General features: G+C 38.4%; 1 protein-coding gene across 1 annotated transcript; it reads left to right on the top strand.

Moving 5' to 3' along the window:
* Positions 1-366: 366 nt before the first annotated feature.
* Positions 367-50,671, top strand: LOC113527894 (Na(+)/H(+) exchange regulatory cofactor NHE-RF2). Its single transcript, XM_026916044.3, has 6 exons — positions 367-1,099; positions 3,722-3,973; positions 33,317-33,514; positions 42,197-42,350; positions 44,130-44,236; positions 44,709-50,671. The coding sequence occupies exons 1-6, from the start codon at positions 893-895 to the stop codon at positions 44,874-44,876; spliced, it is 1,086 nt and encodes a 361-aa protein (XP_026771845.2). The 5' UTR covers positions 367-892; the 3' UTR covers positions 44,877-50,671.
* The last annotated feature ends 10,018 nt before the right edge of the window (positions 50,672-60,689 follow it).

Genomic DNA, 60,689 nt, shown 5'->3' with positions numbered 1-60,689 from the left:
GGTTTCCACTGAGGTGCTCTCTTCACTCTTCAGTGCCAGCATAAGTCCTTTAAAACCCCTGTTACATTTCTGTCATATGAATCTCATTTGTAGTTTTTATTCACGTCAGTGTGGAATAAATGTTTGGACTTTGTAAGAGACTGTCCAAGTTTGTGCCTGGACACAACCAACGCCTGGAGCATCTTGGTTGCTTTCTAAATAATACAACCAACAAACATAAACAGCTTCTCTTTTAGGGGGAAAGATTCACATGCACATTCAGTGAGCAAGCATCTTCCCAGAAAACGTCTGCAGAGCGGTGCAGGGTTTCACAAAGCTGCAGTCCAGTGCCTTCACTGGGGTTCTTTACTTTCACTGAAGCAGAAGTGGAGTGTGGGCTGCACACACACACACGCGCGCGCGCGCACACACACACACAGAGGCACAAACACAGCCGCGCGCGCGCGCACACAGTGATGGGAGACTTACCAGGGGATATCGCCTGTTGCTCTTGCTGTCAGGATGATACGCAGAGACCCTCCTGCTGCTTATCACTAAAGCTGCCATGCAACTGATAAACTTCGGCGTTTCAGACACTGCATTAGTTTCAGTTCTGGAGTTAAAACGCACAGCAAAGCAGATGGACGGTGCACACACGGACACACACGGGCTTGCGCAATAAAGTGCTGTTTGGATCCTGAACACTGCAGCTGAATGAAAAGGACGACTGGCAGCTTTTTATGCGTCATGCACTCTGTAAAGCCTTAGCACCAGAACCAAGCACTGAGCAAAGACGATGTGCTTTTGTAGCGCGAGACTTCTGCGCTAATGTGGTTTTTTTTTCGGGATTAGTCTCTGGTTAAAACAGGCTATATTCGCGCTTGGACTTGTTGGATGCTGAGAAGCGAAAAGCATGGCGAGCGATCTGAAACCGCGGCTTTGCTGCATGACCAAAGGTGAGAATGGATACGGCTTTCACTTGCATGGAGAGAAGGGAAAAACCGGTCAGTACATCCGCAAAGTGGAGCCTGCGTCTCCAGCCGAGGCGTCAGGACTGCGCGCGGGGGACCGAGTGGTGGAGGTGAACGGGCACAGTGTGGAGAGAGAAACCCACCAGCAAGTAAGCAGCCCATACACACACACACACACACACACACACACATGCATACATCTCAGCTCCCTGTACTATACCAAGTAACCTAGAATAATAGAGTAAAGCTCCTACCACATATTAACCCTGCTGAAAAAAAAAAAGTACAATCACAGAAACCAGCACAGAAATTGTAATGGTTTCCACTACAAATACCATTAAAACCATTACATTACCATTACTGGTCCTTACTGGTATCCACTAGACATAACATGCTACCAATAGAAGGCAACAAATTACCAGTAGAGATGCACAGGGACCAATAGAGTTTCCATTAAAACCATTACAATTCTCATTATAACCATTAAAACCATTACAATTCCCATTAAAACCATTCCAAATTCGATTCTGTATACAACTTTTTTGTATTTCAATTTTGTATATTGTATACAACTGAGATGTTCATTGTTTTGTATTGTATGCAAACGTATGCAAAAAAGGGCATTCTACAGGCTATTCTAGCAAATAAAGATGTTCTGTGCAGTAATTAGTAGGAGTGCTAAGTGTGCCTGTGTACTTCTCCAGCGTCTACTTTGAAATAAAACACTGAACAGACAAGCGGCAGCTTTTTCCCCAAGCGCCTGCTGGTTACCGTAAAGATCCGTCTATACTCACATTCAGATTCTGCCGCGGCTGGTTTGGCTTGACCGTTGTGTACGAAGAGCAAACAAAGCGCATGTGAAAAGAAAAAAAAACTGGTGTGACAGAGCAAAATGGGTTTCTAGAAAGATCTAGTCAGAGAAACGTTTTACAAAATGTGATTACTTGAGCTCAACTTTACTTACTGTACTTTACTACTTTACAAATCCACTTTAATAAAAAGGAAGTGGTCTTGTGTAGTGTTTGTATACTTTTTTTTTGAAAAGGTAAACTTTTCCAAATACATTGGTGGATTTAAGCTTTTGTGCTCATTTACAGTATTACAGCACACTTACTGTACATGCTTTTTTTTTCACTACAGGCAAACCCTTGTTTAAAATTTAAAATCCCAACCATGGTTGTTTGCTGTCACTACCTTTCATGACTAATAAAACAAATCCATCTCTTTTTAAGGTTATTAAAATTTACATAACTTTGCCAGCAATTGCAGTTTCATTAGAGATGTCTTTCATGAACTGACTTTAGTGTCATTCGTCCATTCATCTCGGCTTTATCGTGGTCAGGGTCAGGGTGGATCCGGAGCATATCCCGGGAATACTGGGCATGGGGTTGGAATCCACTTTGTATGGGACAACAGTCCATCTCAGGGCACCACGCACACATTCACATCTAGGTACGATTTAGAATAGCCAATCCATCTGCCAGCATGTTTTGGGAGGTGGGAGGAAACCGGAGACATAGACATGTGGAGAGCATGCACAGAAACTCCACACAGACAGTCACCTGAGGTCAAGATTGAACCACATTGGACCTGTGAGGGGGCAACACTACCCACTGCACCACCGTGCCACACAACCTCCATTTCATTACCTGTGAAAAAAAAAAAAATATATATATATATATATATATATATATATATATATATATATATATATATATATATATATATATATATATTGACTTGTAAAGGGTCTAGAATGAACACATAATGCATACTCTTAGTTCTGGGCCATATAGGTCTCAATCCACTTTACTGAGACATTAAAAATATTGTGATATCATTATAATTTTTTATATAAAAATATTAACAAACTGATTACATGTAACTGGTTTGATTAAAAAAAACTTTTGTACTGAATTTTCAAATTTGTAAAATGTTTAAATTTCAACAGAATTGTTTTTATTTTCCTCTCAGTTATTAATCATCAATTTTTTTTTTTAAATGCAGCACTATGGTTTTGTTAGAAGTGTATCTTGATACATATTGTATATATCGTAGAAAGGTTTTTGTGTATCATGGTGTAAACATCCCAAATGTGACCCTACTGAAATATGACTTAAGTTCAATTCCAAGCACAAGATGTCCAGTACAGAGTAACATAGTTAATCACGCCAACTGCTGGTTCAGTAAAATGGTTCTGGATGTCTGGCTGTCTCAAACTGGCACTTGAAACACTGCATGTGTGTCTGTTCTTCATCACCGACTCAATATTGCAATGAGATTTGAGGGTTTGAATGCCATTCAGAGGCAGGCTACAGGACTAGTGCTTTGATGATGGTCCCTTTTCAAGAGGCCTCTTCTAGAAATAATGCACTTACAATCAGAGATGACTGCAATTATTGCAATATGCTGGCCAGTTTTTAGTGCTACGAAAAGAATATTAAACAGTCACACTCAAACATAGGACTTGTGCATATTTGAGTAGCTTCCACATCTGATGTAGGGGAATATTCATTCATTCATTCATTCATTCAACTTCAGTAACTGCTTTATCCTGGTCAGGGAACAGGAATGCTAAGTGCACACCCTGGAGAAGACGCCAGTCCATCACAGGCTAGCATTAAATAAGCATTAGTCTGCATATTTCATCCTATTAAAACTGAACACTGGTCTTTAAGTTTTTAACTTGGAGGAGAAATCTCAAGCTTCTCATCGGACAGAGGCCGGTTTTGACATTTCCATTGTTCCTGTGATGCTTTGTTGGTTCTCAGGTGGTGCAGAGGATCAAGGCGATGGAGCATGAAACCAGGCTGCTGGTGGTGGACCGCGAGACGGATGAGTACCTGCGCAGTCTGCGCCTCACCTGCACAGAGGACATGGCTGTGCGAGTCAATCCATCAGCCTCTTCCTCCTCCCCTCCCCCGACCCCCAGCAAGCGGGAGAACAACTCTGTGTCCAAACTGCCAACCAGTCGTGAGATACCCAAACCCAGCAGGAGGTCCCCTTCACGGGCTACCAAAAAGGTACATGGTGCTACAGCTTTTATCTCTATACAAAGAGTTGTTTCTATACATGTAAGTATTGTTGGGTGACTTGTGGGGTATGTAAGTTCTGAAGTTATGATCTTTTTTCCGTCCATCTTTCCTGTAAAATGGGAGTTCCCTAGTACACAGGATGAAACCCTGTCTCCAGGGAGTATAATTTGTCTTCCAGAGCTTGCGTTGCGTAAATCATTGCGTCAGTAAGGCAGTAAGGATCTTCTGCCTGACTTGATAGGCTGAACTTTCACTTGTTACTGTCAATATTTATACAGCATGTCAAGCTCTTTACAGTTAAAGGTAGCTTAAATTTTAAATGCCTCAGTAATCATCAACTGAGCCACGCTGATATTTGAATGTAGGTCACCTGTCCCAGGGAGCCAGAGATGCTTAGTGAGATGACAAACACTTTATAACAATATTATAGAAGGTTCCTGTGTCTTGCAGTATTTTCAGTACAGGCTTAAGATGCTTTATAGTTGTTCCATATTCAAAACAAACACACACCCATGTGAATGACATTAGTCTTGATAAGCTGCAGCTATTGTGTTTAGGAGTTCTTGTTTTTGTGTTTATAAGCAGAAAGATATGAAATGATTACAGTATAATAACTGTATAATCCAGAATCAGGGTTTGGGTGTATCATGCTAACTATCTGCTTACAAATTAACAAGGAGGATGACACACATGATGTATGACCATACAAATATTAGGGGAAGCTGCTAGAATATGTATTAAATAGTGGTTTGGTTTGAACCTTCTAATTGTTTTCAGTTATTTTCAGTGTGTATGTTTATTCTTAAAAAAAAAGAAGCTCTATTCTGTTTTAAGAAGCTTGCAGCATACAGTTGAGTTTGCATCCCTGTGGGTTTTCCATTCAAAAATATAAAATATACTTCTATTTTACTAATTTATCTACAAAAAAATAGTAATCACAAAAAGAAATGTGGGCTATGGGGGGAAATATTACAGCGGACAGGATCTGTTCATCTGTTCAAAATACAAAATGGTAGAGGCCTAAATGTATTTCGAGGAATACACCAGACCTCAGAATTATATTTTCTTCACTGGTGATGACACCTAAACTTAAATATTCCTTACTACTGTATAGCATCATACTAGGGCACACACTTGTAAGCATGTTATATGTCACCATATCACTACAAACTGTCCTTATCTGATTAAGAGGTCATTTGACCTACAGAGCTGCGTCCCGTGCAGGATGAGAGGTTAACCGCAGCAGAGGTTAAGGTCTTCTCGTGGGTTGACATATTAACCATTGACACTGTGGATTAAAAGAACCACAGACCTGTTATTCCTGATTAGTTACCATATGGACGGGTCTCATTAAATGTTCTCTGTATCATTAGATTGCTTTTCCACTATTCTGACTATATGCTGTGTTTGTGTGTTCAGAAATCAGCTCTACTTTACATCCTACAGCGGTCATATCTGCACCAGTCTCTCCATCAGCCTCTGATTAATATATCTATACCGCATCTGCTTTACTTACTTTTCTCTAGCCACTGGGCTTTGCATAATTTGTATTGCTTTGCAAAGGCATGTGTATGTTTAGTAGGAAAAAACTTTAAAGCCTGTGTGTATGAAGGCTGTAGAGTTTTGATATTGCAACAGATGCTTCAGATCTCCATAAATGATGCCCCTTGTCCATCCTAAGCTAGCACTATTAGTTTAAGAAGATGCATATCGCAGACCAAGTTCTTTCCACTCCTTTGCTTATGCATAGTATAGCAGGCCAACCTTCAGCATTTTTTTTTTTTACTGAAGTCTAACCCTAGTTTTACATATGAGAAGGGTTTCTATAAAAGGGACTGAGGAGAGATGGGAGTACATTATCCTTAACGAGGAAGAAAGTTTGGTAAGGAGGAATGATTGGTGTATGCTGAAGCCCACGCTTTCAGTGCCAAAAACTCTAAAACCTCAAGCCTTGGCCAAGAGGTAGGAATTGCAATCTGGACTTCTGCTAAATTGTTGCTAAGCCATTAAAGAAAATGAGTAGAGAAGAATTTAGTGAGGAATGTAATTGTACTATGTGTAAGGAGCAAAACATGATGTGCTGTTATAGGAAAAGGATCAACAGCATGGTGGTACCAATTTGAAGTTGACTATTTTCCTATAACAGGATGTACTGAAATATTTTACGCCTCTTATACCACAGGAATTTGCCAATGATTACAATTTTTCATTAATTGAAGAACGACATATTGTACGTTTTATTTGTTTGTAGTTATGGTTAATGTTGCGGAGCATCTGTGAAAAAGTACTTCCTGTTCTCAGTTATGTTAGCACAGCTATAAATAGTTGTTTTCCCACCTGTCTCTCTTTTCTTTTATTCTCGAAGTTGATCAGACAAAAATGCAGCTTGTCAGGTTACAGAAAAACCGGAACGCCCTCTGGATTAAGACCTTTGTGTGTCAGAAAACATAAAGTTACAGGTTTACTTCTGGCTGTTACAAAACACTGACACTGGAGACTCCTTCCAGCAATGCTAAATAATGTCTCCTCACAGAAAATTTCACTAAAACCTTCACGTTTTTAAAATCTTTTTATGTGGTGCATCCGCCATACAAGTCTTTTTATCTTTGAGAATTGAGCATTCAACATCGCTGTGGTGTAAATGAGACTGTTTGATTAGAAAGATCTAATTCTAATGATAATGATTTTGCTTGTGTAGAAAAACTAGCTGAATTAAGACATAAAACTATCACTTTTATAATAAAGCTCTTTTCATACAGTTAATGTCACAAAGTATTTGGCCCTGATTCAGGTTTTAACATTAGCTGTGGCACAAAGCCACATCAAATAGAATTGAAGCCACAGTTTACGTTTCTCGTGTCTTTCTTGTGATGGCTCTGAAAAAAACCCTAACAGTTAGCAGTGTTGTTGCAGCTGTGATATTGTGGTTAGAAACAGGAATAGGAACAGAAAAATAATTTCTACAAATACAATACAAGTGTTGTATTTTGGAAGTTTGTTGACAGTCTACTTTTATTAGCCAACATGCTCAAGGTGGTTATTAGCAGCTAGCTAATGCTCTAACCTGAAAGAGTAAAAAAATAAAAAAATAAATAAAAATAAAAACACACACACAAAAGAATATCATAGCGATACCATTTAATCAGTCTCCTGACTGCGTATAATAGCACCTCTTTATTATGGATTAATTTATAGTCAGGTCAGGAAGAATTATGTACAACCTCATGTCTGGAAACAGCTAAAATTAGCACTTCCTCCATTTTGAATCTTCTGTGCTAATAGGAAGGGCCACCGCTTCAGTACTAAACACAGCCAAAATAGTTATGCATGTGCACCCCAGTTTAACTCAACCCATAGTTTTGCCAGAGAGAACGGATTAGCAAGACAAAAGCCGCCAAGTCGAATCAACTTCCTGGAATGCTTTACGTGGCAGGGAGGACTCATTCACCTTTAATGTAGACCAGAAATATAACACTTTTGTCCCATAGACACCAATAAGTGCTCTGTCTTGGTATCATTAAGCGTCTTTGATTACTATTGTGAAATGCATTTACAGTCTGATTGGAGCAAATTCCAATGAAACGATTGTTTCACTTGGGATGTGACTATGCCTTTAGAGACTGTCTGCCATCAGTATTAGAATGGAAAGTTGTTTTGTGATGATGTCAGTGTACTGCTGCATTGATCTCTAATATACTATATGTGTGACCTGTTGTGTCAATTCAGGTAGTCTATGTGAACTTTGTTTTCCAGCGGACATAACATACGTTCTTGTACAGACAGGAAAAGATGTGCATTGAAGTTCTAATGTTCAGGGCCTCTTGATTCATAGAAGAGGAGGCCATTGGGAGGGATAAAAGGTAAAGTATTTTCATCTGCAAGACTAAATAAAGCCAACACACATCGTCTCACAGTGTGTATTGCATCTATGGATGGCTCCACTTGCGCCAGTAGTTGTAAAGCAGTCGTAAAGCACAGCAGAGGTCCCAGTCCAGGCACGATAATACTACCACTAATGGCCAATACCTTTGCCGCAAAAAACTTGCTTTTTACTGGATACTGTACCAGCTACCCTCACTTGCATATGCTATATGTACTCTTGAACTCACATATTGCATTGTTAGCGCTTTAGACTACACTGATTTGCTTTGGTTGGGACTTACGTTTTCAGTAAATGCCTCATTTCAGTATAAAGGAAGTCATAGAGGAAATCTAGGCCATGGTGAATTGCTCTGATGATAGACACTTGTCTCTTTGGACAAAGTTATTAGGAAGATCTTGTGGAAGTAGAGCCAATCCCCCTCTGTTTGGGTCTCTCTGTCTCTTTGAAGAACATCAGTCTCATCCTGTGAGCATTGGCTGTGTTCCACCTTTTACAAGCTTTTGAGGGCTTTTACATACTTTGAGTGAAAAACGACATCCGCAGTGGGGACTCAGACCCGCCCAAGTAGGATTTATTGGTCCATCCCAATATTACTGCAGTATAAGTTTTAAAAGAGCTTCATAATGCTCAACATAAAGTCAAGAAAATCTCAACGTATGCTGGGCTGATCGTTGCCATGGTAGCTGGACTCCTAGGGTTACTGAGCATTCCAGCACTTCCTGTCTTAGAGAGGGATTGGAGCTTGAGGCCCCAAAGTGCACACTAGTTCATGAATGTCACTGGGTCCAATGAAAGCTAACAAAGCAACATTGGCAGAGCTGATTTGGAGTGTGTGTGTGTGTGTGTGCGCGCGCGTGCGCACACTCCCTGTGGCCTCGTGACTGGCTTGCCTGTCAGTAAGGGAGAATAGATATATGACACCACCATTCCACTGTGGCTCTGTTTTTACTGCGCAGTGTTATTTCCTTTCTGGCGCATTCTTTCTCTGTTTATTCTCCTGCTGATTTGTGAGTGAGTTTATTGAACTGGAAAGCGTGTTCTTTGTTTAGAAAACTGATGTTCTTTTTTGTTGTATGCTTACAATTAAAAATAGAATGTGCGACATCATGAAATAACAATTTGATCATTCTCTCTACACCACTAGTAGAGGAATGCACAGCTCTAGGGTCCATGGTTCGATCCTGAGCTTGAGTTACCTTGTCTCCCCACTTCCCAAAAAATTATGCTGATAGGTGGACTGGATACTCTAAATTGCCCTTAGGTGTGAATGAGTGTGTGAATGTGTGTGTGCATGGTGTCCTGTGATGGATGGGTGTCCTATCCAGGGTGTATTCCCACTTTGCGATCAGTGTCAGCGGGATAAGGTCCAGATCCGCTGTGATAAAAGGCTTACTGAAGATGAATGAATGATCATACAGACTTTGTTTAACAGTAAAAGATGTAAGCATCACTTGATCTGAAATCCATCTGTTGCTATGTACAATTTGTCAAACCAATATAACACCGCTGTTGACTAATTATAATGTGGGTGATTATAATTGGTCTTTCATCGGTTGTCAGTTTCTGACCACAGGATTGCTGATGGGTGGATAGGTCATCAGCACAGTGGGGTTTAAAAGTCCCAGCAACACTGATATACTACACTGTCCGGCCAAAAAAAAGTCACCATTTGGATTTAAATCAGCAAATACTTCAGAGCTGTTGATTGGATAATTACTATAGTGATTAATGTGTTTCAGCCGATAACAATTCTTTTAACCCTAACTGATGCAGTTAGCAGCTTCTCATTTCTTTAACAACCTTGTTGGAAGACGTATCCCATGCTCATGGTAAAGATGTTACTGTGTTTCAAAAGGGTCGAATTAATGGCCTGCATCAAGCAAAGAAAACAACTAAGGAGATTGCTGAAATAACTGGAATTGGGTTAAGAACTGTTCGATGCATTATTAACACCTGGAAGGATAGTGGTGAACCACCAACTTCATGGAAAAAATTTGGTTGGAAAAAGATCCTGACTGACTATGATCAGAGATCACTTAAATGCTTGGTGAAGTCAAATCGTAAAAAATAGACAGTAGAACTCACGGCTAAGTTTAATTGTGAAATTAAGAGCATTTCCACACTCACTATGTGAAGAGTGGCATAGCGAATGTGCACCATAATCAAAGCTAAAGGTGGTTCAATGATATATTAATGTGTGCGACTTCTTTTTTGGGCCGGCCAGTGTAATATCAGCACCCCACACACTATCGTGTCATGAGCTATAATAAAAACTGTGTGTATGGTTGGTATTATATTTATATTGTATACTCTAAAACAATTCCTAATTATATACCATCAAGCTTGATTAGTTGGAAAGTAAATGAAATATTGCTTCTTTTGCAGACAGATGTCTTAAAATGTATTATATTTTTGGTATCCGATATTACAGAAGTGAAAAGAGTGAGTCAGAGAGCGTAGTATCTTTTACAGATCACGTGTCAGAGTAGGCATTAGATAATGAGTAAATGTTTTAGTTGTGCCATTGTTACTAAATATTGTTCGACTAGTCACAAGCTTTAGAATACTGAAAGTTGTATGTCTTGTATAATCACTTCTGTGCCTAGGTTAAGGGAGGGACATCAAACCTTTTAAACACAGTGACACAATTTTTCAGAGTAAGGTATAGTTAATAAAAAAGTTCATAGCACCCAATCTTTAAAAGTTATTGCAGTGTTTTCTTTGAAGCAGTCAGAGATACACTCGTATGTTTGCAGACAGGCTACAGCAAAGTATGTAGTTTGTCATTTGCAATGTCTGTCAAAACCTCTCTTCATGTTGTAGGAGTCAGTCCTTGCCCACACTTATTAATGAAAAGTACCAGACGTTGGCTCGTGAGACTACTATTAATGTGATGTCCTACTTTATTAGAGCTTACTAAAAAAATTACAGGTGAAATTTATGTGATTGTCTGGGTAGAGGGTAAACTAGGTACACCCTGTTCATACCCTGAACTGAAGTTGACCCTAAGCTTGGTGAGTTTGAGGAGGTGTATTCTCAACAGCACTCTTTCTGTTCTAACCCTGGCCAGCTTCTCAGGCTTCTCTCCTCTGACTGGCTGAATTCAGCATGGCCTGGTGCTGCTTTGCCCCCTGAGTCTCTGTTTGAGTGTTGAGTGTCGCTTTCTCACCACACAGAACAGCATAGTCCATTATTACTGCCTGTCATATGAAACGTCAAATGACACGTCAAACCCACACACACACACACACACACACACACACACACACACTCACTGTTCTAGGCAGCAGGTGCTTTCCCCACATTAGCTTATCTCTGATTATTTAGGCTTCCGTAGCGTGGGGGAGCAGCAGGTGGAGGAAGGCCGATCCCTTATATCAGCACTGAACGCAGGACATCGAGATCATACTCCAGCCAGAGAGACATGCGGTTTTATCCAAAATGACTTTTAAGTGATGCGGAATTCAATCCCAAAAGGTTTAGAGGTTAAAAGAGCATGAGAGATACAAATGCCTCAAGATTTTCCACCAGTTGTCAGCAACAAATGCAAGAAAGTATACAAAAGAATAAGCAGGCACAAGACACTAACCAAAACTACCTATCAACAGGTAACAATACAGCAAAAACGAACACATCGAGGTAAACATGCACATACTTGGAGTGTTGAGCTAAGGCTACTTTCACTATCAGTTATCTGGTGTTTTATGAAGAGCTGACTGTTTAGGAATTTCTTGAGAAATCTACTAAACAAGTGTCAGCTGAGCATGAAGCACAGTATGTATGCATGCCAGACCAGTATATGTATACTTAATTATGTCTGATTGCATTTTGGGATAGATGAACTGTAGATGAACATTTAAGATTTCGTTCATCCTAATAACAATAAGTGACAATAACCTTAGACGTTTTTGCTTACATGACCTTCGGTCTGCCCTCTGCATTTGAGATTTTAGTGTTTCTGAATAGATACTGTTATGCATTCCAAGTTTTCACTCTGCAGTTACTTATACTCATTGTATTTAGTATAGACACATGATAACATCGGAATAATATTACGATAATATTAGCAAAATTGATAATATCGGCAGGTAATTGTTTAAAAAAGCAGACATCAGAGCAAAGCATGGATTTGAGCAATAATTCATACTGATATTTGATGAAGCATTTATTATATTCCAGATTAGGAGAATACCTTCAGAGCGGATCACAAGCCAGAGTCTGGTACTTTGCCTTCACTGTTGTAAGCAGTGTTGTAAGGAATATGTTTGTAAGCGCCCCAGACCAAATGTGCTGTGTCACTAGGCTGCAGACCTGGATGTACACTGAAACCAGATGGTCAGATTTTGGCCTGTCTGAGGTGAGGTGGCCTTTTGTGTGTTCGTTCCATGCAAAACACAATACTGCTGCATACTAGAATGAGGTGCATAGGGCCAAATCTGTGAGTGACTTGTTTGACGAGCATGATGGAACAGTGGGGCACTTCAGAATCACCGGAACTCAATCCCATAGAAAAGCTTTGGGATTATTTGTAACAGCATGTGAAACAGCAAAACAGGCACTATAAAAACTCTAGCTGAATTCTGCACTCAGTAAGAGGAAGAGTGGACTAAAATTGGCAGGAACTATCCCAATACACTGGAGGCATCATTACCTGACAGGATTTACTCTGTTATTAAGGTGAAGGGAGGCGTAAGCAAGTATTAGGAAAGAAATGACACCTGTTGTGCTTCAATTTCTCACTTATTACACTTGTCATATTATTTGCAGTTTACATAGGCCTGTGTATATTAGGCACTACATTACCTTGCATGCTGCACTGTGATACTGAGGGAACAATATGCAAACATTAGGGATGCATAATGACTAAAATGATAACATTATTTTGCTCAACACTAAAAACTCAGTTATTTACTACATTTATTCAGGCAATTTAGGATCACAATAATCTAACTGCATTTTATCACTTATCCATAGAAAAAAAGTAATTTCTTACACCTTGTGCATTATAAGCTCTTATACCACAGTGCTGTTGAATTCCCCAATCAGAAGGTGTGGATTAATTTTCTATAACAGCATAGCTCTGACAGTAGTTCTGGCTGTAACATAAATGATAGGTTTATATTAATGCTCTCACTCTAAAGTGTTTCATTTCTAACAGCTCATGCACCAGGATGTGAATGGGAGACCTTCCACATAACCCAAGCCTAATAATAAATGGATTAAGAAAATGTGCTTTGTTTAACGTATAACCATTAATATGGTGAAGTTTTGTAGAGTCTCAGATGTCAGATGTTTGTACTAGTCAGTAAGTTTTCCACCACAGGAGAGTCTTCAGCACAGAGTTTGAACTTTCTGGTTCTCTGTAACATGACAAGCTGCATTTTTTTGTCTTGAAGAGAGAGAAAAATGAGGACCTTGTGAGAGAAGGACTGTTTATAGCTGCTATAGCATAAGTGATAACAGGACCTACCTTCTCTCATGGATGTTACACAAATGTAAGTATAAACTGTTAAAAAGCGTGACGTGTTGTTCATTAATGATTTTTTAAAACTGTAATTGTTGGCACATCGCTATTGTATAAGAGGAACACATTTTGAGTTGTGCTATTATTAGAAAATAATCCACTTCATACTTACCATGGATTATTTTCTTATAACAGTAAGGCCAGTCATTTGGTATTTCTTATTTATAGCACAGCGCTGCTGAATGCTTGATTCTGATTGGACAGAAGGTGTTGATTCATTTTCTATAACAGCACAGCTCTGACAGTAGTGCCACTGTCTACATTCCTATGTTCGTGGATAAGATAACAATAAATATTGAGTTGTCTTCACAGAAGCTCATCATAAATGTCCATGTCCAGTACATGATTTTGGAGCATAGGAAATATCCATGTCTTAGGATTTCTTAGCTGGATCTGATTTCATCCTATATGGATGTACTCATGTTATGGAAATGTAGAGGCCATGCCATTTTTAGATATGAGGATGCAGTCTTGTTAGCAACCTGTAAATCAAAGTGAAAAGAAAATAAAAGTAAAAACAAACAGAAGACAGTCAGAGCTCAGAGGAAAGGAAGAAATAAAGGGAGAAAATGGAGACTAGTCATGTCTCCTGGCTTCCTAGCTGCATTTGGTTGTATGATGTGGACTGGATGTTTAGATTGTTGTGGCAGCGTCTCTTTCCACTGGCAACAGTTCTTTCTTTGTTGAGGCTTGATTTTTTTTTCCCAGCTGGTGCAGCTGTCATTTTTGTGCACTACCTTGTTTGCCCTAACTCTGATCTTTCTCTCTTTTTGTTCTCTGTTGAAAAAGACTGAAGAGTATTGCAATTGCACCACAGGAAAGTTTGTAGTTGTATGTGTAGACTGTTGTGGATGGTTGTATTATCTAAAGATCATTGCAGTGAAAGCTGGGGTCATGTGCAATCAGACATCAGAAAGGAAAAGGCTGACCCAGGGTCAGTTTTCATCTTATTCTAATGAAGAACATCATTTTTTCTCCACAACCCAAACACAGAGTTGTAGATCTCTGCAGTCAGAAGATAATATATTGTGTTTACATGAACAACAGCGAGCAGACAACCTCGTTTGTGCATGCCAAGAAATAAAAGATCTTATTGTCTTAAGGAGTCAGCCTTAGAAGTTGTGATGGAGCAGCAGTAGAGCTGCTACAGATTCCTATGTTTGACAACCTGTCATGCACTCATGACACTGATGTCATTAGGGAAAAATGGCAGCCTCACTTTCTGTGAACATCTGATCAACAACTTTTACTTAAACCACAGTCTCAGGACAGCTTGTAGTAAGTAATAATTCCAACATAAGACCTTAGCCATAAATATTCTTCCATTGGGACTGGACAGAATACTGACGACACTAACATATACTTTGACCCCTTTAGACCTCAATCTTAGTCTCTGACCTTTTCTCTTTGCCCTGCCATTTAAACTGAATTTACCACTGAAGTATGGATTTGGTACTTGTATTACCATTTGTAATGAGGATGATAAATTTATGAGCTTGCCCACCAGGCAAGTAAAAGCTCCAGTGTGTGCCCAGTCCCATGTTTTTTAGTTGCCTGGAAACATAATTGACTAAACTACGAATGGTAGCTAACATAATGTAATACCGTATGAATAAGGGAAAAATGAGTATATGATTACGTTATTCTAATAAAGTTTCTAATATAACACATTGTGTGTGCGACCTCGACAAAAATGGCCATGTCCTCATTAGACAACCAATTTCTAAAAGGATTATATTGAAATGATTCTTTTTTAGTGTTAACTGCGTCTTACTGAGGAATCACTTAAAAATCCAAAATTCATTGCAATTGCCATGGTTCCCAACTACACAGCTGAAAATATTATTATGCCCCCCCTACTCTAAACTGGAAATGATAGTTTTCCTGTCTTTTTTCAGTTCTGCTCGATTAAATAATTTATTGCAATATTTTACTATGGAAAATCATGATCAGGGAAAAGAAATATCACACAAGCCTACAGGAGAGGGTTTTTTTTTTTGCACCAAACTTTTATTTCACTTGGTTTTGGTACCTGCATGTTCTGATTCAGAAAAGATTATGTGTCATTTAACCATGCTAATTAAATAAGCCTATAAATAATTAGTAAATAAGCCTTCTTCCATCAGACAGATTCTGCCTCAGCCGATGTGTGTAGTGCAACAGGTAGCAGGATTTGGAACAAGTAGCTGGTGCTATAGTCACAGCGTTAAGGTTCACCACACAACCGTGAAGCACAGTATGTTTAAACATAGCTACAGACCAAGTGAAAAATTTTGTTTTGTGAAAGTCAATAAGGGTTTTTTTTTATTCTTTTTTCTGGTTGCTAAATGTATTTGTCCACCAGGTAACTTCAAATAAAAAATGAATGGCCTGGATATGAAATCTGCTTGCCCTGGGTCCCTAGGCTACTGATTTGTCTACCACTGTGTAATAATATTGCAATACGTCTCATTTACACAGTGAGTCAAATCAAACTAAATACAGAAAACCAGCATTACATAACTACAAAAATTACATGAAAAAAAAATGGAAGACAGGGCAGATTGGAAGTGTTGTGAGAAAAACAACAATCTGAAAGCTTGACTTTTGAAGGAGGAGGCACTGAGGTAATAATTTTACAAAGTTTTGGGTTTAACCTATGTGCAAAGTTGACAGTCTAAACTTAAAACTTGAACTGCAATGCCAGTGGAAGTGAGTGAGCGAACAAGGGTATAAGGACGGAGAATATCTGCTAGATATGAATAAAACAAGGCCATGTAAGGTTTTAGATCACTAGCATGAGTAATGAACATAGTGGATAATGTATCAATTAGAGCATCTAGAGCATATTTTTTAATACGACTGAGAGCTCCATCGGCTGAGATTTGAATATATGAAAAAACTAAAATAAAGTTTTAATTGCAAAATAGCTGGACAAGTCAAGAAGTTATGAAGTCGCATATTAATGTTTCAGAAGATTTTGTGTTAAATAAAAGACAAGCGTGATTGTGGGAGCTTATAAATTGCTTTACTTTACTATTGTCTGACTTCTCTGATTTTATTGTTGCATGTATTTGGAAGAACTTTCCAGAAACCTGTCATGACAAATGAAGCCTGTGGACGTAGAGAAAAACATTGGCGATTCATGCTGGTATGCTGTTTGTCTTGCTAAACTTAAATCAGATTTGCTGTGGCTTTTTTAACATTTAGATGCTACATTACTCTTGTTTGGCCGGTTGGCATATGATTGTGGTCTACACTTGTTTACACTCAAAAAAATATTCATAAAGGGGTCCTGAGTGGCAAAGTAGAAAAGCGTTCACTCTTCCATTGGGAGAGCAGTTTGAATCTCGATGATTCCAATCCATGTGACATAGCAAGAATAGCACTTCAGAAAGGTGACTTCATGTGACTTCATGTGTTAGACTTCACCCTCCCTGGTTGGTAGCTGCTATATGATTTGGGAGAACTGGTGGGTGGGTGGGAATTGACAGGTGACCAAGTTGGAGAGAAAAGTTGGAAAGAAAATTTCTTAAAAATACTTTAGATTTTCTAAACAATTTTAGTAATAACCTTAGTCTGAGTGCTACACATCATATTCATTCTTCTCTTTTCCAGTCTCATTTCCTTTCCAAGTGTGGGCCTTCAAGTCATTGGCTTTGCAAGTCATTCTTATGCTCTCACACACCCACACTTGACCCCTCTCACTTGCAAGCACACATCTGGTCTGCACCATGAAGGACTGAGGAGGTGTTAGGAGCAAGCCCTCTGAGAGAAGTTAAGCATTAACACACAATTTGTGCTGAGATTTTCACAGAATATTCTCGAGATCTGGGGTCAAATTTAGCTGGTATCACAGCTTAGACTTGCCTAATTCTCTTAAAGCTTAAGACTGTAAAGTGTCGTTATTTGCCACAGTTCACTTCGACACATCTGTGTAAACAAAGACATGTGTTTGTGAACATGCCTGTTATACAAAGGTGAGGTCACTGAACCTGTTCTGGATCTGGACTAACATAACTTTGTTGATGCTCAGAGCAGCGTCCAGACACGTTACCACCTACCACTCAGCAACCCACATGCACAATTTCATTCTATTACAGGATGTTATGGCTACGAAAGAACCTTTATGTAAGTGATAAAAGTAACACAGTCCACATTTACAACCCAGTTTAATAAGCTAATAATAAATGCTGTGTAACCACACTGTCTGTGGCAGCCAATGTTCTCCAAATTAATCATCACAATGAAGTGAAGAACACAGAAAAAAATCCCCTAAAACTACCATTTTACTTACTCACAGTTAGTTTGCATAGTTTCATTTACAAACTATTATTACAGTAACAACATAGTTACCATTCAAATAAATTGCTGGTTTATTTGCTAATCACTGGCTGACTAGCAAAACTAGCAGAAAGTCAGCTGCTGCTAGCTTCACTTCACTGTTAGCTCAAGATGCTAGATGAACTCCTCGGGCCTGAAGTATTGAGTTGGCTAAGTATTGAGTCTCTTTTTAATAAGAGAAAAATACACTTCTTAATATTTTTGGAAATCTTTGGTTTGCTTCATTTAAATTGGGCTTATACATAGCTTAGTGAGAAAGCTAGCAAGCTTGCAGATGGTTAGCAAGCAGAGACTCTGTACATATTTTTTATAGGAATAAAGAATCACTTCAGCCACATTGTTCTCTCCATTGTTCTGAGGAACCTGCTCCTCATTTGATCTTTCTTGCTTTATGCTGCAAGTGGCAGCTTCCAAGTCAAGAGGGGAAGTCAAAGAGGAATACCTTAAAAATACCTTCGAAGAGGGAGCATCGTATTTACAACAGTAGTGGATTCCACAGCCAAAGGGTTTTCAGTGCAGTCCCAAGAAAGAGAGGTCACCGTAATTTGATTTTAGGGGGAGCCAGAGGGAGCAGTTTGCTAAATTTTCAGGGAGTTGCAGCTGAACACAGAAGGGATGAGAACCACTGGAGTGAGGAACTTTAAAAAATGAACGGTAATAGAAAGAACTGCATTTTAATCTGTATTTTGAAAAAAGTCAACAGTGTGGTAACCATCCAAGAACATACTTCTGAGATCATGTGTTCTGATGCAAGGTTAAGGGTCACATTTTTATAAACAAATGAAAAAATGTGTGTGTGTATGGCTCTTTGAATCCCGCCATGTAAACATGCCAGGAAAACAGAACACCTATGAACCAGTTCATACCTTCTAAGCCTTTAAAAATGCGTCATGCTAAGCATTCGTGAAGCCTGAATCATTTCTCACGCATTACTCGTGTGGCTCTGTCTGTTGTTGTTGTTGTTGTTGTTGTGCACAACCTCTTTGAATTTTTTCTCCTCTTGCCATGTGTTTCCCATCTCAGCACTGGTTGAGAAATATTAAGACGCATGCTGATCAGGCTTTGTTTTTGTTTTTAATTCTTGTACAATCTCTTTAGAACATTCACTCTCTTGGTATGACAGCACTACATTGCCTTTATGGTTTGCAGCTGGATTTGTATGTGTCTCTTCAAAGCCCATTAATAGGAGGACGATATCTTTTGCTAATAAGGCTGGGAAGTATACTGCCCAACTTCATGGTCTCATGGTATTTTACTGTAGTGGCATTAGACGCAATATAGTTTAAACACCGTCTAAGTGAACCTGTTTTCACTTTGCTTGAGCCTGTTTTTCACGTAACGCAAACAGCACACGACACTTTTGATGCAGCCTCTCTACACTTCATTTAAATGTTGTTAAAGATGTTCCTATTGTTGTTCTCCAGCCCCACAACTGAAAGGCAGCTGTGTTGTGTCCAGATGTGCCGCTCAGCGGGGCATTTGTGGGGCAGCGCCTGAGGAGGATCTCTGTTTGTGACTGGAAGATGGACAGCAGGGGGGTTGGAAGGACACAGTTCAAGCGGCCGAGTGTGTGAGAAAGCAGGCATGTATCTCCCCTGTTATCTCTGGCCGCTTCGTTGACAGCCAGCACTGGTGATATCTTTCCCTCATTAACCCTCAGATCGACCATCTCATTCCATCTTCTGCTTAACATTAGCCAGGCCTGGCTCCAATTGGCCTTTGGGCCCATGGGAGAAAATAAGATATGAGCAGCCAACTGGTTGCATGTTCAGTGCCAGCCTTCTGTGTGTTGTATTTGCAGCTGGCTTAATACATACACTTTCAGCTGTATTATGATTGAGCATTTCTTCCATTCATTCTTGGTCTTGTTTTACCCCAAAATCAAATTAGAAAAGATCTTTTTTTTTTCTAGTTCAGTCTCTGGTTCACCACAAGAAGTGTTATTCAATATCATCATTATCATCTTCATCTTCATCACAGCCTGCCTGAGAATGAGCCATTGTAAACACTTGTAAAGCTTCTCCAACTCGGCCGTGATGTAACTACGCGGGTCAAGCGGCGTAGGTTTTATTCACACCAAGGGAGTCTTCACTGCCCACTCACTTACTCACTCACTCACTCATGGGCGTAGCAAGAGAGAGAGAGAGGGTGAAAAATGTGTAGCAAAATGACTTCCCACAATCATGCATATTGAGAATATTAAGTCGCTCCCAATCCACAATCTTCACAATAACTTCTATGCCATAATTCATACGGTCTCACTTTGCTGTTATTCAAATTTTGGTTGAGGATTGTGTCTGATATGCAGCTCACCTGTGAGCACACATGCAAAAACTGCTGTATTCACAACCCTGTATGCTCAGCCTGTCTGCTATTTTCAGCCTAGCCTCGAGAAAAGTTTTTTTTAACATGCTCTGCAGATCTTCTATGTATGTTTGGGTTTGAATTCAGTGTAGCTCTAGATTTCTGAAACATATATGATCCTCAAAGCATATAGCCATCTGTTCTGTCTCAGTTGGGCCATGCTTGTGTGTGTGTGTATGTGTGTGTAGAGAATTCTAGATAATTGATTCAGCATGCTTTTTGAGGCAGTCATGTGGCCTTGGAAAGTTTTTGGAGGTGTATTGCAATCTCACACACATGTATTTGTACATGCATTTGTGTAAATTGATTTGTTGTGAATATGGCTAGTGCATTTATTTTTTTTTTTGGTGGTGGAAGCAGATGTAGCAGACAGGAGTCAGTATCATCAACGCGAGATCAACACGCTTATCAGACACCTATTGCTTGGCCAGTGCATTTTTCTCTCTCAAACTCTCAAATTCCGCAATGGTTTACTTATGGAACAGACATACATTCACCAGACACTTTAATTGGAACAACTGTACACAGCAATTCATGCAATTATCCAATCAGCCAATCATGTAGCAGCAGAGCATGCATAAAATCATACAGATACAGGTCAAGTTTTTGTTCACATTAAACATCAGAATGGGGGAAAATGTGGTTTCAATGACTTCTAAAATTGTATAGTTGTTGGTGCCAGACAGAATGGTTAGGAAATTTCAGAAATTGCTGATCTCCTGGGATCTTCATGTACAAAAGCCTCTGGAGTTCACACAGAATGGTGTGGAGAAAAAAAAACCCAGAAAAAACAAAACAAAGCAAAAAACAACAACAACAAAAAAAAAAAACAGGGAGCTGGTGGTCAATTGCTGTGCATTGATTTGCATATAATGTGCATATAAGAGCAATCCAATTCCTAAACAGCTTCCCAAGATGCATTTGACTACAAGTGTAAATTTATGTGGTTAAAATCTGATACAATCCAGATAAAAGACAGAGAAAAACAGGGTATAAATGGGTTCATAGTAATCCAGTGGTGTATGTGTGTGTGTGTGTGTGTGTGTTTCCACTCTGATCACTGTCCATCCTGTTTGCCCTCTTATGCTTCCTGGTGGGGGGTCAGGGGGCTCCACAACACCCTGTGTCAGACTCTCCATAACTGTTACATGAAACCATGTGCTGTCGGCATAACTGGGGGCCCCTGTTGCATACGTGTGTGTATGTGTGTTCGAAATGGCCTGGTTTCGACCCTAGGGACCCGTAAAGCAGCAGGGCACAGTAGGGGCATGTGTGTATATATATGTGTGTTGTACTGATAACAGGGGTGTGGATCTGCCTGTGTGTCATCAGTGTTTGACACACACACAGACGAAACAGACAAGCATAAGTACTCTTACATCAGTTATAGTTTGAGGTAGTTATAAAAAGTATACATGGAAATGGAAACCAGTTAGTAATCTCAGCTGAATTCAGTTTAATACTGTATAGTACAGATTTGCTTTTGCGTACTGAATAGCTGGGAAAAGGAAGCAAAGCCAGAAACAGAAAAAACAGAAACCGATATTTTTAGTTCCCATCTTATCTTTGTGATACAGTGCTTGTGAAATGCCCCATGATGTGTTCCTGTCAATTAAGTTGACTTATTATACTGGTATGAGCATATTATTCATTTAACCTGTGTGTTAAACACAGCACATGTGGAGAGTTCTTCAGCACGACCTCCTAAAGAAAGAATGTGCACACATATATCAGCTGTCTGAGGCTTACATGCTAAACACATGTACATACAACTACATGAACATGTGTCTCATTTTTGTTCTGTGAATGTGTGCAGAGAACACTGAGAACTATTAGCCTTTCTCACGAGTATTTTCACTGCATCTTTTTCTACATAAGTGGCATATTTTAACCACGAATGACTTGGGTAAAGACTGTAAAGAATTGGAGGGAGGGTCTGTAGCTGCATTCTTCAGAGTTGCTGGGACTATTTGGTCTCATATGGGTGCACTTTGTTTCAGGCCAGGATTAAGCAACAGAGTTAAAAGAGCACTGAGTTAATGTAACAGTTGTAATGTAACTGGGTGTAGAGTAGGCGTGGAACAGTAGGAAAAATTAATGTTACATTTATAAAGGTCCAGCTTAGTGCATTCTATTAGTGCAGTGTAGCCACATAGTCCATGATGGTTGAATAAAGAGAACTTCAGGCAAATATATATATATATATATATACACACACACACATATATATAAATTTAAGATTGTAAACTTTTAAAGATGAACTTTCTTTCAATCCAATGACCATATCATGCTTCAAAATGCTAAACATGTTACAGTGTTCAAAGATTAGTTTTCCATCGAAAACTGGCTTACAAACTGGCTTGCACTGAAATGCAGAGAGTTAATCCAATTTCACCCTTCAAGATTCTGAAGCTTGTGGCCAGAAAGGTGTACAAAAGAGATCAGTCTGAAGCTGAGACTAAAACAAACGTTTCTTAATGTTAATGTGAACGTTGTTCCATGAATATTGTAAAGCAGGAATGTTATTTTTAACACTAAAAAAACACTAAAAAGCATTAAATAACTAAATGAGATGAAAAGACAGGCCAAAACAGAAGACTCAACACTACAGACATTGAAAAGGCTCACATTTGAGAAAATTTTAAATTTAAAAAAAAAAAAAATTTAAATTTTTAAATTGGGTTTAAACATGTCTAACATGGGGGAAGCCTGTATAAAAAAAAGTCTAGGCTTTTCCAAAATTTTGAAGTTGCAACAGAAAAAGCCTGCTCACTTTTAAAGCTCATTCATATTTGCAGAATATTTAAAAGCAGTTGGTTAGAAGACATCAGTAATTATTCTGATATTGTCTCTGTTAACTGAGAATAAAGGGCAAGTATTAAATTATTTGGTTATAGAAACTGCTAAAACATTTTAAAATTAACTTGTTAAGATTGTTGGAATTAGTCTTTAGTAGTTTATCAAAAACAATGAATATGCCTTCTTTGATTTTTACTCTAATTAAAGTTAGGTTAAGTTAGGTGTAAACACTGTCTGTGTTAACACAGGTTACAGTAATCTGTCCTGTTGTGAAAATCTTAGCAGATCTCAAGGAAAGCAGTGTGCCAGTAAATAAGATCTTTTGTGACGTCGTCTGTAGCTGTATAGTATAACATTGCTTTATTATGCTGTACTGTTTCACAATATAGCACCACACAGCACTAGTGGAGTGATTATGCAAGGATGTCATCAGCTCTAGAAGCACACGGTATGCTGGTAACTAACATATCTTTATCTTTCCTTCATTTCTTTGTCAGTCCTCTTTCCATACTTCTCCCTACCGCGTCTCCTCTATGAGGTTCATTAGTGGTAAATACTGCCCAGGTTGCCATTGCTGTCAGCAGAAATGGAGTTGGTCTGCTATATGCACAGTTTTGAGTTCTGTGGCTCATCTGGGATTTCAGACAGTGAGCTGATAGGGGAAAGCTTTGGAGGTGCTTAGATGCACTTCCAGCTCAATGAGTGTGTTGGTCTTGTTTGGCCATGTAGCATTTAAGCGGTTCACATGGCACAAACAGAACAACAGGAAATGAAACACCACAGATCTCTGAATGCAACCACATGTAATTTTGTTTTATTAACCGAATACTTGTGGAAAATGGAAAACTTTCCCAAAACCTTCCTGCTTATTCCCAGTGGCAGTGTATTTCTATACTCTTTTGCTTGATCTTGTGCTTGTACATGATTCATACATGGGCTTTTTAGTTTTTTTTGTAGGTTTGCTCGTATTTTCTCTTGTCTTACTCATTGCAGCTATTGCATAGAATTAGGTTGATATAAGTTGAGACAACCTGATGCTTGTAATCCCATATGAGTGATATCTGTTGAGTGCGATGACTGTTAAATATAATGAAGTAATTCAGGAATGCCTAACGTGCAGTCTTTATTAATTAATTATTAATATAAATCAGTGTCAATATTATATAGTCATGCTTGCTAAAACAATTGGATGTGCCGTTCTTGGTTGCGGTGATATGAATTGCAGAGGTCATGCTCCTTTGCTCTTTTGTCTGAACTGATTGCTCTCTATTGTTTTTTTATACACAAGCTCAATAACACGCTTGGTTGAACTACTGTAGGCCTATCATTCAGACCTTAAATAATGTACGATGGCCTCCGATTGGCCGGGCACATTCTAAAGAGGGCACAACTAAGCACAATGGCACTGCAGGGTACACAACACAACGAAACTTAGTCAGCAGGGGCAGTATGCCAGGATTAGTGCAATTCAGCAGCAAGCAATTACATACAAATAAAACTGTCTTTCTTTCTTAACCCTGTTTAGGGATTAGCTATGAATAGAGTCCTGATTCTGTTTATTCTTTTGTATCATTGATGAAAGCCATTTAATATATCTTGACCCTTGGAACATCTCAAGCTTTATAATAAAAAATGAATCTTTCAGAGCCTGGTCCACAGTGTTCAAGTACACCATTTAGATCTACAGTTTTACTTTTGTCATCTATTGCAACTTTCCAAATGTGGGTATAATTTCATGCTTAAATCAGTAATAGTTGTTTTATATAATATTTTACACTACCTATGGTCACTATCTTTCTCAGTGTAACATCTGGCTTTTTTTCATTCGTTCTGTCCCTATTCTGCCCGTCTACATTGGGGTGGGGTGGAATAAGATTAAGGATGGTGGGATCAGCAATACACATTGCTTATTTTTACTGAGACTGATTTCTTTCACATGTTCTTGTTATTCCTGTTATTTTTTTCATTGTATTTAAAGCAATATCTCTACCTAGTTCTGCATTTCTGCCTCATTCTCTGCAGTGGAGCTGAAAATGAAATGTAATTCAAAATGATTTTCTTGTGATTTCTTGTGACATGAACGTGAAGTAAGTGTGTGCACCCTTTGATAGTGTATCTGTCATCAATCAAACTGTGAAGCTTTCGCAATCCCAGTTTGTTTGTTCACCTTATCTGTGAAGTATTTGATGCCCAGTTAATCCAGAAATATAGAAAGACCCAAACTGACCAGTTAGAAAGAAATTTAAAGAAGTACTATGTAACATTTTCGGCCTCTTAGGTAGAAATATGCTAAAAAATTATTCAAAGGAAAAAACAAACAAACACTATTTTCTTCTTCTGTCTTCAGTTCTTGTCCCAATTTTCTTAATTTTTGCTCTTAACGGCAAGTGCTTGTTTTTAAAGGCAGTGGTATAGACACCGCTACTCAAGAAATATCTGCCAACCTCGGAGGTGAACTACATGTGATTTGGATAATCTGAAGGAGAAGCCCAAAAAAATCAACTTAAGCAGCTGCGTAACCCATTTCTGAATACACGTAACTTTCCCCGTTATTGGCTAACTTTTGGACTTAAGTCAGCAACTCTGAATGTCAGTCTCCATGTCCAAAACCTTAGCATGTACAAGTACTTTTATGCTGGCTGTTCTTCTTTGCTTGCTGGCTCTGTAAAGTTCTAGTTTTTCCCTGGCTTGAGCATCCATGATGCAATGTTCTCCATATTCACTTCCTTGTATAATGCCTGTGGTTCGGTGCATGCTGCAGAACACGGACTCTGACTGTATTCAGAACTTGTAGTGGCATGAATACCACAACCGTTGGCTTTGAAACCACACAGGAAGCATTGCTCCCCTAAAATTACATTTAAAAAATGCTGCAATAAAATGTTTAACTGCTATATTACTCATCACTCATGCTGCTGTTTATTATTCTAATAAGTGAAAAGTCACATTGTTTGGTTATTGCACTGTCTATAACTGTAACGTTAGAAAGCCTGCAGATGCATTGCCCCCAGAACCCCACAGAATGAGTTTACATAGAAAGAAACATCATGACTCAATGCGTTTCCATAGAAAGCAACTTCACTGTGTCTGCTGGACAATAAATGTCTTTTTGAAAGCACGATTTTGAAACCACAGTACACATAACAGACAGCCTTTCAGACATAAATCATCTACAAAATCTGTGCCTTTTTAGTCTAAAATACCATACAGTACTATGCAAAAGTCAGAGACCACCCATTTATTTTCACTTAAATGGCCAATCAGTATGGATTGTTAATTATTTGGTGGCAAACAATAACAATGGGAAAAAGTACAGTACAATACAATTCCACTTTCAGCTGAACAGCAAATGCAGTATTTTATTTATGCTGGTCAGTATTATAGTTCAATATTATAAATAAAATATTTACAGATTTCATACTGTTTCCACTGTTGACAACCATGTGTTGTGATTTATAAACAGTAACAATGATAAACAATATTGATGGGAAATTGTATTTAACCGAAAATCATTTCCCTTATCTGTTGTTTTTTTCCTTTAACAATTGTAGCCTGCATATTGTAGATGAGTTGTAGACATAGAATTCAGAGCTTGGTCGTTTGCTTTCATTTGCAAATTACCTATTAAAAATATAGGTGGTAGCCAGCTAGTATTTTCAGAATGTCACGATTAGCAGCTTTGCTCCTTCTCATGCCAAGCACAGTTCCTGAGCTGATTTTATTAAACTCCACTGATTCTCTTTCTTATGAGGAGAGGCTCAAATTAAAACAAGAGGGCTGACCAATTCCCAATGTTAATTTAGTCCAAAGGGCAGGGAGCAAATCTATTTAGCTCTCTTCTCTGACAGGAAAAAGAATGAATTTCTCGCTGGTCCAAGCTGGTTAGTCCTGGCCTATTGCTAGTTAAGCTGGTCTGGTTGATTTAAAAAAACTGGTTTCTTGCTTAAATTATGCTGGTTACCTGTTCTGAGGATTAAATTCTTTTTTTTTTTTTTGGTTGCCTCTTGTAACAACCATGCTTCCCTTTGTATAAGAAAGCACCAGCCATCACTGGTAAAAATGTGTGATGTGAGAGTATGGAAAAGTCCAAATCCAACCTGATAGATCTCAGTATCGATACATATTTTAGGCTACAGCTTTAATAAAGCTTTAATTCTTTAAAATTGCCTTGAAACATGATGTGCTAATGTGGTGATATGAATAGATGTTAAAATAACTCAACAATAGCCAATTAATTAGACCTACCATAAAGTTCACTATATCACAAGCAAAAGTCTTGCATTCACACTACTTCCTTGTTTAATAATGTTGCATGTATTTCACAAATTACGTACATACTAGGGATATAAAGAAATATGAATACATTGTTTGGAATGAACAGACTGTGTTCTAAACAGATATAAATACAGATACGAATAGGTCACGTCTGGAACTGGGACCCTGCAGAACACTGCACAGTGCATTTACATGCCTTCATTCATCCTAAGTAACTACCTGGTCAGGGTTGTAGTGGACTAAATTAAGTCTATTGTTTAGATTTTGGGAAACTGAGCCAACAAAAATTGTTACAAAATATTAGAAACATTAATATAAGAAAGAAAGAAAGAAAGAAAGGAACCTTTAATTTCAAGCCACACTCACTTACACCCCTAAATTATACCAGTTACGTGCCTGATGTTTGCATTTTTGAACATTTGAATTGAGGAGTGAAAGCATTCAGACTATCTTCATAACAGGATATTGTAGAAAAGCTCCTCCAGTGCCTTTATGCAGATGACCTCCTAGGTAAATCATGATAAATATTGATATTATGATGCCATATTTGTCCCTCACCATCCACCCCACCTCACCCTGATTCATATCTGCTATCTGCTATCTGCCATGACCAGTCCACCTGTCATGATCAGCAGTTAACTAGATCTATGCGTTTGTCTCTTGCGTTGCTATGGATGAACTTGACCAGAGATAAAGCCTTGACACAAAAGCAGTCTGGGAAGTGTGACACAATCTTCTGATCAGTTTGAAGATTTTACAGTCCCTCAGCCCCTCTGGGCCAAAAGAAACTGGGCACTCCAGTGTCACAGCTGCTGCTGTTATGACACCTCCTGTTTTTCCATCCAGTGTTAGGCTTTCTGCCCTTAAGGCTACAGAAGCCAAAAATGTAGCTTGTCTCACAAACATGACAACTCGCAGAACTTGATGTGGTGACACTTTGTCATTAAATACAGGTAACACAAATCTGAAGGATGTTATATTTGGCAACAAAGCCTCTGCTGGTACAAGCATGAGAGATATGAGTTAGCTGTAACCGGATGTGTTTTAGCACTTTTAATTATATTGCCTGAGACACTGTCCATCACAGAACATCCACACAAATAGTCTATTAAAGCGTTAACAGCAGTAATGTTCTGGATATCCCAGGAGTTTGGATTTGAATAATTAAAAGATGTCAGTCTCATTTCATTAGCAGTATTGCGCTCACACTCTAGAAAGCAACACCACAAAATACACACTCAATACTCCGATCTCACAGTGTCTTGCACAATGCCTCATTGTGGCAGGAAATTAACGGAATGTGTTAAAGTCCCATCCTCAGCGTGGTGGGGGACAGGGAGTGGTACAGAGCAGGCGGAGGGTGTGGAAGAGGAACATTTTCTATATTTATTCTCCCATTCTGATTTGTTGCTCTTTTGTACAAAGATTTAAGCCAGAATATTTTAGACACATTGTAATTCTGAACACCCCCGCCTTCCCTGGCTGTGTGGAGATTATTTTGTTTCCAAAATCTCCAGTTTCTCAGCAGTTGTAGTTATTATTGCTGAGTAAGAGGGAAAGAAGGCTTGGGTCAGATCCCTGTCTCCTTTCGAATGCCTTTAACCTCAGACTGAAATTAGATTCTCTGTCGATGCTCACCCCCCCATCAAAACATGGGAATGGATTATATGTATGTAAGGAAAACGATTGTGCCAAGCATCTCAATACCTTATGCCACCCTGTTATGTACACATCACTGGCATTGTTTAGCCTAAGGTAGCATCCATAGGGCTACGTGACAGCTATATGAACGTATGTAATGACAGATTTATATTTATTTACTCAGGCCTCAATGTACAGTGAGATTAACTTTACTATTTGTAAGATGAAATTTATGGCAATATCCTGACACTGTATTTATAGAGTTACGTATGTGTTTTCTCACTTTTAAGTAAAGTTTCATTTTTACTACTTATAAGATTTTTATTGACACAACACTGTAATGACAGAGTTATGTATTTTCTCTGACCTTAAATTAAAGTGAGTTTGGTTTCGCATGTCACATCATCACTGTCATGTGAGTGAGCTACAATTTAAGTTGTCGAGATGTTGTAATGTCACTTGATTTTGGTGTTGTGTCAACTTGACAGAAAAATTGGTCAAAACAGTCTTGAATAAACTGAATAAACTTACTGGAATAAACTGTTATAAAGTTTTATGTAGGTGTATGTCATGTAGGGCTTATACAGGTCTCATGTCTCTGTTTGATCACTAAGTAAAGTGTTACACTATCCCTTACTGTTACATAAGAGTAAAGACTATTGGTCTATGTTCTGGCAATTTCACGTGCGCTGTATTAATTCAGTTGCAGGTCAGTCAGTTGTAATGGTTGTTTTGAGCTGAAGCAGGACTTCGTCCCAGACACACACAACGATTACACAATACAAACATATTAGACACACAGTAAAGGTACAAAAGGGCCCTGTTGTTCTGTGGTTGATCATGTCAAAAAAATGTCATGTGATGCAAAGGTTACCACCTTTCTTATCATACTTTTTCTTGTCATCATTTATCAGCAGAGGTCATACCTCACATACCAACACTAACACAGAAAACTGAGCCTGAGATATCTGACAGGAAACTGACCTCAGTCATTCATTTTCAGCTACAGCTTTCTCTTGGTCAGGGTTGGTCCAGAGCGTCTTCTGAGAAGGCAGGAATATACCCTGGATGGGAGACCAGTCCATCACAAGGCACCATGTGCAAACTGACCTTTGGAGAAGCCAGTCCACCTATGTGTTTTTTCGAAGTGGGAGGAAACTAACACAGGCACAGGGAGAACATGCACAGAAACTTCACATAGACAGTAACCCAAGATCAGGATCGAACTGGGGACCCCAGAGTTGTGAAGCAGCAGCGCTATCCGCTGCAGCACTGTTCAAAAATGATTTTATTAATGTAATTTGAACATTGTCCAGCCATGCCATGCACTAATAATGGAGAATAAGTACCCTAAGTTTATTCCTTCATTACTGCTTCTCTGGAGATGTGTAAAACAGATCTATGCCAGTCTTAAAGGTATTTCATTGAGAAATACACTGTAAATGAGTACACCAGGGAGAGTAGACTGTGCTTTTGGGAGATGTTAAGGAACAAGCAGACAGATGGTGGGGTAAAGTTAACAACCACTCCTGGCGGCTCAGAGCTGTAATGACTACCATCTGTGGATTTTCTCTTGTTTAGCTTACTGCGGCCCCACAGGCCTTCCTGCGTGTGGATGTAAGATGGAGTCATTTTTTATTTAAAAAAAAAGTTTGCTCATATTATTGGATTTAACATGCTCTGAATGATGAACCTGTTTCCATACGTCTGGCTTTCCTGGGAAGGATTCTCCCATTGACATTGATGCATGCTGGGGTTTTTCAGAGCCGCTATGCTGGAAATTCTGGGATTTGATTTATTGGCTATTCTTAGTGGTCTGGGACACCTCACTGCTTGCATTTTAGCCAAACTGTTTTTCTGTTGAAGAAAAAGGAAGAGATTTTGGTTGTTATCAGTCCTATACTTTGTCTTTTGTCCACTTTGCTCTAGCTTGCTTTATTGAAAGAACATGTAACTTGGTAAAAAGCCACTTATTAATGGAAACTTTTATAAACATTGACAGTGTGGGAGATATTGTCCTGAGTTTACTGCACATAGGGAGAGTTCCATATCTCACAGAATACACAGTACTGTATATCATCATCTTAAGAAGTTATTTGTGAAGTATTTATCCAATGCAACTCACAGCTTTTTAGGTCATGACTTACAAGACACTGATTTAGCCTTTGATTTTAATATTACATAGACAGGATTATACCTTTAAAACATCAGATCCATACCGACTATTGGGTTCTTTCACATATGCAGTGTTTAATCCATTTGAATCAAACCCAGGTGTGTTTGCTCGGGCAGTTACTGTGATTTCTGCACACAGTGGCAAAGGTTTGTTTACCCTTTTCCATCCAGTGAATTAAGAGTTTTACAAGAACTTTTTCAGCCATACACATACCGCAGCTAACACAACGTTTTCCAATCAGATAATCATGTGGCAGCAGTAAAATTGTGGCAATGCATAAAATCCTGCAGATCCAGGCCAAGAGCTTCAGTTCACATCAAACATCAGAATGGGGAAAAGTCTGAGGCTACAGAAGGCACAGTTTCACAGAAACTGTACAGTTGAAGATTGGAAAAAGACCAGGTTTTTCTTTCAACAATCTTCCGCTGCCTAGTTTTGGTGATCCTGTGCACCACTGTAGCCTCAGATTCCTGTTCTTGGCTGACAGGAATGGAACCCAATGTGGTCTTCTGCTGTTGTAGCCCATCCACCTCAGGGTTCAACGTATTGTGCGTTGAACACAACCAACCCCCTCCCTCTGTGCCTCATTAATTGTATAGGTACTGTACATGTTGTATAGGCAATTGAATATGTATAGCTTTTTTTTTTTTTTATTAAAGTAGTCAGTAGTTGTAGCAATAAGTTAGGTTTAACAAAAAAACTGATAACTGAGTGTGTATAACACTGTAACTAGACTGACTGAAAATATGTAGGAATTCTAATTAGAGAGACAGATAGCATTTATTTCATGCTAATAAAGTCCAAATAAGAGCTACAAATGTTAATTCTATCCCTCATGCTGACCTTAAACATTCACAACTATTAATATAGGTTGGCTTGTGCAAATCTGAAGACATTTGCAGTTGCGAGACTGTGTTTAGTCCAGCTAGCTCCGTATGTTAAGATAAGCTGTATGAGATAGGGTAAATATAATCAGGTTTTGCAGCTTAAAAAGCCAGACTTGTTTAGGTAACACTTTTCAGACTGGTATGGGGGGGCTACATTTTAAAGCACAAACATACCGGTCTAAAAGGTGTTACCTAAACAAGTCTGGTTTTTAAACCTCAGATTACATTATTTTGAGTAATGTGTTACACCTGGAAATGTTTTTGTCGCATTATTATCTTTGCGAAGAATAACATAGGGCCAGCTGGTCATTATTGCAAAATAAACTTTAACATCAGGACCTTGATACAAAGTGGAGGACGTTTATCACCTAGGAGGGTTTAAGCTGTGGAGTGCTGTGTTTGGCCATGCGTCATCTACATCTGAGTCAGGCCCCATGCAGTGAGAGCGTATAGAAGAGCTCGGTGAAATGTCTCACGTGTTCAGTGATCACAACAACAAAAGTACAGTCAGTCTGAGAACATAGAGACACCCTTACAGGCATTTGTGTTTCACAATACGTGAAAATTTCAAGCTTACGACCCAAGTAGTTCTAACACCAGACCTGTTCTTATGGTTAATGTTACTTACGTAGGTTGTGCGTGTCTAGTGTGGCTTCCTGTGATTAATTAGATGTTTTCAGGATGAGTGTGTCTTTAACACTGGTCTTAAATTACTCTATGTTATCAGTCTGACTCTGCAGCTTCAGCATTTCTGGCACGCTCGGTAGAGTGTGATGCTGGATTTATTATTTGTGATCTATACTACTGTTTACTATATTTATATGTCTGTATATTTGTACTAGACGTATACATATGTGCTATAAATAAATATACTGTATGCGAGAGACTGGGAGACAAAGGGAGCTCTTGATATTTTCTCTGTTTGCACTCAGCTTCACAGCTTAGCATTTCAGATGGCAGGATGAGTAGGGGAAAAACAAAAGGGTGTGTAGGAAGTGGCAGAGACAAAAATATCTACAGATTGTGGTAGAGAGCAACTAATAATTTCAGAAAGTCCAACAAGCTTTACAGTAATGTGACTTATAATCACGGATGGCTGGTATAAATGTGCTAGCAGGCCTAAGCCCTGTCTTTTAGATATAAACAGACAGCAATATAAGATTTAATTTTTGGTATCCAAAGCAGATTATTTGCTGTTAACAGATGTCTTAGGATGGATTGTTTTTGTGGAACCAAGTACAACTGATTCGTGTAACTGGCACATCTGTGACACAGCAGTAACTGAGAAGGCGCAGGACGGAATGATCACAAACAAGTCGGATTATTTTCTCTATCACTGCTTATAACACGCTAGCTTTTTCTTATTGAGGATTTTGGGAAAATAACCCCCACTGACCCACTAATACCCACACTTCAAATCTCAGCTTAATTGGATCCACTCTATGTCTCTCTGTCTCAGGAGGCTTCAGTGGTGCCGTCTGCTCCAGCAGATGTGTCCGAGCTCATCCCCAGGCTGTGTCACCTGGTCCGGGCAGAAACAGGATACGGCTTCAACCTGCACAGTGAGAAGTCCAGACCGGGTCAGTACATCCGCTCTCTGGATCCAGGCTCTCCAGCTGACCGCGCAGGCCTCCGACCACAAGACAGACTCATCGAGGTGAGAAAGAATAGCATGATGATGATGAGCAATGTTTGTATATTAACAGTAACTTGACATTTCTTTTTATAAATACAGAAAAATAATAAAATTCAGGGTATAATAAATGCACAAAACACTTCTTCTTCTTCACATTTTTCGTCACCTTGTCTTTAATTACCATGCAATTCTGCAGCTGCAGTACAAGAATTAAAGCAGGAGCTATTATAGTTATTTAGACACATTTGTTTGGAGGTTCACACTTAGCCTTCAGTAGGTTATCAAATCAATTTAAGAACGGCATTCGCTCAGATTTTTGCTGCGTAACTTTTTTTTCCATTAAAAGGTAGGCCACCCTGTTTTACAAGTCTTGTAACATATTTTGAGCAACATGCCACACCTGGAAATACTGCTTCTTTTTACTGTTGTTAACTTTCTAAGGTAGTGCAGAATCAGCTGGACAGCAGCTCTGACAGTAGTGCTGGCTATAATTTTATATCACAGGTATTATTATAATGCACTCAATCTAATATGTTATTATAAGAGAGAAACACATTGCTCTGGCGAAACTTTTTTCTAAGGAGAATGTTTTTTTAACATTTATGGAACAAGATTCCAGTGTTAGTGCTAACATTCAGAGGTCAACCTGTTTCACTTAAGTTCTTATTGAGTCTTTAATGAAGTTAAACAAAATTATTGTTCATTTATTATTGTTGTTTACAGAACAATTTAGAGGTAAATCGATGACTGTGGTGTCAGATCGTACCAGGAGACCGTGGTGATGTTTAAATCTTTGTTTAACCATAGTGCAAAACTGTGAAAGGCAACTGATGTGCATGTTTTAATACGTAACTTCTTGCAGCATGAAAGGATGCAAAGGATGCAAAAGGTACAGCACTCAGCCTGTTATGCAAAACAATCAGAGCCTGATTTATATTTCTGCATTAGCGTATTTGTGTGTGTGTTCTTACACTGTAGGTTCTACTAGTGATGTATACAAATACATTATTTGGACTGAACAGATAATGTGTTGTAAATGGATCCAAATACAGATAACAAGTCTATGGGGCATCTGGGTGTGCATCAGGACTGCGATCCCACAGACAACAACAGACAAAAATTTGTGTGAGGAGCGGGAGGTTTTTACTTTATGAGTATGAGTCCCAAATAAACACCACATTCCTGGCTACTAGTTTGTTTAACTTTTGGAGAATAGTACTAAGTACTATCACTGGAAGGTGACAACCAAAAATAATAACTCTATGAGCAGGAATAAAACCAAACCTGCACAGATCTCACGTTCAGACCAGTTATGAAGTGATGAGGTGAGAGAAATTAACAGACCATGCTAACAGTTCTGGTATTTCTAACTCTGTCCAGTGTTTCCGAGGGTATAGTGCTATGTTTTATATTTAATTCAAAAGACAAATAAAGTTTCCAAATCAGACCATGCGTACTTCAGGTTTAAATCCAAATACAGATACAAATGCAGCTGCAGATCGTGGCATTGCATTACACCCCTACTGTCCACAATCATACGTGCTTTTTAGTGCAGAATGAATAGAGTGGATGCGATAGTGCTGATGATCGCTACTGAGTTCTGGGTTCTAAGTCACTGATACCATGATATTAGGTATTAAAGTCTACCAGATAGGGAACAGTTTGGTATTTTTTCAGATCTATGATGAGTGTGGATATTGCATATTAAAAGAGAAATATATATGTAATAAAACCTTTCTACATATTGTCTTATGCCTTTCAGTTTTGTGATAAATCAAAGAAGTAAATACCTCTGATTCAATAAGAAAAAGAGTATGCACCACAGCTACACATTTATTATTCTGTCAGAATTGCATGAACGCAAGCACACACACATTAACACACACACACACACACACACACCTACTTAACCTTAATTGAATTCAGATCCTCAAGGTTTGGCACATAACCAAGGGCTCACAGAGACCTCTCTGTCAGAGCATGAGACAGCCTCATTAGTTTTGCACTTTGACCCTTGACCACTGACCCAGCTAGTCATCCATCAGCTATTTATCCTTAAACCCCTGTTAAATATAACCTTAAATCTCCACAAAAAAGAATGCAACTGGAGTTAACTGTTGGCTGAACACCTAATTTGCTCACTTCATTTCCTCTTTCTTACAGAGGAGAAGCATTAGCGTAGTTTATACAGCCAGAGATGCATGAGACATGTTGGGCTTGGAAGAGAGGATCAAGCGTTACTTTTCTATGTCTGTGGTCTCCACAGATCTCAGTCCTTACTCTAAACCCTTTGTGCATTTGTGGCTTCATCAGTGCTTTCAAGGGGAAACATGCTCTGTGTCATTAGTGGATATTATTACCTTCAGCTTTCCTGGATTTCCATTGAGGTATGCACTTGGCAGTGTGTTTTGTGCCTTAGAATGGGATGAGTAATACTGGCCAGTAATGACATTGAAGTTTTCCATTGTTTGTTAGTTTAGCGAGATGGTATTTATGGAAAAAAATGGAAAGTGAATGCTTGCTATTATCGCATCCTTGACCTGGAAAGACTTGGTATTATTATTGGACTCTATTTAATGGCTTTGTCAGTTGGAAAATCGCACTGAGTGAAAATCCTAAACAGTTCCTGGTAATGCTTTCTGTGAAGGCGATGTGTACAAAGGCCTTTGTTCATTCATAACATGTTATAATGTATTTAAAAGGCTCATTCTTAAAAGTACTTCTGAAAATGCATTACACTTTATAGCATTGGTATGCATTATGATTTAAAGTAAATAATAATAATAATAATAATAATAATAATAAGACTCGAGGTCGGCAATTAAGTAAGTAGTGTTTTTTACACGTTGTATTGTCAGTACCCAAGGGTTTGCATATAGCATTATTTTGTAGACCCACTATTTTAGAACAAGTAACTAAATGTATATATATTTCATTTAAGAGTGTAGATTATTGACAGACATATGACATTCTATCCTAATTATAATACATTATAATATAATACATAATATACACTATATGGCCAAACGTTTGTGTACACCTGACCATCACATCCATATGAGGGTTTTCCCCAAACTGTTGCCACAAAATTGGAAGCAAACAGTTGTATTGAATGTCTTTGTATGCTGTAACATTACAATTTCCCTTCGCTGGAACTAAGAGGCCCAAACATGTTCCAATATGACAATGCTCCTGTGCACAAAGCAAGGTCCATGAAGACATGGTTTGCCAAAGTTGGAGTGGAAGAACTCGAGTGTACTGCACAGAGCCCTGACCTCAACCCCACTGAACACCTTTGGGAGGAACTGGAACGCCAACTGAGTGCCAGGCCTCCTCACCTGACATCAGTGCCTGACCTCACTAATGCTCTCCACAGCCATGACCCAAAATCTACTGGAAAGCCAGAAGAGTGGAGGTTATTATGACAGTAAAGGGGGATTAAATCTCATATGGGATGTTCAAAAGTCACATATGAGTGTGATGGTCAGGTGTCCACAAACCTTTGGCCATATAGTGTATGAAATATACAATAGCTTAAGTTGCATTGTGCACTGCAATTAAAGTTTTTAAATTAAAATAAACACCAAAAGCAGTTACAAACACTACTTATTATGCTGTATGTTAAGAATTTATGATGCATAATAAAGGTAGCTGTAAAGTGTAGTGTACTATCATAAGAAAATAGAATACTTGTAAATGCATTTTTAGATGTTATGAATATGTTCATAGTTCATTACTGATATAGCCTAGTTCCTCACACACACACACACACACACACACACACATATATATACCCTTTAAAACACACACACACACACAGGCACAGGCATATATATATATATATTAGTGTATTCTCAGAGGAAGATGTTTCTGTGGGTTTCCAAGTACCACTATTACTAGTACTACTCTCTCTCTCTCTCTCCTATTCTATTATTTTTTAATGAATGAATGAATGAAAACTGGTTATTCCTCTTTGTTTTTATCATGAGAATTTATTTTTCTGCTGTTTAGCTTCGCAACAGATCTGTACTAAAACAGTGCCTGTGCCTGTGTGTGTGTGTGTGTGTGTGTGTGTGTGTGTGTTTTAAAGGGATAAAATCTGTCCACCCTATCTGTAGTGTATGAGTGACTACCACAGACAAAATTAGGTATGTTTTCCTTTAGAAAAGAAATGAAAACCAACTGAACTCACTTTTGAAAGAAAACCAAATGGTAGTTATTGAATTTGACAGTAAAATATGTAACTATATGATGCAAAATTCAAAATGATAGTACAAAATTAATATACTCTAATAATAAATGTTTTAGTTTGAGACATTAGAGATTCTATCCAAATTTCAAACACTGGTGGTATACAGTAAAAAGCAATTCTGGCTACTTACAATTTTTAAACAAGATATTGATACAGTATATACTGTACATACACACGAACCCACACACACTGTGTAGAACCACAAATTCTTCCCTCTGAAAAAGTCATCCCATCTCTTAAAGTATACATGATACACATTTACGGTTTCATTTACAAATATCTTTGAGTGCTATTTACATTCTGCACTCTCTGGTCACTTTATTAGGAACACCATACTAATACTGTCTAGGACCCCACTTTACTCTGAGAACAGCCTTAATTCTTCGTGGCATCGAAGGATTTGGAAACACTGCAAACACGACGGGTATAGAGAGTGGTTATTTGAGTCAACGTAGCCGTCGTGTCAGCTCACATCAGCCTTGCCATTCTCCTGTCCTCTCACATCCACAAGGCGCTTCCTCCTGCAGAGCTGCCACTCCCTGGATGTTTTTTGTTTTTTGCACCATTCTGTGTACACTATAGAGACTGTTGTGTGTGAAAATCCCAGGAGATCAGCAGTTCCTGAAATACTCAAACCAGCCTGTCTGGTACCAACAATCATGCCACTGTCCCTGTGTCACTGAGATTGCATTTGTCTCCCATTCTTTGGTTTTGATGTTTAATGAAGCTGTATCTGCATGAATGCATGCATTGCGCTGCTGCCACATGATTAGATGATTGGATAATTGCATGAATGACCGGGTATACATGTGTTCCTAATAAAGTGTCTGGTGAGTGTACATGTTTTGCATAATTGTTGATCGACTGCAACACCAACCGCCTTTAGACTTCTATTGTAAGCGAATTTTGAGTAAAAAGGTTTTCTATTCTTTTTCCCAGTACAAGGAAACTTGTTCAAATATGCAACAGTTCAATAGTGATCAAGCTGAAAGATTTTGAAGTACTTCTTTAGGGCAGGTTTGTGTGTAAGTGTGCAAAATCAAGGCTGGTCCATTGTGAGTGTGCAAGTGAGTGTGCTATTTGTTGTTGATCTACTGGAAACTTGGAGGCTTGCAACTCCTTTCTCTCTGCTAATCCCTCCCTCCTGCCCTTCACCTCATTTAGTTTGAATTAAGAGTGCAGCCACATCTCCACTGAGAGAGAGAGTGTGTGTGTGAGAGAGAGAGAGAGAGAGAGAGAGGAAAAAAGAAAGCTACTGCTTGAAAAGGGGTCTATCGGAAAGAAGTAGAGAATGAAGAAAAGAGAAAGAAGTCTGACTTGTTCATATGAATGAGGTGGCATCCTGACTTGAGAAAAGCTGACCTGACCTGAGCGCTCTGTTGTACGACCACAGGTCACCATCACCTGGATCTGATAATCGCGTGCCTCTGTCCTGGTTCTCTCTTCACCTCACACTCTCAGTAGGCAGCAGTTATTGAGTGAGCACGCTCTACTCATCATGCAGATGTCATCGTGACATCTGTTTCTAAATGTATCTGACCTGCAGTTTTGCACTCTGACTTTGTCTTACCCCTTTTGCACTGTTTTCAGTGATGCGCATTTTGTTCACATGTAAACTTTTCAGCGTGTTCCTTGCATTATTTGCATATTTCTTCAGCCAATTCCAGTAATCCCTAAAAAGTAACACTTCTCATTCCACAAACACACCACGCTTTCCCTTTCTCTTTGAGAAAGAGCATCATAAGCAACAGGACCTGCTCATCAACTCTCTGTTGCACTTTTTTATATGCAGGTTTAACTTTTAAAAGAGCTCTGTACCTACGCACGCATACACACACACACACACACATATGCACACGGATGCACACACCCCCACAGTAGTGTCACCTGAAACCCACACTATTGCCACAACACTGGCCTCTTGCATCAATATTTGATGGCCTTGTGCTACCTGCCCTTCAGCTCCTTTCCAAACCTGATGAAAATGTTCAATATATATAAAAGCCCTCTCAGATAATAAAATGTCATGTTGTTTTCTAAAAGGAAGGTTTTTTTTTTTTTTCAAGATTAGATTTTCTGACCTAATTCTGTTCCCCTCTCCTCTTTCTCCTTTTCCATTTGGTGAACCTGATCCTACAGCCAAACTAGTTGCTAAGAGACTAACTGAAGGGGGGACTGAGAGAAAAAGGGAAAACTCATTTGGTAAAAGATGCCAAAGAGGGAAAAAGATTTTAAACCTGATCAAATGGGAAAAGATCTGCTTCGACACCTCACTGTCAGGAGAGACGTATATATTTTTAATCACTTTTATATTCAGCCATGCTGTTTAAAACCAAAATATAACTGTAGAAATACCAAAGTGGAAAATGACTGACCTATTTTCTTTGTCTTTCTCAACTCTGGTCCTTGTGGGAAGAATATGAACAGTGTACAGCGCCACCTGGTGGCCAAATGATGGTAGAAGTATGAATACACTCTTCAAAAAAGTTAGGCAAGTTGGGCTTGTCTCTTTGAGGGAACCCTTAATGCTTTTACATAGATCTCTACAAAAGGGGGTGTAACATTCGAGTAAAATGTTAGAAGCTTACAATCTTTAACTCGCCAAAGAACCTTAGAAGAACCCTTTTTCTATGAGTGTATGATTAAAATAACTAACACAAATACTACTACAACCACTACTCCTATTACTACTACTACTATTAATAATAATAATAATCTTTATTTATGCAGCATGGTGACACAATGGGTAATGTTGCTGGTCTCTGGTTCAGTCCTGAGCTCCGTTTTGTTTTGGGTTTTTTTCGGTGTAATGGTCTTTCCTGTTCTCCCCATGTCTTTTGTGGGTTTTCTCTGGGCCCCCGGTTTCCTCCCACCTCTCAAAACATGCTAGTAGGCTGAATGGTTACACCAGGGGTGTCCAGTCTTATCTGGAAAGGACCGGTGAGTGTGCAGGTTTTCATTCCAAACAAGCAGAAGCCATGCCTGATGGTCAAGTGAAAGCCAGATCAACTGATTAAAGAAAACCTGCACCACACCGGCCCTTTGCGGATAAGACTGGATACCCTGAGCCACTAAATGGCCCCAAGGTGTGAGTGTGTGTGCATGGTGTGCTGAGATGGACTAGCATCCTGGCATACTTTTTATTTAAAATTTTATTTTATTTTTAACTTTTAATTTTATCACACTTTTTACTGAGTACAAAATCTGAGTGCTTTACAAAGATTGAACAAAAATATTCACACTAAATTATCTAATTATATTTCCCCCCTGATTTTAGTCATTTGCCAATTACCTCCCACCTGCTAGCTCATCCCTATCACACAGAAAATATGCTAACTTAGTTAAATATAGCCAGTTATGGTTAGCAAAATAGCTAAAATGACCTCAGCATGTGTTTTTAATTTAATTGGAGTTCATGTCTTCTGTGGAGGCAAATGAGATCTCATTTTACAAGCCTTTTCCTGCTCCCAACATATTGAAACATTTTACCATCTTCTGTGTCCATCTTCTGATCACACAGATATCTACCGCATTAACTATGTTGTATATATATATATATATATATATATATATATATATATATATATATATATATATGGGTGAGAGAAGTACTTTGAAGGTCTAAATAAAAATGTAAGGAGTAAAATTAGTTTTTTTTTCTTGAAAATGTATTTAAGTAAGAGCACAAGTATTCAATTTCAGTAATATTCAAATAAGGTAGAAATACCCCAAAATAACAGTATAATATTCGTAAAGTACAATTACTCAAGTGTTTTCTACCCTGGTAGAATTTCTGATTTCTAGGTCTCGTGTTCATTTCTGGCTTTCTCTGCATTTCCTGCAACAATCTTACACGAGTATGAGAACACGTCTACCACTATCAGTTCTGTAACAGCTACATTTTAGTTTGTCTCATTGAATAAAAGTGTCTGCCAAATTAACGTGTAAATGTGACCAAAATATAAAAACAACAGTAATTTTCTATATTAGCTCGATATTAGCAAAAGGGTAAGACCGATCCTCTACACACTAATTCTACAATGCATAAAATAGCATGCCCCAAGGAAGCAGTAAACAGTCAATAACAGTCTAGGAAGGGCTTTTTTATGAATATTTGAGTAGATTTAAGAGTAGAGTAGGGAAGCATTTAAGCATGTAATTTTCTCTAAGTGCAGGAAATGCATGCAGGAAATGTAATCTAAGGCTTAAAACGTGGGGAGGAATGTTGTTACCACATCATAAGGATCAGCCATCTTTCCAATAACGCAATGAATGTTGTAAATCTTAAACCTTCTGCTTGTATAGTAACAGAATTTTCTTTTAGTGGGAAATATTCAAGAGACCTCAGTCTTAAATAAAATGATTGTGATCATTACAAATCTCAAGGAAGAGATTATAAGAGCTCCATGCAGAGCTGTTGATCTGTTAATCCTCCCTTCGTGTCCATGCAGGTGAACGGGGTGAACATTGAGGGAATGCGTCATGCCGAGGTGGTGGCCTTCATCAAGCGCGGAGGGGACGAGACCCAATTACTGGTGGTGGATCCAGACACGGACGAACATTTCAAAAAGCTGGGCATCACCCCCAGCAGCAGTCATGTCAAAGGTACAATTCCTTCCAGATAACAACAGAAATCAAGGACTAAGTGCTATAAACTAATCGTTTGTATGTACTTAGTATTATTTATAAATGCAACTGCTGATGTCTGATAAATATGGCATATCCAGAAAAAGCACTGCTTAGTGATATGAGTTTTGCTGTTGCAGAACATATCTATGTGTATACTTGTAGAACAAAGAATGTTGAACAGATCCATGTATTTATAAGAGTGCAAACTGAACAAAGCCTCCACACATCTAACAGCAGTGTAGAGGTATGCATCAGTACTGGAGAAGATGAAGGACCCAACAAAAAAGTGCGAGTGTGGATATTTTTACTCTTGTGTGGGATGTGGGTGGTCAGAAATGAAGCTCACAGGACAGAGAGATTTCATATAAAATGGGTGATATGTAAGGAATAAAACACTTTGAGCTGTGTTGTTACAGGAAAAATAATCAATACTGGTGTGGTGTGATCCATTACAAGCCCAGAGTGGATTTTCACAGCCCAAAGTGTTTTATCCCTCATATACCACAGCGGTTTGCCAGTGGTTAAGCTTTTTAATCATATCTTAATCTTAATTTATTCAAGTTTGTAATTTTGTTAAGGAAGAACAAAAGCAGTCACTGTAGAGTTACTACCTCTATATAGAAGTAGTTAAGTTTGCAGAGTGGTAGACAAATTTTTCAGAGAAAAAGGACGCTTCAGAAAAAAAGTCCTTCATCTGCTGTGCTAATGAACTGATTTATTAACTGGGGCTGATGAATCAGTTGAATTTTAAATATCAACTGGCTTTCTCCTCCTACAGCTTCAGAAGCACTTTGCTTCTACAGTCGATGAAAGACTTTCTCTGGAAACTGGAAACTTGTGTACTAGGCTGTAATTTTTATTATCTCATATAACGAGTAGCCTAAATGTATCAACTTAAATCAGTCAGTGTGTTTTCTTTCTTGGATTCGTTTCAATTCAATTCAGTTTTATCTGTATAGCGCTTTCAACAATGGGTATTGTCACAAAGCAGCTTTACAGAAATATATAAATTCAGGATATGCATTTTGAATTTAAATATTTATCCCTAATAAGCAAGCCACGATGTGATGATGGCAAGGAAAAACTCTCTGAGACGATATGAGGAAGAAACCTTGAGAGGAACCAGACTCAAAAGCAATCCCATCCTCATCTGAGTGACAACAGATAGTGTGATTATAAATAATTCCCTTCTATAACTGTGTACTACATGGTCAAATAGTGCAATTGTGTAATCAGGAAATTCATTATAGTTTTCAGAGGAAGTCTGTTTTGTTAAAGTTATCAACTGTTGACTGATGGAGACTTGAGTGCAAAACTGTTCGTGGGAATTGCAGTCCCAAAGCTATCATAGCAGTTGTAGTCTTAGCCATCATACCACAACTATTCATATCAATTGCAGTCCAAAGCCATCTTCATGGTTTCTAAGTGTATCTTTAGGCTGTCTGTGTGGGGCCATCCTCAGCAGCAGCGAGCGGTTTCCAAGTGATGAGAACTCCAACCAGAAGTAGGGCATCAGGATGGATCAGGCAGGATTCATTAATAAAACCATATTTATAGTTGCTTGTTTGTTCATATTATGGGAAGTTGAAGTGTGGGTGGGTCGAAAAAATACTGTGGGTGGGTCGAAACAGAAATAACAGCAGGAGGGGGATGACTATCGTTTCTGCATTAGTGGAAAGGTTTAGAGCAGTGTGCTGTCTTTAGGCTTAATGTACAGCAGTGATGTAATTCAGCTTTGTTTTTTTTCTCACTCAGGTTTCGAGGGTCAGACCATTTCTAACGGCTCACCAAATCCTCGAGTCAATGGTCACTCCACCCAGTCAGCACACTCCGACCACAGCAGCCAAGACACCAGCACACAGGTGTGTGTGTGTGTGTGTGTATCAAGATTCAAGATTCAAAGAACTTTATTAACCCCAGGGGGAAATTGCATATATATATATATATATATATATATATATATATATATATATATATATATATATATATATATATATATATATATACATACAGTATATATATATATATATATATATATATATATATATATATATATATATATATATATATGTATGTATGTATGTATATGTGTGTGTGTGTAGGGGTGTCTGTGTCCGTTTTATATCATATTCAATTATACTGTGTGATGTTGGCACATTTAATTCCTGTTTGTGTGTGTGTGTGTGTGTGTGTGTGAGAGAGAGAGAGAGAGAGAGAGAGAGAAATAACTGATACACATCAAGCACACACAAGGTCTGTGTCATAAACAATTACATTATAATCAGTTCTATAATTACACGTATATAATGTGTGTGTGTGTGTGTGTGTCTGTAGAACTCTGAGGACGGCGACAGCCACTCGCTGGACCCTTTCGCAGAGATCGGTCTGAGACTGAGCCCCACAGCGGCGGAGGCCAAAGAGAAAGCACATGCCAAGCGTGGCAAGAAGAGGGCACCACAGATGGACTGGAATAAGAAATATGAGATTTTTAGCAATTTCTGAACATACACAGTTTCACACACTCCCCAATCCAGACTTTCGCAACATGCTTCATTCAGCCCCCCTGTCGTGACTGACTGCTTTTAATGGTTAAGGCTGTTATTTTTGTAGAAAAAGAAAACCAGGAAAAAATATTTTTAAAGGATAATTGGAGCAGGCAGCGGGGAAAAAGCTTCAGTCTATTTTTTCACTCATTTTTAACTGGAAAAGAAAAAAATAACCCTCAGAACTGAAGAACTACAGAACTGTGATGAAAAAGGGCCAACAAGTACAAAAAGAAGGGAAGAGAAACAAGAGAGCTCTTAATGATTTTTTTTTTTTGTTCAGTTTTTTTTGTATTGCTCTTACTTATGTTTACTGTTTCTGCTACGACCACTTCAGACTGAATTTTTACAAGCCCAGTAGATTGTACTACAAAAAAACACCAGAAAGTTTATGCCTAATAGTTTTACATCTTGGTGTCTCTCTGCTCTGGTTGAAGGAAACCTTGAGACAAAAAAGCATATTAATAACTTTTAGCACTGGCCCTTTAAGAAGGACATGTTAATTTGAAGTGCTATATGTTCTTTATAAGTCAGTATTAAATATAAATGAATTGGTCTGATTTTGAGCCTCCTTGAAGAGGCAACTCAGAATAATCAGCCTTTGTTTACGCACCAGGATGTTAAATCAAGCAAATTAAGTGAAGTTTTGGGACATGTTGTAACATATTAAATGGAAAGTACTTTGTTAGTAAGAGAAAGACAGGTACAAACATAAACAAGCGTGTATCTGGTGACTATTAAACACTAGAGGGCGCCGTTGAAGTAGGTTTATTTTCACCATGGAGGTAACCTGAGGACAAAGGCAGAACTTCCGAGTGTTGCGGGAACCATTTATAAGTCACGTGATTAGATTTTAGTTTGTAAAATGAACAAATGTGTCGTATAACCACTGTAATGTCTAATAACTCAACACTGTGTTGCGTTCTCTCTCGAACAAATCATTCATGGAGATGAAACCGAAACACCACATAAACCAAAAGTCATGAGATTTAATCAAGAAGAAGAAGTAAAGGACACAATCAGACATGTCATTGTAACCTAATGAAGAGATTGGAGCTTGATAGACTTCTTTTTTTTTTTTTTTTTTTTAATGTACTGATGATTGTGACTGCAGTGTGTATTATCTGATCCACAAATGGATGAAGGATGTTACAAACTCATACCTGAGTGACGAGAAGCTCATGCAGGATCAATAAGCTAATGAAAATGAGAGACATTTGAGGCATCTGCTGCTTTTAAGGCAACAGCGCTTGTAGAAATGGACACATGACCACTCACAGTCTCTGACAATCCTAACCGCTTGAACTGTGGTATGGTCCAAAATGCCGGCTATGCTTGGGGTTTTATTGGATCATTAAGCAAGATCAGCTGTGATGTGCTGACGTACCTCTCAATCTGCGTATATAACATCATTATTTTACCTTATACCCATGCATATTAGCGGCGTTGCTGTATTCCATTTACACATCTTTTTTTTTTTTCTTTTTTACTCTACTATGGTTTTCGTCTCATGTTTGTTAGCCTCATTGTGTGTGCTGTAGGTTTTTTTTTCTATTCCTGACAGTGTATGCATTCAGACTTCTGCTGTATGCTCATGTATATTCACTATGGGAATATATGCCAGGTTGCATTTTTTTTTTTTTCAATAAAGTGTGATATTCGCACATGCTGACATTGTTGCCAAGTGAGTTTAGCACAAGGAAACCCATGCACATGGAATGCATGCACAGAAACTCTGCACAAAGCTCAGAATCGAAAGAGGGACTGTAGAACTGTGAGTTGGCAATGCTACTCGCTGCGTCACTGTGCCGCCCAACTCCGTATCAGTTAGCATTATTCTAACTTGCCATTTTGTAGATACGAAATTTTACATGGAACAAAATCCATAAATAGTCCAGTGTTAAGTGGCAATAAAGTTGTGGTAATTAATTTTTTCTTGCTACAAATTAAAGAAGCGCCATATAAGTCTGTAGAGGAAAAAGGGATAACATTCTTATATTTTGGACAACAATCTTATGATCCTCAACAAAATGTCAACAAACCAGACTGTCAGCAATCTGTCAGATGAATGTCGTCAGTAACTCTCAATGTCGGTAACTCTCAACATGTCAAAACTTTATGGTCGCTGATGTTTAAAAGGTAATTAGCGAGCACAGGTCCCTTTCACCGCCGTTTGTTTGTCTCATGTATGGCTGCTGTTTTTTAGTAGTAATATATTTTAATATTATTAAATACACTCACTTACCACTTTAATAGGAACACCTCTACCCCTGTGGCAGCAGTACAATGCATAAAATCCTGCAGATACAGGTCAAGAGCCTGTGTTCAGATCAAACCACAGGATGGGGAAAATGTGATCTCTGTAACTCTGACATTGGGATGGTTGTTGATGCCAGATGGACTTGTTTGAGGATATCAGAAACCGCTGATCTTCTGGGATTTTTCACACAAAACAGTCTCTAGAGTTTACACAGAATGGTGTGAAAAACAAAAAAAAATCCATTTAGTGGGAGTGCTGTGGGCATAAACATTTTGTTGATGAGAGAAGTCAGGGGAGAACGGCCAGACTGGTTTGAGGTGACAGGAAGGCTGCAGTAACTCAAATAATCACTCTTTACAAGCATAGTGAGCAGAAAAACATCTCAGAATGTTCAACACATTGAACCTTGAGATGATTGGGCTGGAACAGCAGAAGACCACATTGGGTTCCACTCCAAGAACAAGGTCAGCCAAGAAGAGGAATCAGGCTACAGTGGGCACAGGATCACGCAAACTTGACAGTTGAAGATCACAAATCACAAAATCAAATCTTCGACTGTTTAGTTTCGTATTTGAATGTGTATTGATTTATCACTGGCAATCAGCATGGGGGTCGACTAGCAAGTGTAACATATTCTACAAGTTGCTTGTAATAAAATATTTCTACCACAGAGGGCTCCACATCATAAAAAAGATATATATTGTACCTTTAAGCTGTCAGATGAGCTTTCTTCACTTGGTCTTTTTTCTCTCACACTTTCACCTTATATTAGTATAGTAAAGTTTTTTGAGCTTCCTGATCTCCGCTACTGTTTTTTTCAGTTTCAGCCTAGGTCAGGCAGAGGTCTAGCAGCATGTTTTACAGTTCTCCACAACACCCACACCAGTGACACATTCATGTCAAGACACACTCAGGTACACAGATGAACCAGACATCAGTTTAGTCTGTGGCTTCACATGTTGGTGTTAAACACAAAAGCAGGTGAGTCAGAGTGTGACTTCATCTACTGTTTTTAAAAGCTTCCTTTATTTATTTTGGAACCCTGGGAATAGGATCTTAGGCACAGAGCAAAAGGTCAGCCGTGGGGCAGAAAGGTCAGCAGCACTGAGTCTGGGCGACATGCCAGCAGCAAACTGTGTCAGGCCACTGAGTGCACGTCATACCAGCATATCACTGTTCCATGGTGAGAAAAATGGAGTGATTTGTGATACTGTAGATCAAGATTTAGTATCAGCATGACAAAAAAAGCATCTTAGTCTAAATCTATTAACTTTTTTGCATTTACACTTAAAGCTAATGGTAAACGTTTGTTTCACCCATGGGTTTTGAATTTAAAAACTTGAATATACTTATATTATATATAAAATATTTATTCACACAAAAACACAATACAGAAATGGCAAAGATGAAAAGTAGGTGTATCATGCAACAAAGCAACAATCCAAAATATAAGACAATATCATCAGAAAAATAAAGAAAATTGTCATTACCCTCACAGTACCTGTTTAATTAGGTGAATAATTATATTTCATCAGACATGGATTATAGGATACTGTAGATTTGACCTGCTTTTGTAATCACAATATCCTCATACAGAACTTTTTCAACACACTTACTGTTGCTGGCCTTTACTTTTCTACACCTGTATACTGTAACGATTTACCCATAATCCCACTATCCAGAAGAGGATGGATTCCTTTTGAGTTTGTGCCTCGTGTTGTCTCAGGGAGGTTATTCTTTATGCCACTGTCTCTGGCTTGCTCATTAGGGATCTAAATCTACATCCACATTTGTGTAAAGCTGCTTTGTGATCATGTCTGTTGTTGAAAGTGCTATACAAATGGAATTGAACTGAATTTAATTAAACTGGACATTTTAAAAATAGATACTAAGAAATAGACACAGGATTATTTGTTCTGTTTTGCTTTTTTTTTTTTAGATCCAGCAAACATCGAAACTGCTTTTTTTGTCCAAAATCCCATTTGAGCAGAAATCTTTAAAATGCATCATTTTTGATTTTCACAGAAAAGTTGCATTGTACCCTTCTACTCACTCTTTCTGTCTGGTATTCAACCGTAGTAAATTATTTTGATAAGGGAGTGACTTTCTCGTAGCTGTGATGCAATAACATTCACTCACTCACTGCTTGTGGCCATGTCAACCAACATCACAAAGCTAAGTACTTACGCAACAGGCCAGGTATGTGCACATACACACACACACACACACACACCCACACACACCTAAGCACCAGTGCTCAACAAAAATTTCAATGTTTCTCAAGAGTCCAAGCATGCTCTGGTTGTCTCCATTCTCCATCTTAATTTTAAAATAATGTTCAGATAAGACCAACGACCCAGACTGGTCTCTTACAGAAAAACTAAGTGAGAGGGCTCAATGCAGTGTGTACTTTGCCTCTGTGCTTGAAATGCTGACTCAACAAACCAAGCCATTGATATCTCTGAAGAAAGCTCAGGTAACTGATCCTTGAAGAGCAAAAAAACTAGCACTGAGAACTTCAGTAGTTTTTACATATTTAAAGACCATGTTTTAATATATTACCTTTAAGAATTAGATTGAATAAACACTCACTCTTGAGCCAAATTAAAACAGAAAAAAACAAAAAAACAGTATCAAAATACTGTTTTTTTTTAAGTATCAAAATATTATTACAGAATATGATCAAGGCAAGTTATTACACCCACACTCTGATACTATGTTACTTATTAAAGTATCATGTCATTTACCAAATAATGTAATTCTTTATGATGTGGAGTTTAATCATTATTTTTTTCTCATTATTTAACTAACAAGCAATACACTTCACTCCTGGATGTAATTTTTTTTTCGTGGTTAGCGTCTGATTAGCAAACACATTTGCTTTCATCATTTGGTTTCATCTATTACGTACATCAGATGTTCACCATGCGCATAGTAAATATTAAAACACAGTATATAGCTGAAGCGTCACAATGAAGTTTCAAAAGGAACATACTATTCCAGTCAGTGCTTATAAATTGTTTGTGATTTTAGCTACGATTATACAGTACTACAATAGTCTGTGTATTCCCCTATAATTTGTGTACACTGTTGCCATGGTAACAGTGATATGGTAACATAGAAACTCATCTACACACTCAAAACTCTGAAACTCCAAAGAATAAAGGCTGTGCTTTACATATCTGAAAATTTGAATATCATCTGGTTTCAGCTACTGCAGTTCGCTTGCACAGCTTTTGCATCTGAAACGTCCAGTACACCACACAGCGAATACTAGCCTTACTTTTATACTTGCATAGGCATACAAACTGCAGCTACTCCTCTCTGTAAAAATATATAATGTATTCTAATTATTCATATCCTATTATTATAACTATTAATAAGTCAGAATACAATTGATAGATTATATATATTGTTATAAGTGTGTTACTACAATAATTATACAGAATAATTACACCGTTTGTGTGTTGGTTTGTTTGCTTGTGTTTTAACCCTCAATAAAGCCAAACTGGTACAATGAACTGTGTATAACTGTGAATAACAGATGTATAACATTAACTCAATGTTGCCAAAAAAAGTCAAACATTTTATCAAATAAGGCTGCACTTTGTGAGACACTGCTCCACTTCTGCACTCACACCACCACAACACACACTAACAAACCACTATGTTAGTAGCACTGCTGTAAAATAATAATAATAATATCTGTTCAGTGTTTGTCATGTAGTTCCAGTGATGGATGAGGTAGAGTGAGGGTTTAACAGAGTCAGTGAGCATAGACATAAGAGCATGTGTAACAAATAAAATAAATTATTATATGTGTATACACAGTATGCACACTGAATATGACCTTAGGAAATACAAAATACTGGAGTAGTTTTGTCATCAAAACTACTTCAGAGTCCCTAAAATATGACTTGTTCTATCTATTTTTGCCTACTGAATAAATCCATGTGTTATTTCATAATTTTGATGTCTTCACATATAAACAGAGGCGACTGCTATAAATGGGCTTGAGGGCTAAGCCCCACCCCTGTCTTTCAAAATTGAAAAGACATCAATATTTTAGAGTATGTTTTACATCCACACAGATTGTTTGCCATCAAAGTACAAATTAAACAAAAGGACAGACAACAGAACTGTAAGTTTTAGTGCTCTTTTTTTTTTTTTTTTTTTTTTTGGTTTGAATGAAAGTGTTACAACTTCCCTGTTTACCATGTTTGGTTCACAGAATGAACCCATTACAGCATTATGGACTTAAAAAAAAATATTACATTATATTACATACTTAAAAATACAGTCTTATTTTAAAGGCATTGCTCAGTCCTAATACTTTCACTGAGGTAATATCATGAGCAGCCGTCACTGCTTATATATGTTTGTGTATTTACTGTAGTGAAAACAATACTCTGGCATTTCTTACATATGATAAACATGTGCTCAGTAAGCTATGGGCTGGACGCTGCCCAAGCGGTTAAAGCCTGTGGAGAAGAAGGAGAGGAAGAGAACAGCCTTTTATTGTCGTGCTTGTCTGATTATGTAATGCTGTACAGAAACATATTAAAGAGTGGCAGGCAACTGTATGTATCATAGACATCTGTAGCCTGTTCTGAATGGAGCAAACATGGCTCACAAGTCTATTACTGATTATTTGTAAGCTTTTGTGCTGAACCGCCATGAACCAGCATGCCAGCCTCTTCCACTGACTGACTGACTGACTAACTGACTGATTCCCCACCCTGATAGCAAATGAGTAATACCCCAATTCACGCCTACACTTACTACTTCACCTGACCCACATACTGCTTTGAAATGATGAGTTCCTCTAAATCTGACTGTAAGAATACAACTTGGCCTTGAGAAGGTCTTTTTGGTCTTTGAGTGGCCCAAATTCCCGGCGCTATCTTTCGACCCACAATAGCGTGTCATTGCCATAACACATCGAAACTCAAATGAATTTTCCCCACAACCTTCTGAGCTGTTTGGATGCACGCGTATGCATGCGTAGATTTTGTTTGGAATGGCTGTAATCTAGGTGGTGATATTTTCACATAAAACATAAACCAGTGCCTCAACAGTAAACCCTAAGAACATGCTGCTAGAATGCAACTGTAAAAAAAATTCTGAAAAATTCCACCTCCTAGGTTTGGCTAGTAGTTAGTACTCATAACTGGCATGACGATTTGACAGCTCAGATAAAGTTCATCAGAGTAAAAGTTCCAAATCCAATCAATTTCCACTGTTTTGCGATGGTTGCTACAGTGATGTGAACAATGTGTTAAATGTCTGAAAACCAGACATTCGCTTACTTAATTTTGTTTTTAAGCTGACTTTCATATTTTAAAGACTCCAAAAGGATAGTATGCGGCAGTGCCTGTGTGCGTGTGTGTTTCGAATTTAGAGAGGATTTCACATGTAGTCACCACACACTGAACAAAATGTAAGAAACAGCAGATCAAACAAATTTTTTTTTTTTTAAAAGATATGGATAGTTGTCGAGCTGCACAAATCAGGCAGTTGATATACACGGTTAAAAATACCTTTAAGCACATTTAGGGCCATAACTAAAATTTTCACACCTGAAACAGTTGGAAATTTATTAGGAATTCGCCCCATGAGCACGCTGTCCCTCCACACTGTGAGGAGGATGGTGAAACAGGAATCGCAAAATATCAATTGTAAGAGTGACAATAATTTTCAAACCAGTGTTTTGTTGAAAAAAAATAAAAAATGCACCACTTATAATGTCTCTGAGTTAAAAATATCACTTATTACATTTTAAAAATATTACTTATTACAAGCGGGTAACTGCTGGCATTCGCCTCAGAGCCCAGTGAGAGAAAAGCGAGAGGGAGGAAAGAGTGAGGAAGGGGAGGCGTGCGAGGAGGGGAGGGAGGGGAAGGGAGTCTGGGTCACCATAGAGACGCAGGGCTGTTTTTGTTAGCGTGGTGTGTGTGAGTCAGAGGAGCGGTGAGTCACAGTCAGGAGGGAAACTCTCCTCGGAGCCAAATAAGGACAACTACACGCATAGAGACAGAGGGAGGGAGAAAGAGAGAGAGACGCACACAAAGACAGGCCGAAACAGAGAGGCCCGGTCATATCTCTCTGTGAGCGGAAACACAGGAGTGGAAGCAGCCCTACCCAATTTGTTCACACCTCAGTTTACAATGCAAACAGTTCACTCTACATTTGTCTTGTATCTCACAAACGTATCGCTGAACCACCCTTGTGTTTATCTGCGCCTTCTCTCCTCCTTTGTCTATTAGCTTCCTGCTAGGCTAGCTCCTTGTTTACTTTAGCACTGTGCTGTGTTAGGAGTGTATATGAATATTGGCAGCCAGATTGACATTGAGGCTCGGTACATTTAGGCTGAGGTTTACATGAACTGGCTTCATCTGTCCTGGGTAATGTGAGTTTTGGCTATCTTAGCTTTTCAGTAAATGTGGATGTTGCAGCTGCACTGGACCATCAAAAGCGGGCCCGCCTTGGGCTTCGCAGATTAAAGTCTAGTGTATTACTTTGGTTTTCATAGACTGTTTAACAAGGCCAGAATGCACAGGAGTTGACGTAGCCGTTAAGATAAATATTAATTCCATGGCTCTATGGCCATGATTTACTAAGATCCCTAGTAAAGAGCGCTAATTATCATGTACGATCTGATAAAATACATACAGTTAATGGGCAAGGTGCAGGTTATTTACCATGGTGATGACACCATGTGTAAAGTACGGGGTGTTATTTTATGCTAACTGTAGACTGGAATCTCAAAGAGACCCCTGCAAAACTGAAACTATCCACACAAGTATGCATCACTGTGTATCATCAAGCATAATGCTGACTAAAGAGGATGAGGTGCATCAAAAACTGTTCAATATGATATATAAAAAAAAACAGTGCAAACATATATGTTCATAAGGTATGGGTAAATGAAAATCTCTACACTGCTTTTTGAATGCTGTTAGAGTGTAAATGTGCAGTGAATCCAATATAAAGCCAGCTTTACTGCAATAGTAGAAAGCCACAATTTTAATAAACTTCCTCATTAGCTGAGATACTGAGGCATAATTCTAAGAAATATTAATAAAATAATTATCTTATTTTGTCTATATATTGCAGAAGCAGGCTTGCACAAATTTAATAGCTGCTCTTCAGTTGTATTAACTGTGCAGTAGTCTTCCCCAAAGTGACTTTCAAGCTTAGTAAATCATATTATAGATGCTGAATTAACATATTTACATAGATTACAACCTGTATTTTGCTCTTTTAGGTAGAAACACCCCAAACTGCGTATTTCCTTAAAAAAGCATTATGCGTTTTTGATCATGTTAAAGACACAATCTTCCTAAATAATAAATGAGCTTGCACACATTTTGCAGGTGTTTTTTGCAGTTTTTTTTTTTTTTTTAGTAAAGCAGCGCCTCAGTGTTTCATTAGGGGCACACAGTAGAAAAAGTGAAAAAGGAGTTTAGACCAGTTGTTCTACACATTCGTAGATTCACAATCCTGTAACTGAGAGCAACTGTAGGGTTGGAGTATGATTTATTTTGATAAGAGTCACCAAGCAGGTTAACTTCCCAAGAACTGTGGCATTATGAAAAGGTGATAAAGATGCATCTGCTTTTATGAGCCCAGGGGGAGATAAGAAAACAATAAGTGTCACCTTGAGACACTGAACAGCTGTGTCCTGAGATTAAGGGAGGATTTCTCAATGTAACATGGGTTCTCTGTACTGCAGCTTATGAGATAAACTCTAATGTAGATCCGCACATGTTGTTCATGTATGAAATACAGATCTGAGGTTTTCAAAAAAAAAAAAATTTAGCAACAAATGCATGAAATGTATGATAGCAGTCAGGGGTTGTGTGTGGGTGTACAAGGGGGAAGAGAGTAATATTAACACCAAAGACCAAACCTACCACAGTGAAGGAGGGGGTAAAACATAAGAGCCTGTTTCATCTTCGGCTTCCCTTATTCTATGAATACACGTTTGCGATTCATGTCACTTACATCACCCTGTTTTTTTTTTTTTTTTCCACGTAATGATGCCATAGCAATTCCGCTTTCAGAATGTCTCACAGTCTATATTCATCAGCAGCCGATGACTGCATTCATTACAGCACATAAAGCAAAAGCTGACCATCAGTCTTCACCTAGAGATGTTTGTCTGAAATAAAACCACAGCTCAGTCATTGTCTGTGTGCTATCTGAGCACTAAATGCAGCATTTAAGGACACTTCAGTAAGCAGTAAACAGGTGCACTGTGAGATATCCTGGAACATTGCTTAATTAAATGTACTAACACTGATTAACTTGTATAATCAATATTTGTGCAAATGTTCCAGTATCTCCTCCTCAGGGTTTCTAATCTGTACATACATCATGATAGTATCATTACCACAGTAATCAGACAGTCCATCAATTTGAAGATAAGAAAGTTTTCTGTTTTAACAAGACAAACAAAATGAACACACTCCCATGAAGTGCACACAACAAAATCAACAGTGATTCACACACTGTACACTACATAGTTGTACTACTTGCAAAAGCCTGAGGTGTACACTAATTTCAGTAATTTAACAATGTAGATATTTACTGTTTATAACTCCTGCAGTGTTTGATATGTTCATATACTGACACGTAATCTTGACAAATATTCGTAGTTGAGTTATAGGTGTGTAGTGATGATTTTGTATTGAAATTGTTCACATCGGTATTGGGATTTGTGCGAGTGCGGTGGGTTTTGAAAACAGAAGTGAGTCTCAGTTACGCATGATTCTTCCCTTGGACTTAAGCGCGTTTCTCTTGCTCTATAACAACTTGAGAGATGAGTAGTATTAAGTCCAGCACCACCGTCTCACAGTTTGATGTAATGACAATGTTATGCTGAACTGTATGATTAAACCATTGCTAATACACTAGCATACACATAGCTATGGAATGACATTCGCCAACTCTGAATATGGCCCATATGGATCATAAATAAAAAGGGTTCAAATGTAATTTAAAAAAATCATATCTATTAATATTTATTAATGTAATATTTTAAATGTACACAGGATTTGTACTTTTATCGTAATTTTTTTAAATGCTTTTTAACCAGTTGATGTTAGAATTGTAATGGAAATTGTTAAATTGCTCTCCATTGCACAGCATGGCAAGGGCATAAATTTGTAACTCGTCACGGTACGATCACTTGGCAGTGGAAATAATGGCAAAATATGGATTCAAGAGTTTTCCAGGCTGAGCCAAGCAACAGTTTAAATTACAAAATCAATATAATTCTGAGAAAATATTGCAATTTATGAATGTCTTAAAACATATTATTTCTCTATTTTTTATTCCAATGAACATCTTTAGGAGATGTCAGAGAATTAAGAATGAAATGATTTAATATAAATGCATAAATATTAATAATATTTTTTGTAAGGTCTTTGCTCCATGCTAATATTTTATTTTGATCCGAATATTACAGAACGGTCGTTCTTGTTTTACTGTGGCGTGTAGCAGTGTTAGCAGTTTTATCTCTGTCTAGGAGAGGTTAATTTTACATTACGTGACAGGATGAGAGCTTTATCTCACAGAGGCCTCTCTTTAATTTAATTACCACTGTTAAATGAGGGAAGGCAGGAGAGCGAGCGAGGGATAAAAGAGGAGGAGAGAGGGACCAGGCTGGGAGACACAGGGAGGAAAAGAGTGGAGTGGGGAGTGGGTGAGGTGGTCTGAGTTGGATATATTTAGCCAAAGAGGGGAGAGGGAGGTCTGTTCTCAAGGGTTTATTCCAGTAGGGTATATTTAGACTCCAGCCATGAAAAAAGAGAAGGAAAAAAAGAATGATGTATAAACAGTATTACTGGAGTCTGATGTAACACAGTGCAATAGGGCCACACACACACACACACACACACACACACACACACACACTTGCTCAGTTACTCAAGTGAGACATGGACTACTGAAAATTAATAATGCTCTGGGAGACAGGAATTAACCACTGTGCCCCGGTACACACACACAGACACACACACTCACACACACACACAGAGGTACCAACAAAAACACTCCCAAGCCAAGACATTTCAGCCAGTGTTCCATGCTTCAAGCACAGGCACAGCAAACGCGTGGAGGAATGGAAGATAGAGGGAGCAGCGCAGCTGAAAAAGCAATACTAACACCAATAACACAGAAAAGTGCGCCGGGTGCGTAAGGCTTAACGATAATAGCACAGAACCTGGATGAGGAGTCGCAGCGCAAGAGCCGCAGTGACGCCATTGTGGTTCCAACACACTTCCTGCCTGCTGCCACAATGTTTGTATGTCTTGTATCCATAGCAACTGCCAACACATAAATACCAGAGGAAGAAGGGGAGTTAGAAGAGAGAGAGAGAGAGAGAGAGAGAGGGAGAGAGAGAGAGAGAGAGAGGACAAACCCATAATACTGAGCTCAAAGAGAGCAACTGGACCCAGTCTGGGCCTCAGCCCTCTGTGTGTGTAAGAAAGCCACATGGTTCTGGAGCAGTAGTGGTCTACGTGGTGTAAGGCCCCTCTGCCACACACACACACACACACACATGCACAGAATACCTGCTGCTCTGTGTAGGTTCACACAGTAAATTTTGGAATTTTGTGATCTTGTGGTATAAATTAAACCATTCTTCGTTTGGAAATACTGGATTTAATAGTTTCTAGGTTGAAGACAACATCGCAATAACTGCAAACACAACAAACAAAAAAAATGTACAAGAAAGCTATTCCTTTGAAATAGAAATCAAGGAATTTCATCAATATGACTCACTGTAAATGTACTATTATATATCAACAGAAGAAATTATCTTCCTCTACCAAAAAAAGAGATTCTTTTTTTTTTAATATGCCTCATTCTGGACAGCACTATCCTTAAATCTAGGAATGTAGAAAATAGTGTAAAAAAAAAAAAAAAAAACTAATATTCTACTAGACATGTTCTATGTTGTGGAGCTGTGGAACTGATTATCCAGGGCTCCTAGATGGAGGCGCTCAAAACGGCTGGGAATCAGAGGTTTGCGTTTTCAAGAGATGACAAAAGATCTTACCTTACCTTTATTTGTAACAAAGGTTTAGTGCTATACAATTGGTACAAGTATAAATTCAGTTATAATCTGAGAATCTCTCACTCTATTTTTGCTACACACTCCCATGAGCTCTGCGCAGTGCAGTGTACTTACAATGTAGTTACAATTCTTACAGTATTATAACTGTTTTTCTAAGACATAGGTAGTTACACATAGTGTTAGAAAGTTACACAAACAGCTATAATATAACTACTGAGTAGAATGCACTGTTACATGGACTGTTACAGCACGTTACACCCAAATATGTATATTAACTTCACCCACCTCAGTGTATCATGACTGTTTTGTTTTTTTTTTTACAGGACATTCTCACTCACGTTTAACAAGTTAAGGGCACTCACATTTGTATTACATTTGTATTACATTTGTTACTACAATTGTATTACTGCAGATTTTCAAATAATTTATCATTCCTGATAAATTATACTGGTTTTGTTGGCTTTGCATCTTACAACACAAACATGATACACAAATGATATAAAAGCTAGACTTTAAAATATTATAGTACACTTGTGTACTTATACGAGCCAAATCTGTCATACATGTGTGTATTTACATAAATTTTACTGCTGTAATTCTTCTCAAACAGTGAAAATATCCTCAGTAGTTACAATATAGTTGAATATGTAGTTCACATTCAACTACACATATTATGAAAGTGTGCATTGAAGGTGTTATTTTCAATCGCTCAGTCAATTGTTGGTTTATTTCACAGACATATACCTACTTCACAAGGATATCACATTTTCTGAAGTCAACTTGAGCATCAGTAATTAGATTAAACAAGTCTCCCAGGCTCTCTGTGTAATAGCTTACGATTAGTTTAAATATTTTTTTTTAATGGCCCAGGATCGTCCTTTATATTTACCACTAACAGTCTATTACCATGTCAACTATTGTTTAATTCCGGAGAACTATTCAAGGTTTTACACTTCCACTTTTCACTCTTTTGGCACTCAGGTTAATCACCTTGGCACTGTTTCTTTATCATGTTACTGGATTATTACCCTTAGGGTTTGGAAATGTGAAGGAGTATCAGAGGTTATAGCACTGCCGTGCTATTGTGACTACTGTGGGAAAACAGATATAGGTACTGATTGTGCTGGTATTGAATTAGGAGAGAGAGACAGAGAGAGAGAGAGAGAGAGAACCTGTTTCCTCTTAGGAATGCTTGTATAATTAGATCCCTGCTGTCATGACAACCAAACTGGATTTTTTTAGGGGCCTGAGGCTGAGATTAGAGTCAGTTATAGCAGTATGAGTCAGAGTCTGAGACACACAGTCATACTGACACCGCACATGACATACACACACGCACACGCACACACACACATACACACACACACACACACACACACAAACACACACTCACACACACAGTTTTTACACATATGTTGCCTTACACACTGTAATCCCAAATAGAGCATATGTGTCAAACAGGACTGTGAACGTTTGGCTTCATACATTATTATTTGCTTGTATAATCCCTTAATTATCACACACAGACAGACAGACAGACAGACAGGCACACACACACACACACACACACGCGCGCGCGCATGTGTTTGCCTTACTACCCGTATGAGGACCATTGACATAATTATTAATGCAGCTAATTAACGTTATGCCTACACCTAAATCTAACCCTAACCTAAACTCAGTAACCAAGACACAAACTTTTGGCCCTTTAAATTTATTTATTTATTTATTTATTTATTTATTTATTTTTTAAATAAAAACTTCAGTGTTTGTAAAAGAGCATTTTACCTCATGGGCACCAACCAATTGCCCACACAAGGTCAAAATTTTCAAGGTCAAAATCCATACATAATAGGTATGATGTAAATATGGAGCTCACACTCAAGAAAGATTTTCTTAACTCCATGATCCAAAGTAATGGTGTGTAACCGATGTCCACAACATCATATCTGCCAAGAGTAACATTCTGACCTGTCAACACAAACAATATAGCATAATATTAAGTCTTCTGTATGTAACAAATCTAAATCCAATATGAGTCATCTAATACTACAGCATGCATCTGGCTTCTTATGGCACTAAACAGTCTCTAAGTCACACACACACACACACACACGCACATGCACCCAAAGGACTGAACAAAGGTTATTAGACAGTTTCAGTATCACAGATAAATAAACTCTTAATCAAATTTCAGAAGTTCCCAGATCATTCTGCTTACATGTGCATTTGTGTGGGTTGCTAGGAGACATTATGTGTGTGTGCGTGTGTATATGTGTGTGCTGGGAAGAAGAATGTGTGACGTGTGTACAGCACTTAGATGGGCGTAGACGTCTGAGAGGCCCTGTTCTCACCAAGAGCGCGAGCATTCTGAGTGGAGGAGAGAAGAAAGGAGGGGACGAGGAGAGAGGAGGCGAGGCACTGGA

Source organism: Pangasianodon hypophthalmus, chromosome 13, assembly GCF_027358585.1.
Source record: "Pangasianodon hypophthalmus isolate fPanHyp1 chromosome 13, fPanHyp1.pri, whole genome shotgun sequence".
NCBI classification, from domain to species: Eukaryota; Metazoa; Chordata; class Actinopteri; order Siluriformes; family Pangasiidae; genus Pangasianodon; species Pangasianodon hypophthalmus.
The sequence above is the reverse complement of the archived record's forward strand: the minus strand, read 5'-3'. Positions and strand labels throughout refer to the sequence as shown.

What these genes read in the sequence shown, in the direction of transcription:
- LOC113527894 (XM_026916044.3), top strand. Translation starts at nt 893, where the DNA reads ATGGCGAGCGATCTGAAACCGCGGCTTTGCTGCATGACCAAAGGTGAG. An exon ending in CAGCAGCAGTCATGTCAAAG is followed by an intron (nt 42,351 to 44,129) that starts GTACAATTCCTT and finishes TTTCTCACTCAG; the next exon opens with GTTTCGAGGGTCAGACCATT. An exon ending in GCCAAGACACCAGCACACAG is followed by an intron (nt 44,237 to 44,708) that starts GTGTGTGTGTGT and finishes GTGTGTCTGTAG; the next exon opens with AACTCTGAGGACGGCGACAG.